General features: G+C 45.1%; 5 protein-coding genes and 4 long non-coding RNA genes across 9 annotated transcripts; all 9 read right to left on the reverse strand.

The window, feature by feature from the left end:
- Positions 1-6,410: 6,410 nt before the first annotated feature.
- On the reverse strand, positions 6,411-6,862 carry LOC135560160 (uncharacterized). Its single transcript, XR_010458728.1, has 3 exons — positions 6,752-6,862; positions 6,607-6,665; positions 6,411-6,501 (listed from the first exon to the last, which is right to left on the reverse strand). It is a non-coding gene; the product is annotated as an uncharacterized LOC135560160 (long non-coding RNA).
- A 5,892-nt stretch (positions 6,863-12,754) lies between these two features.
- On the reverse strand, positions 12,755-16,141 carry LOC135560161 (uncharacterized). Its single transcript, XM_065001453.1, has 5 exons — positions 16,053-16,141; positions 15,909-15,959; positions 13,174-15,818; positions 13,059-13,093; positions 12,755-12,978 (listed from the first exon to the last, which is right to left on the reverse strand). The coding sequence occupies exons 3-4, from the start codon at positions 14,556-14,558 to the stop codon at positions 13,084-13,086; spliced, it is 1,395 nt and encodes a 464-aa protein (XP_064857525.1). The 5' UTR covers positions 14,559-15,818; positions 15,909-15,959; positions 16,053-16,141; the 3' UTR covers positions 12,755-12,978; positions 13,059-13,083.
- A 10,813-nt stretch (positions 16,142-26,954) lies between these two features.
- LOC135560162 (uncharacterized) lies at positions 26,955-27,786 on the reverse strand. Its single transcript, XR_010458729.1, has 3 exons — positions 27,644-27,786; positions 27,499-27,557; positions 26,955-27,393 (listed from the first exon to the last, which is right to left on the reverse strand). It is a non-coding gene; the product is annotated as an uncharacterized LOC135560162 (long non-coding RNA).
- A 5,721-nt stretch (positions 27,787-33,507) lies between these two features.
- LOC135559505 (transcription factor SPT20 homolog) lies at positions 33,508-35,325 on the reverse strand. Its single transcript, XM_065001454.1, has 3 exons — positions 33,927-35,325; positions 33,812-33,846; positions 33,508-33,731 (listed from the first exon to the last, which is right to left on the reverse strand). The coding sequence occupies exons 1-2, from the start codon at positions 35,228-35,230 to the stop codon at positions 33,837-33,839; spliced, it is 1,314 nt and encodes a 437-aa protein (XP_064857526.1). The 5' UTR covers positions 35,231-35,325; the 3' UTR covers positions 33,508-33,731; positions 33,812-33,836.
- Positions 35,326-35,372: 47 nt separating this feature from the next.
- Positions 35,373-36,933, reverse strand: LOC135560163 (uncharacterized). The gene is made up of 2 exons (XM_065001455.1): positions 36,843-36,933; positions 35,373-36,610 (listed from the first exon to the last, which is right to left on the reverse strand). Exon 2 carries the CDS (start codon positions 36,156-36,158, stop codon positions 35,376-35,378), a length of 783 nt encoding a protein of 260 aa, XP_064857527.1. The 5' UTR covers positions 36,159-36,610; positions 36,843-36,933; the 3' UTR covers positions 35,373-35,375.
- Positions 36,934-53,586: 16,653 nt separating this feature from the next.
- Positions 53,587-54,463, reverse strand: LOC135559895 (uncharacterized). Its single transcript, XR_010458585.1, has 3 exons — positions 54,293-54,463; positions 54,148-54,206; positions 53,587-54,042 (listed from the first exon to the last, which is right to left on the reverse strand). It is a non-coding gene; the product is annotated as an uncharacterized LOC135559895 (long non-coding RNA).
- Positions 54,464-59,296: 4,833 nt separating this feature from the next.
- On the reverse strand, positions 59,297-60,214 carry LOC135560164 (uncharacterized). Its single transcript, XR_010458730.1, has 3 exons — positions 59,717-60,214; positions 59,602-59,636; positions 59,297-59,521 (listed from the first exon to the last, which is right to left on the reverse strand). It is a non-coding gene; the product is annotated as an uncharacterized LOC135560164 (long non-coding RNA).
- A 28-nt stretch (positions 60,215-60,242) lies between these two features.
- LOC135559816 (activating signal cointegrator 1 complex subunit 2 homolog) lies at positions 60,243-61,096 on the reverse strand (the record flags this gene model as incomplete). The annotated part of the gene is made up of 1 exon (XM_065000690.1): positions 60,243-61,096. A coding segment is annotated over exon 1 (759 nt), but the record flags the coding sequence as incomplete, so codon positions are not given.
- On the reverse strand, positions 61,010-62,716 carry LOC115123766 (bromodomain-containing protein DDB_G0280777-like). The gene is made up of 3 exons (XM_029653127.2): positions 62,633-62,716; positions 62,486-62,538; positions 61,010-62,395 (listed from the first exon to the last, which is right to left on the reverse strand). The coding sequence occupies exons 1-3, from the start codon at positions 62,659-62,661 to the stop codon at positions 61,110-61,112; spliced, it is 1,368 nt and encodes a 455-aa protein (XP_029508987.2). The 5' UTR covers positions 62,662-62,716; the 3' UTR covers positions 61,010-61,109.
- Positions 62,717-70,854: the final 8,138 nt, after the last annotated feature.

Consider the following 70,854-nt stretch of genomic DNA (forward strand, 5'->3'; position numbering starts at 1 on the left):
AGCAGCAGCTAAGCTACAGGACTGTTTTGCTAGCACAGACTGGAATATATTCCGGGATTCCTCCGATGACATTGAGGAGTACACCACATCAGTCATTGGCTTCATCAATAAGTTCATCAATGACGTCGTCCCCACAGTGACCGTACGTACATACCCCAACCAGAAGCCATGGATTACAGGCAACATTTGCACTGAGCTAAAGGCTAGAGATGCCGCTTTCAAGGAGCGGGACGCTAACCCGGAAGCTTATAAGAAATCCCGCTATGCCCTCCGACGAACCATCAAACAAGCAATACAGGACTAAGATTGATCGTACTACACCGGCTCTGACACTCGTCGGATGCTGACCAACTGGCAAGTGTCTTCACTGACATTTTTAACCTCTCCCTGTCCGAGTCTGTAATACCAACATGTTTTAAGCAGACCACCATAGTCCCTGTGCTCAAGAACACTAAGGTAACCTGCCAAAATGACTACCGACCCGTAGCACTCACGTCTGTAGCTATGAAGTACTTTGAAAGGCAGGTCATGGCTCACATCAACACCATTATCCCAGCAACCCTAGACCCACTCCAATTTGCATACCGCCCTAACAGATCCACATATGATGCAATTGTATTGCACTCCACACTGATATTTTTTTACTAGAGCTCAGCATTCAACATCATAGTGCCCTCAAAGCTCATCAATAAGCTAAGGACCCTGGGAGTAAACAACTCCCTCTGCAACTGGATCCTGGACTTCCTGACGGGACGCCCCAAGGTGGTAAGATTAGGGAATAACACATTCGCCACACTGATCCTCAACACAGGGGCCCCTCAGGGGTGCGTGCTCAGTCCCTTCCTGTACTCCCTGTTCACGTATGACTGCAAGGCCAGGCACGACTCCAACACCATCATTAGGTTTGTCGACGACACAACAGTGGTAGGCCTGACCACCGACAACAACGAGACGGCCTACAGGGAGGTGAGGGCCCTCGGAGTGTGGTGTCAGGAAAATAACCTCACACTCAACGTCAACAAAACTAAGGAGATGATTGTGGACTTCAGGAAACAGCAGAGGGAACACCCCCCTATCCACATTGATGGGACAGTAGTTGAGAGGGTAGTAAGTTTTAAGTTCCTCGGCGTACACATCACAGACAAACTGAATTGGTCCACCCACACAGACAGCATCGTGAAGAAGGCGCAGCAGCGCCTCATATGTATATACTGTACTCTATATCATCTACTGCATCTTTATGTAATACATGTATCACTAGCCACTTTAACTATGCCACTTTGTTTACATACTCATCTCATATGTATATACTGCACTCAATACCATCTACTGTATCTTGCCTATGCCGCTCTGTACCATCACTCACTCATATATCTTTATGTACATATTCTTATCCCCTTACACTTGTGTCTATAAGGTAGTAGTTTTGGAATTGTTAGCTAGATTACTTGTTGGTTATTACTGCATTGTCGGAACTAGAAGCACAAGCATTTCGCTACACTCGCATTAACATCTGCTAAACATGTGTATGTGACAAATAACATTTGATTTGATTTGATTTGATTTGACATGTAATAAACTCAGCAAAAAGAAACGTCCCTTTTTCAAGACCCTGTCTTTCAAAGATCATTTGTAAAAATCAAAATAACTTCACAGATCTTCATTGTAAAGTGTTTAAACACATGCTTGTTCAATGAACCATAAACAATTAATGAACATGCACCTCTTGAACGGTCGTTAAGACACTAACAGCTTACTGACAGTAGGCAAATAAGGTCACAGTTATGAAAACTTAGGACACTAAAAGAGGCCTTTCTACTGACTCTGATGACCAGGGTCCCTGGTCATCTGGATGAATGTGCCTTAGGCCTGCTGCAAGGAGGCATGAGGACTGCAGATGGGGTCAGGGTGATAAATAGCCATGTCCGTACTGTGAGACGCCTAAGACCGCACTACAGGGAGACAGGACAGACAGCTGATCGTCCTTGCAGTGACAAACCGCATGTAACAACACCTGCACAGGATCGGCACATCTGAAGATCACACCTGCGGGATAGGTACAGGATAGCAACAACTGCAGAGTTACACAGCTACTTGCCGCAGCTACTTGCCCAAGCCTCCCAGCTTCTCCTTCACCCAATTCCAGATAGCAGATGTTCTGAAAGAGCTACAAATTCTGGACCAGTGCAAATCAGCTGGCTTAGACAAACTGGAGCCTCTAAAATTATCCGCCGCCCTTGTTGCAACCCCTATTACCAGTCTGTTCAACCTCTCTTTCGTATCGTCCGAGATCCCTAAAGATTGGAAAGCTGCCACGGTCATCCCGCTCTTCAAAGGGGGTGACAATCTTGACTCAAACTGTTATAGATCTATATCCATCCAGCCCTTCCCTTCTGAAGACTTCGAAAGCCAAGTTAATAAACAGATCACTGACCATTTTGAATCCCACCCTACCTTCTCCGCTGTGCAATCCGGTTTCCGAGCTGGTCACAGGTGCACCTCAGCCACGCTCAAGGTACTAAACGATATCATTACCGCTATCGATAAAAGACAGTACTGTGCAGCAGTCTTCATCTACCTGGCCAAGGATTTTGACTCTGTCAATCACCGTATCCTTATTGGCAGACACACACTGTATATAGACTTCTTTATTTTTTATTATGTTATAGACTGTACGCTTGTTTGTTCCATGTGTAATTCTGTGTTGTTTGTGTCGCACTGCTTTGCTTTATCTTGGCCAGGTCGCAGTTGTAAATGAGAACTTGTTCTCAACTAGCTTACCTGGTTAAATAAAGGTGAAATACATATTTTTTTATAAACACCAGGAATGCACAATCCCTCCATCAGTCCTCAGACTGTCCGCAATAGGCTGAGAGAGGCTGGACTGAGGGCTTGTAGGCCTGTTGTAAGGCAGGTCCTCACCAGACATCACCGACAACAACGTCGCCTATGGGCACAATCCCAGCGTAGCTGGACCAGACAGGACTGGTAAAAAGTGCTCTTCACTGACGAGTCACGGTTGTGTCTCACCAGGAGTGATGGTCGGATTCGCATTTATCGTTGAAGGAATTAGTGTTACACCGAGGCCTGTACTCTGGAGCGGGATCGATTTGGAGGTGGAGGGTCCGTCATGGTCTGGGGCAGTGTGTCACAGCATCGTCGGACTGAGCTTGTCACTGCAGGCAATCTCAACACTGTGTGTTACAGGGAAGACATCCTCCTCCCTTATGTGGTACCCTTCCTGCAGGCTCATCCTGACATGACCCTCCAGCATGACAATGCCACCAGTCATACTGCTCGTGATTTCCTGCAAGACAGGAATGTCAGTGTTCTGTCATGGCAGGCGAAAAAGCCCAGATCCCAATCCCATTGAGCACATCTGGGACCAGTTGGATCGGAGGGTGAGGGCTAGGGTAATTCCCCCTAGAAATCTCCAGGAACTGGCAGGTGCCTTGGTGGAAGAGTGGGGTAACATCTCACAGCAAGAACGGGCAAATCTGGTGCAGTCCATGAGATGCACGGCAGTACTTAATGCAGCAGGTGGCCACACCAGATACGGTTACTTTTGATTTTGACTCCCCCTTTGTTCAGGGACACAATTCCATTTCTGTTAGTCATGTCTGTCTGTGGAACTTGTTCAGTTTGTCTCAGTTGTAGAATCTTATGTTCATACAAATATTTACACGTTAAGGTTTGCTGGAAATAAACAGTTGACAGTGAGAGGACGTTTCTTTTTTTGCAGAGTTTATATTAACTTCAGTTGCAGTGAAATGATAAAAATGAATCTTTCAATTGTCTTGGGAACAGGAGTGGATAAATATTTCTATCAGCCTCTCGGGGAAAATGCACATGTAATGTGTCATCTTTGACACTTTTGCAAGCAGACAGCATTTCAATCACATTCAATACACACCCAAGACTAACTGAAGTTACCATTCTCAGCATTCCATTTCCTTAAAATCTGTCAAAATGACATTTGGCACAGGACCAATGTTTCCACTGTGTTCTAGCATGCTACCTGGTCCTTAAATCATTTTACCCGTTTAGATTACTAATGCATTTATTCTATCAACGTAAGACATTTGTGAGCACTAATTTAGTCTTCTGGGGCAACAAGTTATGACAGAAGAGAAGCTGCATGTATTAAAATATAGTTGACAAATGGCCTACCTAAAGGAAGTAAGCAGAAACTTGTCTAAATTAGGGGTGAAAGTAGCCGTTAAGCTCAGTTATGGTGGATCAAACTGAGCAAGTAGCCCACTTTAAATGAATTTGACAGAGTCAGACAACCATGAGATGTATGTGCAGGCTCCGTTTCACCACAAAAACAGAATTGAGGGTTACATGCCACAGTAGCCCATCTCCGGGGTACAAGCGTTCTCAGGATTTTGTAAAACAGGATTAGATGTTTACATGTCAACACAAAATAAATACTTCAGTATCCCGAACGGGATATTGATGGTCAGTGGCTTTAACGTAGAGCCAATCTTGGGATTTGTCAACGAGCAGCAAAGATAAAAAATAAATTATATATTTCAAATCCAAAAGAATAGGAACATTCCCTTTTACTACAAATTGCACTGGCAACCAACACGGTTCTCAACCAGCTAGCCAAAGGTAGACATTAAACACACAGTATTTCAAAACACAAGGAAGTACTTAAAAAGGTACAATATTTTATTGTTTTACAAGTAATGCAGGGTAGCATGAGCAGCAGCATCTCCCTGGCCGACGCAAAAGCATACAGTGGAAGCTTAAAGAAAGTGTCAGCAACAACTTGGATTTGTCATCTAAAGGATGAATCTACCATTGCAATTCTGTTGATAGATGATTAGTACAAATGATTTCTAAATCAGAACGCAAAGTGCAGGTGAGTGTAAAAGTTGCACATTACATCCCAGTAGACTTCCCTTGTGGCAGGGTTCCTTTAGCAGGTTGTGAGATTTTAGCAGGTGGGGATATGCTTGGTTCAGAGATGACAACGTCACTACAGTCCTTGAGAGTATCTCCGCTATCAAAATGGTATAACCTCCCCAGTGGTGTGGCAGGTTTGGGAGTAGACAGTTTTGCCATTCTCATACACAGATTTGTAAATATATTGGGATGAGAACTGACTATTCAACGATGCTGCCTTGAATGCTGCTGGAGCTGAGACATTGGGTGCTTTCATTGTCACCATCAGACCCAAAATCCTGAGAAACACCACTGCTGCTAAAATCCATGTTGCTTGAGGAGTTGGCCCTCCTGTTCAAGGCCTGTGGCTTCCGCCGAGGCAAGGGCGCCTGTGGCTTCCGCCGAGGCAAGGGCGCCTGTGGCTTCCGCCAAGGGCGCCTGTGGCTTCCGCAGAGGCAAGGGCGCCTGTGGCTTCCGCAGAGGCAAGGGCGCCTGTGGCTTCCGCAGAGGCAAGGGCGCCTGTGGCTTCCGCCGAGGCAAGGGCGCCTGTGGCTTCCGCAGAGGCAAGGGCGCCTGTGGCTTCCGCAGAGGCAAGGGCGCCTGTGGCTTCCGCAGAGGCAAGGGCGCCTGTGGCTTCCGCAGAGGCATTTGAACCTGTTTGAGAGGCAAGGGCGCCTGTGGCTTACCTAGGCAGGGCGCCTGTGGCTTGAGCCAGGCAAGGGCGCCTGTGGCATTGTGGCAAGGGCGCCTGTGGCTTCCGAGGCATTATGGGGCGCCTGTGGCATGGCAGAGGCAAGGGCGCCTGTGGCTTCCGCAGAGGCATTTGAACCAGATTTGATGAGGTACCGACTTGACTTACCTAAGGTATTTAGGCCAGTCGTTACGCTTGATGAAGCATTGTGGCCAGTTGCTTCAGCTAAGGTATTTAGGCCAGTCGTTACGCTTGATGAAGCATTGTGGGTGGCCGCTTCCGAAGCATTATGGGTGGCCGCTGGCATGGCACTGTGTCCAGTTGCTTCCACTACCGAGGCACCATGGCCAGTTGCTTCACCTAAGGCATTTGGGCCAGTCGTGGCGCTTGATGAAGCATTGTGGCCAGTTGCTTCAGCTAAGGTATTTAGGCCAGTCGTTACGCTTGATGAAGCATTGTGGGTGGCCGCTTCCGAGGCATTATGGGTGGCCGCTGGTATGGCACTGTGTCCAGTTGCTTCCACTACAGAGGCACCATGGCCAGTTGCTTCACCTAAGGCATTTGGGCCAGTCGTGGCGCTTGATGAAGCATTGTGGCCAGTTGCTTCAGCTAAGGTATTTGGGCCAGTCGTGGCGCTTGATGAAGCATTGCTGAGGCATTATGTGGGTGGCATGGCACTGTGTCCAGTTGCTTCCACTACCGAGGCACCATGGCCAGTTGCTTCACCTAAGGCATTTGGGCCAGTCGTCGCTTGATGAAGCATTGTGGCCAGTTGCTTCACCTTATTTGGGCCAGTCGTGACGCTTGCAGTGGCATTACTGGTGGCTGCTTCACCTGCCGAGGCACGGATCCGGTAGCTACCGCTGCATTGTGGCCAATTCCTTTTAATTGATTTTGGGGAATATATCTATAATTACCTACGAAAGAAAAGAAAGTTTCAAATTGTAAAATGCCATCATTTGAAGTTCTGCTATTTATACAGTGTTACTTTTACTGAATTATATGTGCAGAACAAAACACACCTTTAGGTGGAGGATAACAGGTTATCCCTCCAATTAGCAGGCAACAAATCCAAGTAATTCTAAATAAAAACAAAAACATCCTAGTCAGTTAAATACCTTTAAAACATGGAAGACAAGGGAATCAAACTAGAGCCGTACAACTTACCTCAAAGACATTTCAAAACTCACAGCCATTTTTCTCCTCAAATCCTCAGTATTCAGAACTAATGGTAGCCAGAAGCCTTACCAGAAGATCCCTGATATTGTATCTGATTGTCTTTTTGCTGCGCCTTACAAAGGAATCCTAGACCCTTCTAATCTGGCTGGTTAATTAGGTACATCTGCAAGCCACTGAACATAATTTCCATTGGTCCAATTTCCCAATTGAGATTAGGTGCGCTTGATTTCATTCAGCTGGTGTGCTTAAGGGTTTGCGCATTCATGGACAAATCCAATGGTTTCAAAGAGTGAACTCTACCTACCCAGTGCACTGGGTGAGCTTAATCAAGTGCACCCTTATTTCATGCTAACTAAGATCCTGCCAGGGGCTTTTGCAGGTGCACCCTCAGTCGTCCGGTAGAAGTGTGTTGTGCAAAAATATATTTTAGATTTTTCAAAGTAGCCTCACTTTGCCTTGATGACAGCTTTGCACACTCTTGGCATTCTCTCAACCAGCTTCATCTGAAATGCTTTTTCAACAGTCTTGAAGGAGTTCGAACATGTGCTGAGCACTTGTTGGCTGCTTTTCCTTCACTCTATGGTCCAACTCATGCCAAACCATCTCAATTGGGTTGAGGTCGGGTGATTGTGGAGGCCAGGTCATCTGATGCAGCCCTCCATCACTCTCCTTCTTGGCCAAATAGACCTTACACAGCCTGGCGATGTGTTGGGTCATTTGTCCTATTGAAAAACAAACAATAGTCCCACTAAGCGCAAACCAGATGGGATAGCGTATAGCTACAGAATAGTGTGGTAGCCATTGTACCTTGAATTCTAAATAAATCACAGACCATGTCACCAGCAAAGCACCCCCACACCATCACACCTAGTCCTCCATGCTTCATGGTGGGAACCAGACATGCGGAGATCATCCGTTCACCTACTCTGTGTCTCACAAAGAATGCATATACAATTTCATCCCGTGTCATGAGTCTTTGGCCAAACAGGCAGTCGACTACAGCAGGCAATTGTGCTCATTTGTGTCAATGTTTGTGAAATGAGTTCCATGTGACACATTATGCTAGCTAAGCTTCCCTGCTAGTGCCTTGCCGGCTTCATCATTGGAACTTAAATGGATCCATTTAAGGTCTGAGTTCTCATACTATGTAGTTAGATGATTTCACCAACAATACTTGGTTTAGAAAAATTGACTTGTTCTTATTTTTTTATTTCGCCATTATTTAACCAGTTAGGCCAGTTGAGAACAAGTTCTCATTTACAACTGCGACCTGGCCAAGATAAAGCAAAGCAGTGAGACAAAAACAACCACACGGATACACATGGGATAAACAAACGTACAGTCAATAACACAATAGAAAAATCTTTATACAGTGTGTGCAAATGAAGTAAGGAAGTACGGCAATAAATAGGCCAATAGTGACAAAGTAATTACAATTTAGCAATTTACACTGGGGTGATATATGTGCAGATGAGGATGTGCAAGTTGAAATACTGGTGTGCAAAATACCAGATAAACAAAAACAAACATGGAGATGAGGTAGGTAGTTGGTTGGATGGGCTATTTACAGATGGGCTGTGTACAGCTGCAGCGATCGGTAAGCTGCTCTGACAGCCGATGCTTAAAGTTAGTGAGGGAGACATAAGTCTCCAAGTTCAGTGATTTTTGCAATTCGTTCCAGTCATTGGCAGCAGAGAACTGGAAGGAAAGGTGGCCAGAGGAGGTGTTGGCTTTGGGGATGACCAGTGAAATATACCTGCTGGAGCGCGTGCTAGGGTTGGGTGTTGCTATGGTGACCAGTGAGTTGAGATAAGGCGGAGCTATACCTAGCAAAGACTTATAGATGACCTGGAGCCAGTGGGTTTGGCGACAAATATGTAGCGAGGACCAGCCAACTAGAGCATACAGGTCGCAGTGGTTGGTAGTATATGGGCCTTTGGTGACAAAATGGATGGCACTGTGATAGCAAATTGGATGCAGTCTGAGTAGAGTGTTGGAGGCTATTTTGTAAATGACATCACTGAAGTCAAGGATCGGTAGGATAGTCAGTTTTACGAGGGTGTTTGGCAACATGAGTGAAGGAGGCTTTATTGACGTTCTGTTGTCTGTTTGGGAATATCTTTGTTTATTGATAGGTTAAACCGTTCCAGGCATTGTAAAGATCAAAGTACACTGAATCCACTTTTTAAGACCCTGTGGATCGATTAATGCACTTGCAGGAAGAATGAGCTATAGGTTAAAAACCTATTGACGCTCATGTGAATCAATATAGGAAACAATAACAAAAATCTATACATTTAAGCTAGAAATATCAGGTTTTTGCATGGGCTGCATCTTAATCCACTTTATCCGCCTGCCCATGTCGCCCTTCCGCATCTGGTGTACGGGGCCGAGCTACAGCTGAGTTTGTCAGACCATGTGACATAACTGAACTCCATCTTCTCACGAAAGCGTCTGTGGCGTCTGAACGGTTTGGCCTACAAACTATTATGACCACTATGGAAAGGGGAGACTCACAAACATGGTTCCGTTTTGCTCTACGACCCCAACAAGTTTCACGTACTCATCTGAAGGTAACCCATACAAACTAATGGAAGTATGGAGGTAGTTGTGCCAACATACATAAAGGGTTAAATATGTGCCATCACCAAGATAATGGATAGACTACAAAACTTTTCCATTAATGAAAAGGTGTTATTCAATGTGTTTCTGTGGGCTATGGTAGCAAAGGCAAAATTCTATATTTTATCAAAACATTGCGATAAAATGTTGATAGCTAAAGTGTCCCAAAGATTCATGCAGCTAATTGATCATGGTTGAACCTTTAAAACAATTCCTTATGTTAGCTTAGTACTCTCCCTAAGGCTCAGACTAAGGTTGATGAATAAGTCTGGACAGGCAGTTAACCCACTGTTCCTAGGCCGTCGTTGAAAATAAGAATTTGTTGTTGACTTGCCTAGTTAAAGGTATATAAAAATAAAAAATCAGCCGCAACAGCATTAATGAGGTCAGAAACTGATGTTGATTGATTAGGCCTGGCTCGCAGTCGGCGTTCCAATTCATCCCAAAGGTGTTCGATAGGGTTGAGGTCACGGCTCTTCGCAGGCCCATCAAATTATTCCACACCAAACTGTTTTTGTATGGACCTTGCGTTGTGCACAGGGGCATTGTCATGCTGAAATGGCAAAGGGCCTTCCCCCAAACTGTTGCCACAGTTGGAACCACAGAATTGTCTAGAATGTTACTGTACGCTACAGCGTTAAGATTTCCATTCACTGGAACAAAGCGGTCTTGCCCAAGCCACCAAAAACAGCCCCAGACCATTATTCCTCCACCAAACGTCAGTTGGCACTATGCAAATCCAAATCAAATCAAATCAAATGTTATTTGTCACATACACATGGTTAGCAGATGTTAATGCGAGTGTAGCGAAATGCTTGTGCTTCTAGTTCCGACAATGCAGTAATAACCAACAAGTAATCTAGTTGCTTCTGCGGCATTTGAGCAGGATGCCACACTTGCTGAGGAATGGGGGCCGGTTGCTTCTGCTGCATTCAAGCTGGACTCCACACTTGCAAAGGCATTTCGGTCGGTTGCGTCTGCCGCCGAGTCTCAGTGGCCGGTTGCTTTTGTTGCTGGGGCATTTAAACCAGATGTCACACTTAGGGGCCCGTTGTTTGAGCCAGATGCTTGCTGGGCAACTTTAAACCAGATGTCACACTTGCTGAGGAATGGGGGCCAACTGTTGCTTCTGCTGAGGCTGGGTAAATTTGGGCTTTGAGCACGTGCCTCACTTGCTGAGGAATGGGGGCCAGTTGCTTCTGTTGCATGGCAGTTGGTCGCTTCAGCTGCTGAGGCACAGCAGCTGGTTGCTTCACCGAAGATATCTGCGCTAGCCACCACACTTGCTGAGACATTGTAGCTGGTTGCTTCTGCCGAGGCGGCATGGGAGCCGGTTCCTTTTGTTGCTGGGACACAAGAGAGACAGTTTAGTTTCTTTAACTAGGCAAGTCAGTTAAGAACAAATTCTTATTTACAGTGACCGGCTACTTGTAAAGCCCACCGGTCAAACCTCCCCTAACCCGGACGACGCTGGGCCAATTGCGCGCTGCCCTATGGGACTCCCGATCACAGCCATTTGTGATACAGCCCTGATTGAACCCGGGTCTGTAGCGACGCCTCTAGCGCTGCGATGCAGTGCCTTAGACCGCTGCACCACTCGGGAGGGGAGGCCTTCTTGCTGGGGCATAGGAGCCGGTTCCTTTTGTTGCTTTAGAATAGGAGCTGGTGTCTTTTTATATCGATAAGTACCTAGGAACCAAGATAATTCAGCATAGTAAAATGCCATCATTTAATAAAGTTATTGGCACTATACAAAGTGTTATTTTAACTGAATTACTTTGTGCTATACAAACACACCTTTAGGTGGAGGATAGCAGGTTATCCCTCCAATTAACAGGCAACAAATCCAAGGAATATTAAAAATGTTCTTTATCCTAGTCAGTTAAAACACAGCTACCTGTAAAATCTGGAAGAGGAAACCAACCACAGCGCGTAGTGAACATGGCTGAGGTGCACCCATGACCAGCTCTGAAAACAGATTGCATAGCGGAGAAGGTACAGTGGGATTCGAAATGGTCGGTAATATGTTTGCTGACTTGGCTTTCAAAGACCTTAGATAGGCAGGGTAGGATAGATTTGTCTGTAGCAATTTGGGTCTAGAGGATCGTGGACCAATTCAATGGTTTTATAGAGGGAAATCTAACTATCCATTGCACTGGGTGAGCTTAATCAAGTGCACTTTTTAATGCAGGCTAATGAAGTTCCTGCCAGGGGCTTTTGCAGGGGCAACGTCAGGGGTCGGTAGAAATGTGTTGTGCAAAAAGGTTGCACACACATTGAGATCGTGTCCAAAAATTCCATACTGTGACAAATTAAATGAAGTTGTCTGTTGACGTACGCTAGACAAGAGATTGTCCAACAGCAAAGTATAACTTCTTGTAGAATATTCAATGCATATACAATTTTCATTCATGTTCATGAGTCTGGCCAAACAGAGTCAACTACAACAGGCAAATATGTCAAGTTGTCCGAAAGTCCTGGGTGACATCTTATGCTAGCTAAACTATCATGTTAGTGCCTACCAGCTTCCTCTTTGGAACTTAATGGATCCATTTAAGGGCCTAATTCTCATACTACGCAGTTCGATTGCTAATTGGTTAAGAAAATGTGCATGTTTAAAGACAGTCTGTACAAAATATATTTGTTGATTGATCGGTTAAAGCATTCCAGGCATTGTAAAAATCTAATCCACTCTATAGGAGCCTGTGGTACAATAAATGGACTAGTAGGAATGGGCTACAGGTGAAGAGTATTGAGGCAGTCAAGGTAAAAGACCCATCAAGGTAAAAGACCCATCAAAATCCAGTCGAAGCTAGAACATTTTGAATGGCTGCGTCTCAATCCACTGCATCTGCCTGTTGCCCTTACGCATCTGCGGTGGACAGGGGCCGAGCTACAGTGGTGTTGGTCAAACACCCCCAAAAATGCAGTCTCAAAAACATCTATAGCTTCAGAACGGTTTGGCCTACAAACTGACCATTATGGGAAATTGACTCCCGAACATAGTTACGTTTCCCTCTATGACCCCACAATTGTAAGACAGGTAACCCATACAAACAGAAGTATGGAGGTAGATGTGCCAACAGGGGTTGAAGCATCCAAAATAACATTTGAGTCAGCTAGATATGGAACAGACACTCCTAAACTGATTTGACATGTGGTATGGGCTATAGTATAAGGCCAAATGCAAGTTTGAAACCAAATGGTCACTCAATTCTAGTAGCTAAATGAGCCATGGTTTGACCATATAAAAACCATTCCCTATATGCTAGCTTACGGAGGTTGAAGACAGTATCACTGTATACAATGCATGCCTACATCTAAAGTAAGAACATATGAAGAATGTCTGACAACTCACCCCTTGACAAATGTAGACCCAAGCTTTTATTTTGAACAACCAGTAGCAAAGGTAAAAGATTAGAAAACCAAAGAATTAACTGAGCAGTCATTTTTACTACAGACTGCACACCACCTGTTCTCAATTAGCAAGCAATGGACACGAGAACCATTATTTCAAAGACACCAGGCATTTTTGAAAGTAGAACTGTTCATGTACTCCCTCACGCTAGAGTAGCAAGAGCACCAGACACTTCCTGGTCGAAACAAAAGCAGAAAGAAATGCAGTGTCAGCAACACAGAATGTTAAGTAACCAATGTCAAAAACAATTCTCACCATTAGCTTCTAGAGGATGAATCCATTACATTTTCCTGTTGAAAGATATATGGTTAGTACAAAGGACTTCAAATTTAGAGAGCAAAGTTCAGAGCAGGTTAAAGTGAACCATTACCTTGCAGAATCCTTCACTAGTGATGGATATACGCTTGGTGCACCAGTACGAACTATACTGTCATTGGGAGTATTTCCACTGTCAACAGGCATAGCCTCCCTAGGAGTGTAGCGGGTTAGGGAGAATACAGTCCTGCCATTCTCGTAGTGCGATTTGGAACTGTAGGAATAGATTGGGATGACATCCGACTGTTCAACGATGCTGGCCTGAGTGCTACTAGAGGCACCATCTTCAGTGCTTTCGTAGTGATTCTGCTGAGACATTGGGGCCAGTTGCTTCTGGGGCATTTGTGCTACATGCCATAATTGCTGAGGCATGGGGGTCAGTTGGTGCTGTGGCATGGCAGTGTGTTGCTTCCGCTGCTGGGACATTTGAGCTGGATACCCCACTTGCTGGGGTAGAGGCATGGAGGCCAGTTGCTGCCGTGACATTTGAGCTGGATACCACACTTGCTGGGGTACGGCGGTCGGTTGCTCCTGCGGTAGAGGCGTGGAGGCCGGTTGCTTCTGCTGCTGGGGAAATTCAGCTGGATGCCATACTTGCTGATGCGTATGCGGCATGGCGGTCACCGCAGCGACTTGCTTCTGGACCATTTTAGCTGGATTCCACTCTTGCTGGGGCATGGCGGTCGGTTGCTTCTGTGGTAGAGGCATGGAGGTCAGATGCTTCTGGGGCATTTGAGCTGGATACCTCACTTGCTGGGGTATGGTGGCCAGTTCCTGTTGCTGCTGGGGAATGTGCATTGGATACCACACTTGCTGAGGTAGCTGGGGCATGGCGGTCGGTTCAATTTGCTGCTGAGGTTCAGCGGCCGGTTGCTTCTGCTGCTGGGGTTCAGTGGTTGGTTGGTTCTGGGGAATTTTAGCTGGATACCACACTTGCTGAGGTTGCTGGTGTATGGCGGTCAGTTCCTTCTGCGGTAAAAGCAATAGGGCTGGTTGCTTCTGGGGAAATTGAGCTGCGTGCCACTCTTGAGGCATGGTCAGTTCCTTCTGCCGCTGAGTTGCAGCTGCTTGTTGCTTCTGGACCATTTTAGCTGGATACCACACTTCGTGAGGCATAGGGGCCGGTTGCTTCTGTGCCCGATGCCACACTTGCTGAAGCATGGCAGCCGGTTGCTTACGCTGCTGGGGCATTTGAGCGGATTGCCACAGTTGTGGTGGAATGGCGGTCAGCTCCTTCTGCGGTAGATGCATAGGGGCTGGTTTCTTCTGCTCCTGGAGAAATTGATCTGGATGCCACAATTGCTGAGGTGGCTGGGGCATGGCGGTCGGTTCAATTTGCTGCGGAGGTTCAGTAGCTGGTTGCTTTTGCTGCTGAGGCATTTGAGCTGGATGCCATACTTGCGGGGTCATGGTGGCTCGTTGCTTCTGCGGTTGAGGCATTAGGGCTGGTTACTTCTGCATTTGAGCGGGTTGGCACAGTTGTGGTGGAATGGCGGTCAGTTCCTTCTGCCGCGGAGTTGCAGCTGCTTGTTGCTTCTGGACCATTTTAGCTGGATACCACACTTCGTGAGGCTGCTGGTGTATGGCGTTCAGTTCCTTCTGCGGTAAAAGTATTAGGGATGGTTGCCTCTGCTGCTGGGGAAATTGAGCTGGATGCCACTCTTGAGGCATGGTGGTCAGGTCCTTCTGCCGCGGAGTTGCAGCTGCTTGTTGCTTCTGGACCATTTTAGCTGGATACCACACGTCATGAGGCTGCTGGGGAATGGGGGCCAGTTGCCACACTTGCTGAAGCTTGGCAGCCGGTTGCTTATGCTGCTGGGGAATTTGAGCGGATTGCCACAGTTGTGGTGGAATGGCGGTCAGTTCCTTCTGCAGTTGACGCATAGGGACTGGTTGCTCCTGGGGAATTTTGGCTGGATGCCACTGAGGTTCAGCGGTTGGTTGCTTCTGGGGCATTTGAGCTGGATACCACACTTGCTGGGGCATGGCAGTCAGTTGCTTCAGCAGCATTTGAGCTGGATGCAACACTTGCTGAGGTTGCTGGGTTATGGAGGCCGGTTCCTTCTGCTGCTGAGGTTCAGTAGCCAGTTGCTTTTGCTTCTGGGGCTTAGCTGGATGCCACACTTGCTGGTGCATGGTGGCCGGTTGCTTTTGCTGCATTTGAGCTTGATTCCATGCTTTCTGGGGCATAGCTGTTGGTTGTTTATGCGGTATGGGCATTGAAGCCGGTTGCTTCTGGGGCAGGGTGGTCAGTTCCGTCTGCTGCTGAGGACCAGTAGCTGGTTGCTTTTGCTGCTGAGGAATTTGAACTTGATACCACACTTGCTGAGGTAGCTGGGGTATGAAGGCCAGTTCCTTCTGATTCTGAAGTTCAGTAACTGGTTGCTTCCGGGGCATTTGAGCTGGATACAACACTGCTTGAGGCTGCTTAGGATAACTGGCCGGTAGCGTCTGCTGTTGGGTCATGGCTGCCGGTTGCTTTTCCTGCTGGGGCATTTGAGTTGGATACCACATTTTCTGAGGTGCCTGGGGCATGGGGGCCAGTTGATTTTGCAGGATGGCTTCCAGATGTTTGTTGCTTTTCAGTCAGCTGCGCTTGCAATTGAGCTGTAGGAGAGTTGTAATTACCATATCCTTTTGACCTAAGTGGGCCTGTATAGAGCCTTGCTGCATCAGAACCTGGTGCAGGATACCCATCACCTAGGTTAGGTAGAGAAAAAAAGTAAAATGCCAGCCTTTGAAGTTATTGGTACCACAACTGTTACATGAAATTAATGTGTAGAAACTCACTTGATGTAGAACAGGTTATCCCGCCAATTAGCAGGCAACAAAGCCAAGAAACTTTAAAAAAAAAGAAAGTCTGTTATAAACAAAGCTACCTGTAACACCTGAAGGACACGGGAAACAAACTAAGCAACACATTTAAAAACCTACCTGAAAGCGATTCCAATCATCACTGCCATTTTGCTCCTCAAAAGTTCCACAGTAATCAGAACTAATGGCTGGTATAAGCCCTAGCATAATATTCCCTATGCTCTTTATTTGGTTGCTCCTCCTTTTAAACAAATCCTAGACCCTTCTAATGTCATTGGCTAATTAAGGACAGCTGTAAGCCCCTGAACTACAATTGATTCCTAATTCCAAATTGACCCCTAAATCCTACACCCTGGCCTAAACACTTCTGTGCATCAGAAATGATTGAATAGGTATAAGCAATATGGCAACAATTGCATCCAGCCTATCAGAATGCAAGGTGATGCAATTACCATATTGCTATGACCGATCTGATTGTTTCAAATGCACATAAGTGACTAAGTGGTAGGTGTAGGGGCTAGGGGTTGATTTGGAATTCAGGATATTTACTCAGGTGTGGTTGATTCTCTAATTGAGTTCCTGACAGGTTTGACAGACCTAACTCTAAAGCACGCTTCAAACTCATTACACGGAGGGCCGAGTGTCTGTGGGTTTTTGCTCCTTCCTTGTACTTGATTGCTGAATTAAGGCCACTAATTACTCCCCTCACCTACGGTAGTTGTCTAGGTCTTAATCAAAAACCTATAGACACTTGGCCCTCCATGGAATGAGTTTGATACCCCTGCTCTAAAGTAGGAAACATATTTTGTCTTGGCACTTCATTGATCAGTTTAAATTATTGCTTGTACAAAATTCACTTGGTTCATTTGAAGATTAGAGGCTAAATGAGCAGTTAGGCACCATTATTTTACACATGCCTTCTTTTAAACCGTGTGTTTCATTCAGCATAGCAACAGTAGATGGTTAACATGTTTCAGTTGCACATAGTGCCACATCTTGGACAAATTCTGAATTCAGACAGATGCCAATTAAACACTCACATTATGCAAACACTGCACACACATATGCTTTGATGATCTGAGTCTTTATTTTTTCAGAGGCAAACATATAGTAGGGCTTGTTTGAGTGGTAAGGCTAAAGCAACTGACTGTAGACCAAAGTCAAGAAGTAAAGTCAGGAGAGGTGCATCTGCTACAACCGAAACACGGATACTGTCGTTTTCCAACAGCAAGGCTCAGATCACCATGGCAGTGTTGCCATTGTTTATAAAAGGTTTCCTTTATAATATAAAAAAAACATGTCTCCAACACCCACTCACAAACTGAAATAATTTATGTTACATTATACAATCAATAAATGAGAGAGAGCCTCAATCAAATTGGTTCCTGTTTCAGTCATTTTCTTGTTCGCGTGGGTTAAACAAAAACAATAATGATTGGGTGACAATGGAGACCCCACATGACAGGTGGTCACGTGTCAGGTGACAGAGGAATGGATGAGACTGAGGCAGGAATTCCTTTTACCATAAAGTGGTATATTTACTGAGTAGTCTGTGCTGCATCACAAAGGAAACAAATAACATGTATCCAATCAAATTCATAATCAAAGATCAAATCATATCATTCATTATTAACATCATTTAGGGAATTCAACACGTGGTAAATTCAACTCACGTGGTAAATGTTTTATCCCCAGAACGCAAAACACTTTGAAAGGCGGTGACCAACAATTGTCACCGACTTGACAATAGTGATCAGCTCGAAGGTGCCCACTATCTCCATAAAATGTCTCCCTCATGTGGATGAAATAAAACACAAGACAACAACCCATCTCCTCATCCTCTGACCGTCTACCCTCCTTTGTGGAAGCTTTTTTTCCAATGTTGTCTCAAAACTTTGATTGCAGTACACATCCACAAACACATAAACTCGAATGCAACTGTTTAGATAGCTATGCATATATCTCCAGCCCCCTTAAATCTGCCAAAGTGTTTTCCCTATTCCGACTGATGTTTCAGCTTGCATTCCATCTCTGATAATTATACTTGATTCAAAGTCTGTGCCTTGAAAATGCCAATGTCCTTTTCTTCTCCTGTTTCTTTCAGCACAGCAGGCAGACAATCTGTTCTTTATTCTGGTCTTTTATATTCACCCCGAGTGCTCCAATCCTTCTGTACTTTATTGTACGGCCCTTAATGTCTAGAAATCTGCACTAACTCCCCTCTTCCACTGCTGTAGGCTGGCCTACTGTAACTGGAAGGCAAATGTATGTCACTTAAATCAGACCGGGTTCAAATACTATTTAAAATATTTCTATTAATTTCACATACATTCAAAGTAAGTATTCTGATCTTTTATTTGAAAAGATAAGTAGTTAAATGTTATGTATTTGGAAATACACTTGGAAAGTGTTTGAAAAACTCAAAATCACACACTATTTTACACTCTAATGTATTACATAAGTATTTGAAAATACTGTCAAATAATACCATTTGTATTATAACCTAGTTATTATAACTCAGATACTGAAATACACATGTTTTTGAATACAGGTCTGCATTTAAATGTAGCATTTGCATGAAAATACACAGATATATATTGTATTATACTGCATCACATTCCATTGTATTTGTTGTTTCTTTGCGTTTGAAATCCTCAAATGTTATTTTTTCTGAAGACAGATTCCAATTCTTCTTTCTCTGTTAGACCCTCCAGGCCCTATTAGTCTACTGAGGTCAGTCAGTTGCGATTGTAACCATCAGATCCAAAATCTCAGTGGTGAGTAGCCACTGAGCTGTTGTCAACTTGCAGATGGCAGTCCTCACATAAAGACACACCATGCCCACCAGAGCACACACATAGCCTACATCAGATTCAGGCAGAAATCAATACGGACTCCAAAACAGACACAATTATTATTTACATTCATTTATTTGTTTGTTTTACAACTCAGTTTTAGGATCAGGTACTAGTGCCTGTTTCACCTCCTAAAATTAAGAAAAAAGTATTTGAGAAGCAATGTAGATAGATTATATAGAGGCAACTCAGTATAGTTCACTGCTGCTTTCTATATATTATCAAAGCCACTTAAATGTATACTGCTCCATAGACTTGGGTTCAAAATTAATTTGTTTCTTTCAAATACTTTTTTAGCTGCTGTTAATTGAGAGTTTATCTGTCACTCCGGGCAGGCTCAATCATCCCTCAAAGGCATTTGAAAGAAAACCAATGCTATTTGAACTCAGGTTTGTTTTCACCTCAGACCTTGAGATCGCCTCTTATGAGTGAGTGGAGATCTCTCCCTCGGGCATGAGCCATTTCATGGCTGACTCGCTGTCGTAAATGCCCAGAGATGTTTTTTGGACTTCAGCCCGTTTACCAGCACAAACAGGAACTGAGACAAATAAATCATAGTTATGTTCAGTAGGGCACAGTGTAGCAAAAAGTTCTGCAACCGAAACTAAAACTAAAATGTTCTGAGTTTGGTTCTCCATAGTGACAGGCACAAAGGAATTTCTCTGTGGCCTGAGATTTACCAGGGGCGTGAGGGGCAATAAAAAAACACGTCTTCAGACCCACAAATCTCTCCTCTGTTGTGGTTGAGAGATAATCTGTAGGGTTGTGGTCTCCTGTATCCTGACGTGATCAAGACAGTCATGACACTGCTTTCCCAGGAACAGGCCCAGATCCCCGTGATTTGTGCGAAGACAAGATGGAGAAAAAGGGGCCAGAGGCTGGACTGCCTTCTGAGAATTAGTAGGCGATCGAATAAACCCCCACATCCTTCCATTCTGCTAGCAAACGTGCAATCTTTTGAAAATTAAATACATGACCTACGCGGAAGATTATTTCAAAACTGTAATATCTTATGCTTCACAGAGTCGTGGCTGATTGACAACATTATCAACATACAGCTGGCTATCTCCAGGATAGAACAGCGGCATCTGGTAAGGCAAGGGGCGGTGGACTATGTATTTTTGTAAATAACAGCTGGTGCACGATATCTAAGGAATTCTCAAGCTATTGCCAGCTTGAGGTAGAATATCTCATGATAAGCTGTAGACCACACTATCTACCTAGAGAGTTTTCATCTGTATTTTTTGTAGCTGTCTACATTCCACCACAGACTGAGGCTGGCACTAAGACAGCATTGAATGAACTGTATTCTGCCATAAGCAAACAGGAAAACGCTCACCGGGAGACGGTGCTCCTAGTAGCCGGGGACTTGAATGTATGGAAACTTAAATACATCTTACCAAATTTCTATCAGCATGTTAAATGTGCAACCAGAGAGGGAAAAAAACTCTGGACCACCTTTACTCCACACACAGAGACGCATACAAAGCTCTCCCTCACCCTCCATTTGGCAAATCTGACCATAATTGAATCTTCCCGATTCCTGCTAACAAGCAATAATTTAAGCAGGAAACACCAGTGACTTGATCAATAAAAAAGTGGTCAGATGAAGCAGCAGCTAAGCTACAGGACTGTTTTGCTAGCACAGACTGGAATATATTCCGGGATTCCTCCGATGACATTGAGGAGTACACCACAACAGTCATTGGCTTCATCAATAAGTGCATCAATGACGTCGTCCCCACAGTGACCGTACGTACATACCCCAACCAGAAGCCATGGATTACAGGCAACATTTGCACTGAGCTAAAGGCTAGAGATGCCGCTTTCAAGGAGCGGGACGCTAACCCGGAAGCTTATAAGAAATCCCGCTATGCCCTCCGACGAACCATCAAACAAGCAATACAGGACTAAGATTGATCGTACTACACCGGCTCTGACACTCGTCGGATGTGGCAGGGCTTGCGAACCTTTACAGACTACAAAGGGAAGCACAGCAGAGAGCTGCCCAGTAACACGAGCCTACCAGACGAGCAAAACTACTTCTATGCTCGCTTCGAGGCAAATAACACTGAAGCATGCATGAAAGCAAAAGCTGATCAGGAAGACTGTGTGATCACGCTCTCCACAGCCGATGTGAGTAAGACCTTTAAAGAGGTCAACATTCACAAGACCGCAGGGCTTGACGAATTACCAGGACGACCAACTGGCAAGTGTCTTCACTGACATTTTTAACCTCTCCCTGTCCGAGTCTGTAATACCAACATGTTTTAAGCAGACCACCATAGTCCCTGTGCTCAAGAACACTAAGGTAACCTGCCAAAATGACTACCGACCCGTAGCACTCACGTCTGTAGCTATGAAGTACTTTGAAAGGCAGGTCATGGCTCACATCAACACCATTATCCCAGCAACCCTAGACCCACTCCAATTTGCATACCGCCCTAACAGATCCACATATGATGCAATTGTATTGCACTCCACACTGATATTTTTTTACTAGAGCTCAGCATTCAACATCATAGTGCCCTCAAAGCTCATCAATAAGCTAAGGACCCTGGGAGTAAACAACTCCCTCTGCAACTGGATCCTGGACTTCCTGACGGACGCCCAAGGTGGTAAGATTAGGGAATAACACATTCGCCACACTGATCCTCAACACAGGGGCCCCTCAGGGGTGCGTGCTCAGTCCCTTCCTGTACTCCCTGTTCACGTATGACTGCAAGGCCAGGCACGACTCCAACACCATCATTAGGTTTGTCGACGACACAACAGTGGTAGGCCTGACCACCGACAACAACGAGACGGCCTACAGGGAGGAGGTGAGGGCCCTCGGAGTGTGGTGTCAGGAAAATAACCTCACACTCAACGTCAACAAAACTAAGGAGATGATTGTGGACTTCAGGAAACAGCAGAGGGAACACCCCCCTATCCACATTGATGGGACAGTAGTTGAGAGGGTAGTAAGTTTTAAGTTCCTCGGCGTACACATCACAGACAAACTGAATTGGTCCACCCACACAGACAGCATCGTGAAGAAGGCGCAGCAGCGCCTCTTCAACCTCAGGAGGCTGAAGAAATTCGGCTTGTCACCAAAAGCACTCACAAACTTCTACAGATGCACAATCGAGAGCATCCTGTCGGGCTGTATCACCGCCTGGTACGGCAACTGCTCCGCCCACAACCGTAAGGCTCTCCAGAGGGTAGTGAGGTCTGCACAACGCATCACCGGAGGCAAACTACCTGCCCTCCAGGACACCTACACCACCCGATGTCACAGGAAGGCCATAAAGATCATCAAACACAACAACCACCCGAGCCACTGCCTGTTCACCCCGCTATCATCCAGAAGGCGAGGTCAGTACAGGTGCATCAAAGCTGGGACCGAGAGACTGAAAAACAGCTTCTATCTCAAGGCCATCAGACTGTTAAACCGCCACCACTAACATTGAGTGGCTGCTGCCAACACACTGACTCAACTCCAGCCACTATAATAATGGGAATTGATGGGAAATGATGTAAAATATATCACTAGCCACTTTAAACAATGCTACCTAATGTTTACATACCCTACATTATTCATCTCATATGTATATACTGTACTCTATATCATCTACTGCATCTTTATGTAATACATGTATCACTAGCCACTTTAACTATGCCACTTTGTTTACATACTCATCTCATATGTATATACTGCACTCAATACCATCTACTGTATCTTGCCTATGCCGCTCTGTACCATCACTCACTCATATATCTTTATGTACATATTCTTATCCCCTTACACTTGTGTCTATAAGGTAGTAGTTTTGGAATTGTTAGCTAGATTACTTGTTGGTTATTACTGCATTGTCGGAACTAGAAGCACAAGCATTTCGCTACACTCGCATTAACATCTGCTAAACATGTGTATGTGACAAATAACATTTGATTTGATTTGATTTGATTTGACATGTAATAAACTCAGCAAAAAAAGAAACGTCCCTTTTTCAAGACCCTGTCTTTCAAAGATCATTTGTAAAAATCAAAATAACTTCACAGATCTTCATTGTAAAGTGTTTAAACACATGCTTGTTCAATGAACCATAAACAATTAATGAACATGCACCTCTTGAACGGTCGTTAAGACACTAACAGCTTACAGACAGTAGGCAAATAAGGTCACAGTTATGAAAACTTAGGACACTAAAAGAGGCCTTTCTACTGACTCTGATGACCAGCGTCCCTGGTCATCTGGATGAATGTGCCTTAGGCCTGCTGCAAGGAGGCATGAGGACTGCAGATGGGGTCAGGGTGATAAATAGCCATGTCCGTACTGTGAGACGCCTAAGACCGCACTACAGGGAGACAGGACAGACAGCTGATCGTCCTTGCAGTGACAAACCACATGTAACAACACCTGCACAGGATCGGCACATCTGAAGATCACACCTGCGGGATAGGTACAGGATAGCAACAACTGCAGAGTTACACAGCTACTTGCCGCAGCTACTTGCCCAAGCCTCCCCAGCTTCTCCTTCACCCAATTCCAGATAGCAGATGTTCTGAAAGAGCTACAAATTCTGGACCAGTGCAAATCAGCTGGCTTAGACAAACTGGAGCCTCTAAAATTATCCGCCGCCCTTGTTGCAACCCCTATTACCAGTCTGTTCAACCTCTCTTTCGTATCGTCCGAGATCCCTAAAGATTGGAAAGCTGCCACGGTCATCCCGCTCTTCAAAGGGGGTGACACTCTTGACTCAAACTGTTATAGATCTATATCCATCCAGCCCTTCCCTTCTGAAGACTTCGAAAGCCAAGTTAATAAACAGATCACTGACCATTTTGAATCCCACCCTACCTTCTCCGCTGTGCAATCCGGTTTCCGAGCTGGTCACAGGTGCACCTCAGCCACGCTCAAGGTACTAAACGATATCATTACCGCCATCGATAAAAGACAGTACTGTGCAGCCGTCTTCATCTACCTGGCCAAGGATTTCGACTCTGTCAATCACCGTATCCTTATTGGCAGACACACACTGTATATAGACTTCTTTATTTTTTATTATGTTATAGACTGTACGCTTGTTTGTTCCATGTGTAATTCTGTGTTGTTTGTGTCGCACTGCTTTGCTTTATCTTGGCCAGGTCGCAGTTGTAAATGAGAACTTGTTCTCAACTAGCTTACCTGGTTAAATAAAGGTGAAATACATATTTTTTTATAAACACCAGGAATGCACAATCCCTCCATCAGTCCTCAGACTGTCCGCAATAGGCTGAGAGAGGCTGGACTGAGGGCTTGTAGGCCTGTTGTAAGGCAGGTCCTCACCAGACATCACCGACAACAACGTCGCCTATATGGGCACAATCCCAGCGTAGCTGGACCAGACAGGACTGGTAAAAAGTGCTCTTCACTGACGAGTCACGGTTGTGTCTCACCAGGAGTGATGGTCGGATTCGCATTTATCGTTGAAGGAATTAGTGTTACACCGAGGCCTGTACTCTGGAGCGGGATCGATTTGGAGGTGGAGGGTCCGTCATGGTCTGGGGCGGTGTGTCACAGCATCGTCGGACTGAGCTTGTCACTGCAGGCAATCTCAACACTGTGTGTTACAGGGAAGACATCCTCCTCCCTTATGTGGTACCCTTCCTGCAGGCTCATCCTGACATGACCCTCCAGCATGACAATGCCACCAGTCATACTGCTCGTGATTTCCTGCAAGACAGGAATGTCAGTGTTCTGTCATGGCAGGCGAAAAAAGCCCAGATCCCAATCCCATTGAGCACATCTGGGACCAGTTGGATCGGAGGGTGAGGGCTAGGGTAATTCCCCCTAGAAATCTCCGGGAACTGGCAGGTGCCTTGGTGGAAGAGTGGGGTAACATCTCACAGCAAGAACGGGCAAATCTGGTGCAGTCCATGAGATGCACGGCAGTACTTAATGCAGCAGGTGGCCACACCAGATACTGTTACTTTTGATTTTGACTCCGCCTTTGTTCAGGGACAAAATTCCATTTCTGTTAGTCATGTCTGTGGAACTTGTTCAGTTTGTCTCAGTTGTAGAATCTTATGTTCATACAAATATTTACATGTTAAAGTTTGCTGGAAATAAACAGTTGACAGTGAGAGGACGTTTCCTATTTTTTTCTTTAAAATCTGTCAAAATGACATTTGGCACAGGACCAATGTTTCCACTGTGTTCTAGCATGCTACCTGGTCCTTAAATCATTTTACCCGTTTAGATTACTAATGCATTTATTCTATCAACGTAAGACATTTGTGAGCACTAATTTAGTCTTCTGGGGCAACAAGTTATGACAGAAGAGAAGCTGCATGTATTAAAATATAGTTGACAAATGGCCTACCTAAAGGAAGTAAGCAGAAACTTGTCTAAATTAGGGGTGAAAGTAGCCGTTAAGCTCAGTTATGGTGGATCAAACTGAGCAAGTAGCCCACTTTAAATGAATTTGACAGAGTCAGACAACCATGAGATGTATGTGCAGGCTCCGTTTCACCACAAAAACAGAATTGAGGGTTACATGCCACAGTAGCCCATCTCCGGGGTACAAGCGTTCTCAGGTTTTTGTAAAACAGGATTAGATGTTTACATGTCAACACAAAATAAATACTTCAGTATCCCGAACGGGATATTGATGGTCAGTGGCTTTAACGTAGAGCCAATCTTGGGATTTGTCAACGAGCAGCAAAGATAAAAATTATTTTTTATATTTCAAATCCAAAAGTATAGGAACATTCCCTTTTACTACAAATTGCACTGGCAACCAACACGGTTCTCAACCAGCTAGCCAAAGGTAGACATTAAACACACAGTATTTCAAAACACAAGGAAGTACTTAAAAAGGTACAATATTTTATTGTTTTACAAGTAATGCAGGGTAGCATGAGCAGCAGCATCTCCCTGGCCGACGCAAAAGCATACAGTGGAAGCTTAAAGAAAGTGTCAGCAACAACTTGGATTTGTCATCTAAAGGATGAATCTACCATTGCAATTCTGTTGATAGATGATTAGTACAAATGATTTCTAAATCAGAACGCAAAGTGCAGGCGAGAGTAAAAGTTGCACATTACATTACATCCCAGTAGACTTCCCTTGTGGCAGGGTTCCTTTAGCAGGTTGTGAGTTTTTAGCAGGTGGGGATATGCTTGGTTCAGAGATGACAACGTCACTACAGTCCTTGAGAGTATCTCCGCTATCAAAATGGTATAACCTCCCCAGTGGTGTGGCAGGTTTGGGAGTAGACAGTTTTGCCATTCTCATACACAGAGTTGTAAATATATTGGGATGAGAACTGACTATTCAACGATGCTGCCTTGAACGCTGCTGGAGCTGAGACATTGTGTGCTTTCATTGTCACAATCAGACCCAAAATCCTGAGAAACACCACTGCTGCTAAAATCCATGTTGCTTGAGGAGTTGGCCCTCCTGTTCAAGGCCTGTGGCTTCCGCCGAGGCAAGGGCGCCTGTGGCTTCCGCCGAGGCAAGGGCGCCTGTGGCTTCCGCCGAGGCAAGGGCGCCTGTGGCTTCCGCCGAGGCAAGGGCGCCTGTGGCTTCCGCCGAGGCAAGGGCGCCTGTGGCTTCCGCAGAGGCAAGGGCGCCTGTGGCTTCCGCAGAGGCAAGGGCGCCTGTGGCTTCCGCAGAGGCAAGGGCGCCTGTGGCTTCCGCAGAGGCATTTGAACCAGATTTGATGAGGTACCGACTTGACTTACCTAAGGTATTTAGGCCAGTCGTTACGCATGATGAAGCATTATGGGTGGCCGCTTCCGAGGCATTATGGGTGGCCGCTGGCATGGCACTGTGTCCAGTTGCTTCCACTACCGAGGCACCATGGCCAGTTGCTTCACCTAAGGCATTTGGGCCAGTCGTGGCGCTTGATGAAGCATTGTGGCCAGTTGCTTCAGCTAAGGTATTTAGGCCAGTCGTTACGCTTGATGAAGCATTGTGGGTGGCCGCTTCCGAGGCATTATGGGTGGCCGCTGGCATGGCACTGTGTCCAGTTGCTTCCACTACCGAGGCACCATGGCCAGTTGCTTCACCTAAGGCATTTGGGCCAGTCGTGGCGCTTGATGAAGCATTGTGGCCAGTTGCTTCACCTAAGGTATTTGGGCCAGTTGCCACACTTGCCGAGGCATTATGGGTGGCCGCTGACTGTGGCCAGTTGCTTCCGTGGCACTATAGCCAGCTGCTTGACCTAAGGCATTTGGGCCAGTCGTGGCGCTTGATGAAGCATTGTGGGTGGCCGCTTCCGAGGCATTATGGGTGACCGCTGGCATGGCACTGTGTCCAGTTGCTTCCACTACCGAGGCACCATGGCCAGTTGCTTCACCTAAGGCATTTGGGCCAGTCGTGGCGCTTGATGAAGCATTGTGGCCAGTTGCTTCACCTAAGGTATTTGGGCCAGTCGTGACGCTTGCTGAGGCATTGTGGGTGACTGCTTCTGAGGCACGGGATCCGGTTGCTCCACCTAAGGTATTTGGGCCAGTCGTGACGCTTGCAGTGGCATTACTGGTGGCTGCTTCACCTGCCGAGGCACGGGATCCGGTAGCTACCGCTGCATTGTGGCCAATTCCTTTTAATTGATTTTGGGGAATATATCTATAATTACCTACGAAAGAAAAGAAAGTTTCAAATTGTAAAATGCCATCATTTGAAGTTCTGCTATTTATACAGTGTTACTTTTACTGAATTATATGTGCAGAACAAAACACACCTTTAGGTGGAGGATAACAGGTTATCCCTCCAATTAGCAGGCAACAAATCCAAGTAATTCTAAATAAAAACAAAAACATCCTAGTCAGTTAAATACCTTTAAAACATGGAAGACAAGGGAATCAAACTAGAGCCGTACAACTTACCTCAAAGACATTTCAAAACTCACAGCCATTTTTCTCCTCAAATCCTCAGTATTCAGAACTAATGGTAGCCAGAAGCCTTACCAGAAGATCCCTGATATTGTATCTGATTGTCTTTTTTGCTGCGCCTTACAAAGGAATCCTAGACCCTTCTAATCTGGCTGGTTAATTAGGTACATCTGCAAGCCACTGAACATAATTTCCATTGGTCCAATTTCCCAATTGAGATTAGGTGCGCTTGATTTCATTCAGCTGGTGTGCTTAAGGGTTTGCGCATTCATGGACAAATCCAATGGTTTCAAAGAGTGAACTCTACCTACCCAGTGCACTGGGTGAGCTTAATCAAGTGCACCCTTATTTCATGCTAACTAAGATCCTGCCAGGGGCTTTTGCAGGTGCACCCTCAGTCGTCCGGTAGAAGTGTGTTGTGCAAAAATATATTTTAGATTTTTCAAAGTAGCCTCACTTTGCCTTGATGACAGCTTTGCACACTCTTGGCATTCTCTCAACCAGCTTCATCTGAAATGCTTTTTCAACAGTCTTGAAGGAGTTCGAACATGTGCTGAGCACTTGTTGGCTGCTTTTCCTTCACTCTATGGTCCAACTCATGCCAAACCATCTCAATTGGGTTGAGGTCGGGTGATTGTGGAGGCCAGGTCATCTGATGCAGCCCTCCATCACTCTCCTTCTTGGCCAAATAGACCTTACACAGCCTGGCGATGTGTTGGGTCATTTGTCCTATTGAAAAACAAACGATAGTCCCACTAAGCGCAAACCAGATGGGATAGCGTATAGCTACAGAATAGTGTGGTAGCCATTGTACCTTGAATTCTAAATAAATCACAGACCATGTCACCAGCAAAGCACCCCCACACCATCACACCTAGTCCTCCATGCTTCATGGTGGGAACCAGACATGCGGAGATCATCCGTTCACCTACTCTGTGTCTCACAAAGAATGCATATACAATTTCATCCCGTGTCATGAGTCTTTGGCCAAACAGGCAGTCGACTACAGCAGGCAATTGTGCTCATTTGTGTCAATGTTTGTGAAATGAGTTCCATGTGACACATTATGCTAGCTAAGCTTCCCTGCTAGTGCCTTGCCGGCTTCATCATTGGAACTTAAATGGATCCATTTAAGGTCTGAGTTCTCATACTATGTAGTTAGATGATTTCACCAACAATACTTGGTTTAGAAAAATTGACTTGTTCTTATTTTTTTATTTCGCCATTATTTAACCAGTTAGGCCAGTTGAGAACAAGTTCTCATTTACAACTGCGACCTGGCCAAGATAAAGCAAAGCAGTGAGACAAAAACAACCACACGGATACACATGGGATAAACAAACGTACAGTCAATAACACAATAGAAAAATCTTTATACAGTGTGTGCAAATGAAGTAAGGAAGTACGGCAATAAATAGGCCAATAGTGACAAAGTAATTACAATTTAGCAATTTACACTGGGGTGATATATGTGCAGATGAGGATGTGCAAGTTGAAATACTGGTGTGCAAAATACCAGATAAACAAAAACAAACATGGAGATGAGGTAGGTAGTTGGTTGGATGGGCTATTTACAGATGGGCTGTGTACAGCTGCAGCGATCGGTAAGCTGCTCTGACAGCCGATGCTTAAAGTTAGTGAGGGAGACATAAGTCTCCAATTTCAGTGATTTTTGCAATTCGTTCCAGTCATTGGCAGCAGAGAACTGGAAGGAAAGGTGGCCAAAGGAGGTGTTGGCTTTGGGGATGACCAGTGAAATATACCTGCTGGAGCGCGTGCTAGGGTTGGGTGTTGCTATGGTGACCAGTGAGTTGAGATAAGGCGGAGCTATACCTAGCAAAGACTTATAGATGACCTGGAGCCAGTGGGTTTGGCGACAAATATGTAGCGAGGACCAGCCAACTAGAGCATACAGGTCGCAGTGGTTGGTAGTATATGGGCCTTTGGTGACAAAACGGATGGCACTGTGATAGCAAATTGGATGCAGTCTGAGTAGAGTGTTGGAGGCTATTTTGTAAATGACATCACTGAAGTCAAGGATCGGTAGGATAGTCAGTTTTACGAGGGTGTTTGGCAACATGAGTGAAGGAGGCTTTATTGACGTTCTGTTGTCTGTTTGGGAATATCTTTGTTTATTGATAGGTTCAACCGTTCCAGGCATTGTAAAGATCAAAGTACACTGAATCCACTTTTAAGACCCTGTGGATCGATTAATGCACTTGCAGGAAGAATGAGCTATAGGTTAAAAATCTATTGACGCTCATGTGAATCAATATAGGAAACAACAACAAAAATCTATACATTTAAGCTAGAAATATGGGCTGCATCTTAATCCACTTTATCCGCCTGCCCATGTCGCCCTTCCGCATCTGGTGTACGGGGCCGAGCTACAGCTGAGTTTGTCAGACCATGTGACATAACTGAACTCCATCTTCTCACGAAAGCGTCTGTGGCGTCTGAACGGTTTGGCCTACTAACTATTATGACCACTATGGAAACTCACACACATGGTTCCGTTTTGCTCTACGACCCCAACAAGTTTCACGTACTCATCTGAAGGTAACCAATACGAACTAATGGAAGTATGGAGGTAGTTGTGCCAACATGCATAAAGGGTTAAATATGTGCCATCACCAAGATAATGGATAGACTACAAAACTTTTCCATTAATGAAAAGGTGTTATTCAATGTGTTTCTGTGGGCTATGGTAGCAAAGGCAAAATTCTATATTTTATCAAAACATTGCGATAAAATGTTGATAGCTAAAGTGTCCCAAAGATTCATGCAGCTAATTGATCATGGTTGAACCTTTAAAACAATTCCTTATGTTAGCTTAGTACTCTCCTAAGGCTCAGACTAAGGTTGATGAATAAGTCTGGACAGGCAGTTAACCCACTGTTCCTAGGCCGTCGTTGAAAATAAGAATTTGTTGTTGACTTGCCTAGTTAAAGGTATATAAAAATAAAAAATCAGCCGCAACAGCATTAATGAGGTCAGAAACTGATGTTGATTGATTAGGCCTGGCTCGCAGTCGGCGTTCCAATTCATCCCAAAGGTGTTCGATAGGGTTGAGGTCACGGCTCTTCGCAGGCCCATCAAATTATTCCACACCAAACTGTTTTTGTATGGACCTTGCGTTGTGCACAGGGGCATTGTCATGCTGAAATGGCAAAGGGCCTTCCCCAAACTGTTGCCACAGTTGGAACCACAGAATTGTCTAGAATGTTACTGTACGCTACAGCGTTAAGATTTCCATTCACTGGAACAAAGCGGTCTTGCCCAAGCCACCAAAAACAGCCCCAGACCATTATTCCTCCACCAAACGTCAGTTGGCACTATGCAAATCCAAATCAAATCAAATCAAATGTTATTTGTCACATACACATGGTTAGCAGATGTTAATGCGAGTGTAGCGAAATGCTTGTGCTTCTAGTTCCGACAATGCAGTAATAACCAACAAGTAATCTAGTTGCTTCTGCGGCATTTGAGCAGGATGCCACACTTGCTGAGGAATGGGGGCCGGTTGCTTCTGCTGCATTCAAGCTGGACTCCACACTTGCAAAGGCATTTCGGTCGGTTGCGTCTGCCGCCGAGTCTCAGTGGCCGGTTGCTTTTGTTGCTGGGGCATTTAAACCAGATGTCACACTTGCTGAGGAATGGGGGCCAGTTGCTTCTGCTGCTGGGTAAATTTGGGCTGGGTGCCTCACTTGCTAAGGCTTCTGTTGCATGGCAGTTGGTCGCTTCAGCTGCTGAGGCACAGCAGCTGGTTGCTTCACCGAAGATATCTGCGCTAGCCACCACAATTGCTGAGACATTGTAGCTGGTTGCTTCTGCCGAGGCGGCATGGGAGCCGGTTCCTTTTGTTGCTGGGACACAAGAGACAGTTTAGTTTCTTTAACTAGGCAAGTCAGTTAAGAACAAATTCTTATTTACAGTGACCGGCTACTTGTAAAGCCCACCGGTCAAACCCTCCCCTAACCCGGACGACGCTGGGCCAATTGCGCGCTGCCCTATGGGACTCCCGATCACAGCCATTTGTGATACAGCCCTGATTGAACCCGGGTCTGTAGCGACGCCTCTAGCGCTGCGATGCAGTGCCTTAGACCGCTGCACCACTCGGGAGGGGAGGCCTTCTTGCTGGGGCATAGGAGCCGGTTCCTTTTGTTGCTTTAGAATAGGAGCTGGTGTCTTTTTATATCGATAAGTACCTAGGAACCAAGATAATTCAGCATAGTAAAATGCCATCATTTAATAAAGTTATTGGCACTATACAAAGTGTTATTTTAACTGAATTACTTTGTGCTATACAAACACACCTTTAGGTGGAGGATAGCAGGTTATCCCTCCAATTAACAGGCAACAAATCCAAGGAATATTAAAAATGTTCTTTATCCTAGTCAGTTAAAACACAGCTACCTGTAAAATCTGGAAGAGGAAACCAACCACAGCGCGTAGTGAACATGGCTGAGGTGCACCCATGACCAGCTCTGAAAACAGATTGCATAGCGGAGAAGGTACGGTGGGATTCGAAATGGTCGGTAATATGTTTGCTGACTTGGCTTTCAAAGACCTTAGATAGGCAGGGTAGGATAGATTTGTCTGTAGCAATTTGGGTCTAGAGGATCGTGGACCAATTCAATGGTTTTATAGAGGGAAATCTAACTATCCATTGCACTGGGTGAGCTTAATCAAGTGCACTTTTTAATGCAGGCTAATGAAGTTCCTGCCAGGGGCTTTTGCAGGGGCAACCACAGGGGTCCGGTAGAAATGTGTTGTGCACAAAGGTTGCACACACATTGAGATCGTGTCCACAAATTCCATACTGTGACAAATTAAATGAAGTTGTCTGTTGACGTACGCTAGACAAGAGTGTCCAACAGCAAAGTGTAACTTCTTGTAGAAAATTCAATGCATATACAATTTCATTCATGTTCATGAGTCTGGCCAAACAGAGTCAACTACAACAGGCAAATATGTCAAGTTGTCCGAAAGTCCTGGGTGACATCTTATGCTAGCTAAACTATCATGTTAGTGCCTACCAGCTTCCTCTTTGGAACTTAATGGATCCATTTAAGGGCCTAATTCTCATACTACGCAGTTCGATTGCTAATTGGTTAAGAAAATGTGCATGTTTAAAGACAGTCTGTACAGAATATATTTGTTGATTGATCGGTTAAAGCGTTCCAGGCATTGTAAAAATCAAATCCATTCTATAGGAGCCTGTGGTACAATAAATGGACTAGTAGGAATGGGCTACAGGTGAATATTGAGGCAGTCAAAATCCAGTTGAAGCTAGAACATTGAATGGGCTGCGTCTCAATCCACTGCATCCGCCTGTCGCCCTTTCGCATCTGCGGTGGACAGGGGCCGAGCTACAGTGGTGTTGGTCAGACACCCCCAAAAATGCAGTCTCAAAAACATCTATAGCTTCAGAACGGTTTGGCCTACAAACTGACCATTATGGGAAATTGACTCCCGAACATAGTTACGTTTCCCTCTATGACCCCACAATTGTAAGACAGGTAACCCATACAAACAGAAGTATGGAGGTAGATGTGCCAACAGGGGTTGAAGCATCCAAAATAACATTTCAGTCAGCTAGATATGGAACAGACACTCCTAAACTGATTTGACTCTTTGCCATGTGTGGTATGGACTATAGTATAAGGCCAAATGCAAGTTTGAAACCAAATGGTCACTCAATTCTAGTAGCTAAATCAGCCATGGTTTGACCATATAAAAACCATTCCCTATATGCTAGCTTACTGAGGTTGAAGACAGTCTCACTGTATACAATGCATGCCTACATCTAAAGTAAGAACATATGAAGAATGTCTGACAACTCACCCCTTGACAAATGTAGACCCAAGCTTTTATTTTGAACAACAAGTAGCAAAGGTAAAAGATTAGAAAACCAAAGAATTAACTGAACAGTCATTTTTACTACAGACTGCACACCACCTGTTCTCAATTAGCAAGCAATGGACACGAGAACCATTATTTCAAAGACACCAGGCATTTTTGAAATTAGAACTGTTCATGTACTCCCTCATGCTAGAGTAGCAAGAGCACCAGACACTTCCTGGTCGAAACAAAAGCAGGAAGAAATGCAGTGTCAGCAACACAGAATATTAAGTAACCAATGTCAAAAACAATTCTCACCATTAGCTTCTAGAGGATGAATCCATTACATTTTCCTGTTGAAAGATATATGGTTAGTACAAAGGACTTCAAATTTAGAGAGCAAAGTTCAGAGCAGGTTAAAGTGAACCATTACCTTGCAGAATCCTTCACTAGTGATGGATATACGCTTGGTGCACCAGTACGAACAAAACTGTCCTTGGGAGCATTTCCACTGTCAACAGGCATAGCCTCCCTAGGAGTGTAGCGGGTTAGGGAGAATACAGTCCTGCCATTCTCGTAGTGCGATTTGGAACTGTAGGAATAGATTGGGATGACATCCGACTGTTCAACGATGCTGGCCTGAGTGCTACTAGAGGCACCATCTTCAGTGCTTTCGTAGTGATTCTGCTGAGACATTGGGGCCAGTTGCTTCTGGGGCATTTGTGCTACATGCCATAATTGCTGAGGCATGGGGGTCAGTTGGTGCTGTGGCATGGCAGTGTGTTGCTTCCGCTGCTGGGACATTTGAGCTGGATACCCCACTTGCTGGGGTATGGTGGCCGGTTCGTTCTGCTGCGGTTCAGCAGCCGGTTGCTTCTGCGGTATTTGAGCTGGTTGCCACTCTTGCTGAGGCACGTCGGTCATTTGCTTCTGCGGTAGAGGCGTGGAGGCCGGTTGCTTCTGCTGCTGGGGAAATTCAGCTGGATGCCATACTTGCTGATGCGTATGCGGCATGGCGGTCACCGCAGCGACTTGCTTCTGGACCATTTTAGCTGGATACCACACATCATGAGGCTGCTGGGGCATAGGGGCCGGTTGCTTCTGTGCCCGATGCCACACTTGCTGAAGCATGGCAGCCGGTTGCGTATGCTGCTGGGGCATTTGAGCGGATTGCCACAGTTCTGGTGGATTGGTGGTAAGTTCCTTCTGAGGTAGATGCATAGTGAATGGTTGCTTCTGCTCCTGGAGAAATTGATCTGGATGCCACAATTGCTGAGGGGGCTGGGAAATGGCGGTCGGTTCAATTTGCTGCTGAGGTTCAGTAGCTGGTTGCTTTTGCTGCCGAGGCATTTGAGCTGGATGCCATACTTGCGGGGGCATGGTGGCCTGTTGCTTCTGCGGTTGAAGCATTGGGGCTGGTTGCTTCTGCAGCATGGTGGCCAGTTGTTTCTGCTGCTGGGGCATTTGAGCTGGATTCCACTCTTGCTGGGGCATGGCGGTCGGTTGCTTCTGTGGTAGAGGCATGGAGGCCAGATGCTTCTGGGGCATTTGAGCTGGATACCTCACTTGCTGGGGTATGGTGGCCAGTTCCTGTTGCTGCTGGGGAATGTGCATTGGATGCCACACTTGCTGAGGTAGCTGGGGCATGGCGGTCGGTTCAATTTGCTGCTGAGGTTCAGCGGCCGGTTGCTTCTGCAGCTGGGGCTTTTGAGCTGGATACCATGCTTGCTGGGGCATGGTGGCCGGTTCCTTCTGCTGCTGAGGTTCAGCAACCGGTTGCTTCTGCAGCTGGGGATTTTGAGCTGGAGACCACACTTGCTGGGCCAAGGCGGTCGGTTGCTTCTGCTACTGGGGTTCAGTGGTTGGTTGGTTCTCGGGCATTTTAGCTGGATACCACACTTGCTGAGGTTGCTGGTATATGGCGGTCAGTTCCTTCTGCGGTAAAAGCATTAGGGCTGGTTGCTTCTGCTGCTGGGGAAATTGAGCTGGATGCCACTCTTGAGGCATGGTGGTCAGTTCCTTCTGTTGCAGCTGCTTGTTGCTTCTGGACCATTTTAGCTGGATACCACACGTCATGAGGCTGCTGGGGAATGAGGGCCAGTTGCCACACTTGCTGAAGCTTGGCAGGCGGTTGCTTATGCTGCTGGGGAATTTGAGCGGATTGCCACAGTTGTGGTGGAATGGCGGTCAGTTCCTTCTGCAGTTGACGCATAGGGACGTGTTGCTCCTGGGGAAATTTGGCTGGATGCCACTGAGGTTCAGCGGTTGGTTGCTTCTGGGGCATTTGAGCTGGATACCACACTTGCTGAGGTTGCTGGGGCATGGCGGTCAGTTCAATCTGCTCCTGAGGATCAGTGGCCAGTTGCTTCTGGGGCTTAGCTGGATACCACACTTGCTGGGGCATGGCAGTCAGTTGCTTCAGCAGCATTTGAGCTGGATGCAACACTTGCCGAGGTTGCTGGGTGGTGGAGGCCGGTTCCTTCTGCTGCTGAGGTTCAGTAGCCGGTTGCTTTTGCTGCTGGGGCAATTGAGCTGGATGCCACACTTGCTGGTGCATGGTGGCCGGTTGCTTCTGCTGCATTTGAGCTGGATACCATGCTTTCTGGGGCATAGCTGTTGGTTGTTTCTGCGGTATAGGTATTGGAGCCGGTTGCTTCTGGGGCATGGTGGTCAGTTCCGTCCGCTGCGGAGGACCAGTAGCTGGTTGCTTTTGCTGCCGAGGATTTGGACTGGATACCACACTTGCTGACGTAGCTGGGGTATGGAGGCCTGTTCCTTCTGATGCTGAAGTTCAGTAACTGGTTGCTTCTGGGGCATTTGAGCTGGATACAACACTTCTTGAGGCTGCTTAGGATAACTGGCCGGTAGCGTCTGCTGTTGGGTCATGGCGGCCGGTTGCTTTTCCTGCTGGGGCATTTGAGTTGGATACATTTTCTGAGGTGCCTGGGGCATGGGGGCCAGTTGCTTTTGCAGGATGGCTGCCAGATGTTTGTTGCTCTTCGGTCAGCTGCGCTTGCAATTGAGCTGTTGGAGAGTTGTAATTACCATATCCTTTAGACCCATGTGGGCCTGTATAGAGCAATGTTGCATCAGAACCTGGTGCAGGATACCCATCACCTAGGTTAGATAAAGAAAAAAAGTAAAATGCCAGCCTTTGAAGTTATTGGTACCACAACTGCTACTTGAAATTAACGGGTAGAAACTCACTTGATGTGGAACATGGTATCCCGCCAAATAGCAGGCAACAAAGCCAAGAAACTCTTTAAAAAAAAGTCTGTTATAAACACAGCTACCTGTAACACCTGAAGGACAAGGGAAACAAACTAGAGCAATACTTTTAAAAACCTACCTGAAAGCGATTCCAATCATCACGGCCATTTTGCGCCTCAAAAGCTCCCCAGTAATCAGAACTAATGGCTGGTATAAGCCCTAGCATAATATCCCTTATGCTGTATCTGGCAGGCTTTTTTGGTTGCTCCTCCTTTTAAACAAATCCCAGACCCTTCTAATGTAATTGGCTAATTAAGGACAGCTGTAAGCCCCTGAAGTACATTTGATTCCTAATTCCAAATTGACACCTAAATCCTACACCCTGGCCTAAACACTTCTGTGCATCAGAAATGATTGAATAGGTATAAGCAATATGGCAACAATTGCATCCACCCTATCAGAATGCAAGGTGATGCAATTACCATATTACTATAACCTATCTGATTGTTTCAAATGCCCATAAGTGACTAAGTGGTAGGTGTAGGGGCTAGGGGTTGATTTGGAATTCAGAAATTTACTCAGGTGTGGTTGATTCTCTAATTGAGTTCCTGACAGGTTTGACAGCCCTTACTCTAAAGCACGCTTCAAACTCATTACAAGGAGGGCCGAGTGTCTGTGGGATTTTTGCTCCTTCCTTGTCCTTGATTGCTGAATTAAGACCACTAATTACTCCCCTCACCTACGGTAGTTGTCTAGGTCTTAATTGAAAGGAAAAAACAAAAACCTACAGACACTAGGCCCTCCATGGAATGAGTTTGACACCCCTGCTCTAAAGTAGGAAACCCATTTTGTCTTGGCACTTCATTGATCAGTTTAAATGATTGCTTGTACAAAATTCACTTGGTTCATTTGAAGATTAGAGGCTAAATGAGCAGTTAGGCACCATTATTTTACACATGCCTTCTTTTAAACCGTGTGTTTCATTCAGCATAGCAACAGTAGATGGTTAACATGTTTCAGTTGCACATAGTGCCACATCTTGGACAAATTCTGAATTCAGACAGACACCAATTAAACACTCACATTATGCAAACACTGCACACACATATGCTTTGATGTTCTGAGTCTTTACTTTTTCAGAGGCAAACATATATATAGTAGGGCTCGTTTGAGTGGTAAGGCTAAAGCAACTGACTGTAGACCAATGTCAAGAAGTAAAGTCTGGAGAGGTGCATCTGCTACAACCGAAACTCGGATACTGTCGTTTTCCAACAGCAAGGCTCAGATCACCATGGCAGTGTTGCCATTGTTTATAAAAGGTTTCCTTTATAATATAAAAAAACATGTCTCCAACACCCACTCACAAACTGAAATAATTTATGTTACATTATACAATCAATAAATGAGAGAGAGCCTCAATCACATCATTCATTTATGCACTGTAGGCTACACATTAATTGCAGCAAATTGGTTCCTGTTTCAGTCATGTTCTTGTTCGCGTGGGTTAAACAAAAACAATAATGATTGGGTGACAATGGAGACCCCACATGACAGGTGATTGCTGCAGGATGAAGTTGGTGAAGAGCAATTGCAGAAACTTGGAGATTCTGCAGATTTTTGTAAAGTTCATGCAGTCGACATATAGACTCACGTGGTAAATGTTTTATCCCCAGAACGCAAAACACTTTGAAAGGCGGTGACAAACAATTGTCACCGACTTGACAATAGTGATCAGCTCTAAGGTTCCCACTATCTCCATAAAATGTCTCCCTCATGTGGATGAAATAAAACAAGACAACAACCCATCTCCTCATCCTCTGACCGTCTACCCTCCTTTGTGGAAGCTTTTTTTCCAATGTTTTTTCCAATGTTGTCTCAACTTTGATTGCATCCACAAACACATAAACTCGAATGCAACTGTTTAGATAGCTATGCATATATCTCCAGCCCCCTTAAATCTGCCAAAGTGTTTTCCCTATTCCGACTGATGTTTCCGCTTGCATTCCATCTCTGATAATTATACTTGATTCAAAGTCTGTGCCTTGAAAATGCTAATGTCCTTTTCTTCTCCTGTTTCTTTCAGCACAGCAGGCAGACAATCTGTTCTTTATTCTGGTCTTTTATATTCACCCCGAGTGCTCCAATCCTTCTGTACTTTATTGTACGGCCCTTAATGTCTAGAAATCTGCACTAACTCCCCTCTTCCACTGCTGTAGGCTGGCCTACTGTAACTGGAAGGCAAATGTATGTCACTTAAATCAGACCGGGTTCAAATACTATTTAAAATATTTCAATTAATACACATACATTCAAAGTATTCTGATCTTTTATTTGAAAAGATAAGTAGTTAAATGTCATGCATTTGGAAATACATTTGGAAAGTGTTTGAAAAACTCAAAATCACACACTATTTTACACTCCAATGTATCAAATAAGTATTTGAAAACTGTCAAATAATACAGTTTGTATTATAACCCAGATATTATAACTCAGATGCTGAAATACACATGTTTTTGAATACAGGTGAATGCCTCATGACTAACGAGACATGGTGTGATGAAGGAAACATACAGGAACTCAAATCCTTCTGTTCACCTGATTTAGAATTCCTCCAAATGTAGACCGCATTATCTTCCAAGAGGTATATATCCCCCCCCCAAGCAGACACATCGATGGCTCTGAACGAACTTTATTTAACTCTTTGCAAACTGGAAACCATTTATCCGGAGGCTGCATTCATTGTAGCTGAGGATTTTAACAAAGCTAATCTGAAAACAAGACTCCCTAAATTTTATCAGCATATCGATTGCGCAACCAGGGGTGGTAAAACCTTGGATCATTGTTACTCTAACGCGCATATAAGGCCCTGCCCCGCCCCCCTTTCGGAAAAGCTGACCACGACTCCATTTTGCTGATCCCTGCCTACAGGCAGAAACTAAAACAAGAGGCTCCCACGCTGAGGTCTGTCCAACGCTGGTCAGACCAAGCTGACTCCACACTCCAAGACTGCTTCCATCACGTGGACTGGGACATGTTTCGTATTGCGTCAGATAAAAATATTGACGAATACGCTGATTCGGTGTGCGAGTTCATTAGAACGTGCGTTGAAGATGTCGTTCCCATAGCAACGATAAAAACATTCCCTAACCAGAAACCGTGGATTGATGGCAGCATTCGCGTGAAACTGAAAGCGCGAACCACTGCTTTTAATCAGGGCAAGGTGTCTGGCAACATGACCGAATACAAACAGTGCAGCTATTCCCTCCGCAAGGCTATTAAACAAGCTAAGCGTCAGTACAGAGACAAAGTAGAATCTCAATTCAACGGCTCAGACACAAGAGGCATGTGGCAGGGTCTACAGTCAATCACGGACTACAAGAAGAAACCCAGCCCAGTCACGGACCAGGATGTCTTGCTCCCAGGCAGACTAAATAACTTTTTTGCCCGCTTTGAGGACAATACAGTGCCACTGACACGGCCTGCAACGAAAACTCCTTCACTGCAGCCGAGGTGAGTAAGACATTTAAACGTGTTAACCCTCGCAAGGCTGCAGGCCCAGACGGCATCCCCAGCCGCGCCCTCAGAGCATGCGCAGACCAGCTGGCCGGTGTGTTTACGGACATATTCAATCAATCCCTATACCAGTCTGCTGTTCCCACATGCTTCAAGAGGGCCACCATTGTTCCTGTTCCCAAGAAAGCTAAGGTAACTGAGCTAAACGACTACCGCCCCGTAGCACTCACTTCCGTCATCATGAAGTGCTTTGAGAGACTAGTCAAGGACCATATCACCTCCACCCTACCTGACACCCTAGACCCACTCCAATTTGCTTACTGCCCAAATAGGTCCACAGACGATGCAATCTCAACCACACTGCACACTGCCCTAACCCACCTGGACAAGAGGAATACCTATGTGAGAATGCTGTTCATCGACTACAGCTCGGCATTCAACACCATAGTACCCTCCAAGCTCGTCATCAAGCTCGAGACCCTGGGTCTCGACCCCGCCCTGTGCAACTGGGTACTGGACTTCCTGACGGGCCGCCCCAGGTGGTGAGGGTAGGCAACAACATCTCCTCCCCGCTGATCCTCAACACGGGGCCCCACAAGGGTGCGTTCTGAGCCCTCTCCTGTACTCCCTGTTCACCCACGACTGCGTGGCCACGCACGCCTCCAACTCAATCATCAAGTTTGCGGACGACACAACAGTGGTAGGCTTGATTACCAACAACGAGACGGCCTACAGGGAGGAGGTGAGGGCCCTCGGAGTGTGGTGTCAGGAAAATAACCTCACACTCAACGTCAACAAAACTAAGGAGATGATTGTGGACTTCAGGAAACAGCAGAGGGAACACCCCCCTATCCACATCGATGGAACAGTAGTGGAGAGGGTAGCAAGTTTTAAGTTCCTCGGCATACACATCACAGACAAACTGAATTGGTCCACTCACACTGACAGCGTCGTGAAGAAGGCGCAGCAGCGCCTCTTCAACCTCAGGAGGCTGAAGAAATTCGGCTTGTCACCAAAAGCACTCACAAACTTCTACAGATGCACAATCGAGAGCATCCTGGCGGGCTGTATCACCACCTGGTACGGCAACTGCTCCGCCCTCAACCGTAAGGCTCTCCAGAGGGTAGTGAGGTCTGCACAACGCATCACCGGGGCAAACTACCTGCCCTCCAGGACACCTACACCACCCGATGTTACAGGAAGGCCATAAAGATCATCAAGGACATCAACCACCCGAACCACTGCCTGTTCACCCCGCTATCATCCAGAAGGCGAGGTCAGTACAGGTGCATCAAAGCTGGGACTGAGAGACTGAAAACAGCTTCAATCTCAAGGCTATCAGACTGTTAAACAGCCACCATTGAGTGGCTGCTGCCAACACACTGTCATTGACACTGACCCAACTCCAGCCACTTTAATAATGGGAATTGATGGGAAATGATGTAAATATATCACTAGCCACTTTAAACAATGCTACCTTATATAATGTTACTTACCCTACATTATTCATCTCATATGCATACGTATATACTGTACTCTACATCATCGACTGCATCCTTATGTAATACATGTATCACTAGCCACTTTAACTATGCCACTTTGTTTACTTTGTCTACATACTCATCTCATATGTATATACTGTACTCGATACCATCTACTGTATGCTGCTCTGTACCATCACTCACTCATATATCCTTATGTACATATTCTTTATCCCCTTACACTGTGTATAAGACAGTAGTTTTAGAATTGTTAGTTAGATTACTTGTTGGTTATCACTGCATTGTCGGAACTAGAAGCACAAGCATTTCGCTACACTCGCATTAACATCTGCTAACCATGTGTATGTGACAAATAAAATTTGATTTGATTTGATTTGAGGTCTGCACTTAAATGTAGCATTTGCATGAAAATACACACATATATTGTATTATACTGCATCACATTCTATTGTATTTGTTGTTTCTTTGCGATTGCATTTGAAATCCTCAACTGTTATTTTTTTTGAAGACAGATTCCAATTCTTCTTTCTCTGTTAGGCCCTCCAGGCCCTATTAGTCTACTGAGGTCAGTCAGTTGCGATTGTAACCATCAGATCCAAAATCTCAGTGGTGAGTAGCCACTGAGCTGTTGTCAACGTGCAGATGGCAGTCCTCACATAAAGACAAACCATGCCCACCAGAGCACACACATAGCCTACATCAGATTCAGGCAGAAATCAATACGGACTCCAAAACAGACACAATTATTATTTACATTCATTTATTTGCTTGTTTTACAACTCAGTTTTAGGATCGGGTACTAGTGCCTGCTTCACCTCCTAAAATTAAGAAAAAAGTATTTGAGAAGCAAGGTAGATAGATTATATAGAGGCAACTCGGTATAATTCACTGCTGTTTTCTATATATTATCAAAGCCACTTAAACGTATACTGCTCCATAGACATGGGTTCAAAATTCATTTGTTTCTTTCAAATACTTTTTTAGGTGCTCTTAATTGAGAGTTTATCTGTCACTCCGGGCAGGCTCAATCATCCCTCAAAGGCATTTGAAAGAAAACCAATGCTATTTGAACTCAGGTTTGTTTTCACCTCAGACCTTGAGATCGCCTCTTATGAGTGAGTGGAGATCTCTCCCTCGGGCATGAGCCATTTCATGGCTGACTCGCTGTCGTAAATGCCCAGAGATTGTTTTTGGACTTCAGCCTGTTTACCAGCACAAACAGGAACTGAGGCAAATAAATCATAGTTATGTTCGGTAGGGCACAGCGTAGCAAAACGTTCTGCAACCGAAACTAAAACTAAAATCAGTGTTTTTTTGGGACGAGACCAATGTCAAAAGTAGTTCAATATATATATATATATATGAATTTTGTTGATGGGCATTTCCTTATCTCCCGCATTTGTTAAGGGTTTTCTCAGATCACAAAGCAGTGCAACACATCTGACTCCAATGAATCAATTTACAAATTCAATTCAAGCTGCAATTAAAGAGTTGATTCAAAATAACTTGTTCCAAAAAGTGGATTAGGGACATTATCTTAAGATCTGAATCAAATAACCAATATAATAGAGGTTTTGGTGAGTCGCTCTTTTCAGGTCCAGTAGCTGCTTGCCTGATCTCACCTTATCAACGAATTCTGGGGCCAGAGCTCCTGACCTAGCCGGTCCTTGAGCACTTAATAGTCACCACTCCCCCTGTTGATGAAGAGCAGGATGTCACCCCTTCACCTCTTTATTTATTTTACCTTTATTTAACCAGGTAGGCAAGTTGAGAACAAGTTCTCATTTACAATTGCGACCTGGCCAAGATAAAGCAAAGCAGTTCGACAGATACAACGACACAGAGTTACACATGGAGTAAAACAAACATACAGTCAATAATACAGTATAAACAAGTCTATATACAATGTGAGCAATGAGGTGAGAAGGGAGGTAAAGGCAAAAAAGGCCATGGTGGCAAAGTAAATACAATATAGCAAGTAAAACACTGGAATGGTAGTTTTGCAATGGAAGAATGTGCAAAGTATAAATAAAAATAATGGGGTGCAAAGGAGCAAAATAAATTAATTAATTAAATACAGTTGGGAAAGAGGTAGTTGTTTGGGCTAAATTATAGGTGGGCTATGTACAGGTGCAGTAATCTGTGAGCTGCTCTGACAGTTGGTGCTTAAAGCTAGTGAGGGAGATAAGTGTTTCCAGTTTCAGAGATTTCTGTAGTTCGTTCCAGTCATTGGCAGCAGAGAACTGGAAGGAGAGGCGGCCGAAGAAAGAATTGGTTTTGGGGGTGACTAGAGAGATATACCTGCTGGAGCGTGTGCTACAGGTGGGAGATGCTATGGTGACCAGCGAGCTGAGATAAGGGGGGACTTTACCTAGCAGGGTCTTGTAGATGACATGGAGCCAGTGGGTTTGGCGACGAGTATGAAGTGAGGGCCAGCCAACGAGAGCGTACAGGTCGCAATGGTGGGTAGTATATGGGGCTTTGGTGACAAAACGGATTGCACTGTGATAGACTGCATCCAATTTGTTGAGTAGGGTATTGGAGGCTATTTTGTAAATGACATCGCCAAAGTCGAGGATTGGTAGGATGGTCAGTTTTACAAGGGTATGTTTGGCAGCATGAGTGAAGGATGCTTTGTTGCGAAATAGGAAGCCAATTCTAGATTTAACTTTGGATTGGAGATGTTTGATATCGGTCTGGAAGGAGAGTTTACAGTCTAACCAGACACCTAAGTATTTGTAGTTGTCCACGTATTCTAAGTCAGAGCCGTCCAGAGTAATGATGTTGGACAGGCGGGTAGGTGCAGGTAGCGATCGGTTGAAGAGCATGCATTTTGTTTTACTTGTATTTAAGAGCAATTGGAGGCCACGGAAGGAGAGTTGTATGGCATTGAAGCTTGCCTGGAGGGTTGTTAACACAGTGTCCAAAGAAGGGCCTGAAGTATACAGAATGGTGTCGTCTGCGTAGAAGTGGATCAGAGACTCACCAGCAGCAAGAGCGACCTCATTGATGTATACAGAGAAGAGAGTCGGTCCAAGAATTGAACCCTGTGGCACCCCCATAGAGACTGCCAGAGGTCCGGACAGCAGACCCTCCGATTTGACACACTGAACTCTATCAGAGAAGTAGTTGGTCAACCAGGCGAAGCAATCATTTGAGAAACCAAGGCTGTCGAGTCTGCTGATGAGGATGTGGTGATTGACAGTCGAAAGCCTTGGCCAGATCAATGAATACGGCTGCACAGTAATGTTTCTTATCGATGGCGGTTAAGATATCGTTTAGGACCTTGAGTGTGGCTGAGGTGCACCCATGACCAGCTCTGAAACCAGATTTCATAGCAGAGAAGGTATGGTGAGATTCGAAATGGTCGGTAATCTCTTTGTTGACTTGGCTTTCGAAGACCTTAGAAAGGCATGGTAGGATAGATATAGGTCTGTAGCAGTTTGGGTCAAGAGTGTCCCCCCCTTTGAAGAGGGAGATGACCGCAGCTGCTTTCCAATCTTTGGGAATCTCAGACGACACGAAAGAGAGGTTGAACAGGCTAGTAATAGGGGTGGCAACAATTTCGGCAGATAATTTTAGAAAGAAAGGGTCCAGATTGTCTAGCCCGGCTGATTTGTAGGGGTCCAGATTTTGCAGCTCTTTCAGAACATCAGCTGAATGGATTTGGGAGAAGAAGAAATGGGGAAGGCTTGGGCGAGTTGCTGTTGGGGGTGCAGTGCCGTTGACCGGGGTAGGAGTAGCCAGGTGGAAAGCATGGCCAGCCGTAGAAAAATGCTTATTGAAATTCTCAATTATGGTGGATTTATCAGTGGTGACAGTGTTTCCTATCTTCAGTGCAGTGGGCAGCTGGGAGGAGGTGTTCTTATTCTCCATGGACTTTACAGTGTCCCAGAACCTTTTTGAGTTAGTGTTGCAGGAAGCAAATTTCTGCTTGAAAAAGCTAGCCTTGGCTTTTCTAACTGCCTGTGTATAATGGTTTCTAGCTTCCCTGAACAGCTGCATATCACGGGGGCTGTTTGATGCTAATGCAGAACGCCATAGGATGTTTTTGTGTTGGTTAAGGGCAGTCAGGTCTGGGGAGAACCAAGGGCTATATCTGTTCCTGGTTCTAAATTTCTTGAATGGGGCATGTTTATTTAAGATGGTTAGGAAGGCATTTAAAAAAAAATATCCAGGCATCCTCTACTGACGGGATGAGATCAATATCCTTCCAGGATACCCCGGCCAGGTCGATTAGAAAGGCCTGCTCGCTGAAGTGTTTCAGGGAGCGTTTTACAGTGATGAGTGGAGGTCGTTTGACCGCTGACCCATTACGGATGCAGGCAATGAGGCAGTGATCGCTGAGATCTTGGTTGAAGACAGCAGAGGTGTATTTAGAGGGGAAGTTGGTTAGGATGATATCTATGAGGGTGCCCGTGTTTAAGGCTTTGGGGAGGTACCTGGTAGGTTCATTGATAATTTGTGTGAGATTGAGGGCATCAAGTTTAGATTGTAGGATGGCTGGGGTGTTAAGCATGTTCCAGTTTAGGTCGCCTAGCAGCACGAGCTCTGAAGATAGATGGGGGGCAATCATTTCACATATGGTGTCCAGAGCACAGCTGGGGGCAGAGGGTGGTCTATAGCAGGCGGCAACGGTGAGAGACTTGTTTTTAGAGAGGTGGATTTTTAAAAGTAGAAGTTCAAATTGTTTGGGTACAGACCTGGATAGTAGGACAGAACTCTGCAGGCTATCTTTGCAGTAGATTGCAACACCGCCCCCTTTGGCAGTTCTATCTTGTCTGAAAATGGTGTAGTTTGGAATTAAAATTTCTGAATTTTTGGTGGTCTTCCTAAGCCAGGATTCAGACACAGCTAGAACATCCGGGTTGGCAGAGTGTGCTAAAGCAGTGAATAGAACAAACTTAGGGAGGAGGCTTCTAATGTTAACATGCATGAAACCAAGGCGATTACGGTTACAGAAGTCGTCAAAAGAGAGCGCCTGGGGAATAGGAGTGAAGCTAGGCACTGCAGGGCCTGGATTCACCTCTACATCGCCAGATGAACATAGGAGGAGTAGAATAAGGGTGCGGCCAAAAGCAATAAGAATTGGTCGTCTAGAACGTCTGGAACAGAGAGTAAAAGGAGGTTTCTGGGGGCGATAAAATAGCATCAAGGTATAATGTACAGACAAAGGTATGGTAGCATGTGAATACAGTGGAGGTAAACCTAGGTATTGAGTGATGGAGAGATATTGTCTCTAGAAACATCATTGAAACCAGGAGATGTCATTGCATGTGTGGGTGGTGGAACTAATAGGTTGGATAAGGTATAGTGAGCAGGAATAGAGGCTCTACAGTGAAATAAGCCAATAAACACTAACCAGAACAGCAATGGACAAGACATATTGACATTAACGAGAGGCATGCTTAGTCGAGTGATCAAAAGGGTCCAGTGAGTGGAGAGGTTGGTTGGGGGTCACGGCGATTTAGACAGCTAGCCAGGCCATCGGTAGCAAGCTAGCATAGGATGGAGGTCTGTTGTTAGCCACCTCTTGCGTTCCGTCAGTAGATTAGTGGGGTTCCGTGTGGTAGAGGGGATTAATCCAAATCACACAACAACAACAAAAAACAATAGATATAGTTATAGAGGCCCAATAAGAAAACATAATAATAATAAAAAATAAATAAATTGTCCGATTGTCCATTCAGATAGCAGCCGGTAAGACAGCTAACGGTTAGCAGAACGCAGATGGGCATTCAGGTAACGTCGCGACGGAGGAGCCAGCCGGATCTCCTTCGGGTAGATAACATCGGCAGTCCAGTTGTGAAGGCCTGGTGGGGCTCCGCGTAGGCAGTAAAACAGGTCCGGATAGGTGCCTGCAGCCCAGGAGTGATTGACGGAGCTGGCTAGCTCCGGAATAATTGATGTTTGCTCCGGAATCGACAAAAGCCGATAGTCACACGGATAGCAGCTAGCTAGCTGTGAGATCCGGGTATGAATGTCCAGAGAGCAGTCGAAATCCAGGGACATGGAGAGAAAAATTGGTCCGGTATGTTCCGTCCGAGCCGCGCTGCGCCGTACAAAACTGGCGATAGATTTTCGGGCTAAAGGATAGCTGATGATCACAAACCGAGGTTAGCTGAATACTAACGATTTACCTCTGACTGGTACAGACCCACTGCTGTCTGTCTGTCTGTATGAGAGTGAGAGAGAGAGAGAGAGAGAGAGAGAGAGAGAGAGAGAGGCAAAGAGAAAGACAGAAGTATGGGAAATAGATATCAAAATAGGCATGTGCTAGTACATTAACTGTCTGTAGGTGTAGTCTGGTTATATGACTGAACATGACAGGCTAATAATACAAAGATGTGATGCCAAGGTGTAGTTTTAACCAGGCTGGTTTAAATCTTGCTGTCCAGGTATTTGTAATGCGAGTCAAGCAGGTGATTTCTGATGGAAATTTTGGACGGTTGCATCTGGCGAGTCATTGTGTCTGGTTGCTTCTAATGCAGAGGCACGAGAGCCGGTTGCTTCACCTAAGGTATTTGCTCCAGTCGTCACACTTGCTGAGGCATTGTGGCTGGAAAATAACCTCACACTCAACGTCAACAAAACTAAGGAGATGATTGTGGACTTCAGGAAACAGCAGAGGGAACACCCCCCTATCCACATCGATGGAACAGTAGTGGAGAGGGTAGCAAGTTTTAAGTTCCTCGGCATACACATCACAGACAAACTGAATTGGTCCACTCACACAGACAGCATCGTGAAGAAGGCGCAGCAGCGCCTCTTCAACCTCAGGAGGCTGAAGAAATTTGGCTTGTCACCAAAAGCACTCACAAACTTCTACAGATGCACAATCGAGAGCATCCTGGCGGGCTGTATCACCGCCTGGTACGGCAACTGCTCCGCCCTCAACCGTAAGGCTCTCCAGAGGGTAGTGAGGTCTGCACAACGCATCACCGGAGGCAAACTACCTGCCCTCCAGGACACCTACACCACCCGATGTCACAGGAAGGCCATAAAGATCATCAAACACAACAACCACCCGAGCCACTGCCTGTTCACCCCGCTATCATCCAGAAGGCGAGGTCAGTACAGGTGCATCAAAGCTGGGACCGAGAGACTGAAAAACAGCTTCTATCTCAAGGCCATCAGACTGTTAAACCGCCACCACTAACATTGAGTGGCTGCTGCCAACACACTGACTCAACTCCAGCCACTTTAATAATGGGAATTGATGGGAAATGATGTAAATATATCACTAGCCACTTTAAACAATGCTACCTTATATAATGTTACTTACCCTACATTATTCATCTCATATGCATACGTATATACTGTACTCTATCTATATCATCGACTGCATCCTTATGTAATACATGTATCACTAGCCACTTTAACTATGCCACTTTGTTTACATATTCATCTCATATGTATATACTGCACTCAATACCATCTACTGTATCTTGCCTATGCCGCTCTGTACCATCACTCACTCATATATCTTTATGTACATATTCTTATCCCCTTACACTTGTGTCTATAAGGTAGTAGTTTTGGAATTGTTAGCTAGATTACTTGTTGGTTATTACTGCATTGTCGGAACTAGAAGCACAAGCATTTCGCTACACTCGCATTAACATCTGCTAAACATGTGTATGTGACAAATAACATTTGATTTGATTTGATTTGATTTGACATGTAATAAACTCAGCAAAAAAAGAAACGTCCCTTTTTCAAGACCCTGTCTTTCAAAGATCATTTGTAAAAATCAAAATAACTTCACAGATCTTCATTGTAAAGGGTTTAACCTCATAGTACTCCCAAACCCGTATGCGGGAGCGTGACTACAGCCTCAAGCTCATTACCATAACGCAACGTTAGCGATTTCTAAAAATCGCAAATGAAATGAAATAAATATGCCTGCTCTCAAGCTTACCCTTTTCTTAACAATCCTGTCATCTCAGATTTTCAAAATATGCTTTTGAACCAGAGAAAATCAATAATTTGTGTAAGAGTGGTGATAGCTAGCTTAGCATTTAGCGTTAGCATTTAGCACGCAACATATTCACAAAAACCAGCCAAGGAATCAAATAAAATAATTTACCTTTGAATAACTTCAGATGTTTCAATGAGGAGACTCTCAGTTACATAGCAGATGTCCAGTTTTTCCTGAAAGATTCTTGTGTAGGACACATCGTTCTGTTTTGTTACTATGCATTTGGCTACCGAAACTAACCGAAAATTCAGTCACCTACACGTCAAACTTTTTTCCGAATTAACTCCATAATATCGACTGAAACATGGAAAACGTTGTTTGAATCAATCCTTAAGGTGTTTTGTCATATATCTCTTCATTGAAATGGCAGTCCTAGAAGCCTTCTTTGTTCTCTGATTCGGATGGAAAAATACTGGGAGCTGACTTTTGCGCACCAATTTCCACGCAGACACCGTGCGGGACACTTGGCAATTGTAGTCTCTTATGGTCAATCTTCCAATGATATGCCTACAAATACGTCACAATGCTGCAGACACCTTGGGGAAACGCTAGAAAGTGTCCGTTCATTCCTGTCGCATTCACAGCCATATAAGGCGATCATGGAAAACGTAGCCTCAGAAATCCTGTTCATTTCCTGGTCGCTGTATATAGACTTCTTTATTTTTTATTATGTTATAGACTGTACGCTTGTTTGTTCCATGTGTAATTCTGTGTTGTTTGTGTCGCACTGCTTTGCTTTATCTTGGCCAGGTCGCAGTTGTAAATGAGAACTTGTTCTCAACTAGCTTACCTGGTTAAATAAAGGTGATATACATTTTTTTTTTTTTTATAAACACCAGGAATGCACAATCCCTCCATCAGTCCTCAGACTGTCCGCAATAGGCTGAGAGAGGCTGGACTGAGGGCTTGTAGGCCTGTTGTAAAGGCAGGTCCTCACCAGACATCACCGACAACAACGTCGCCTATGGGCACAATCCCAGCGTAGCTGGACCAGACAGGACTGGTAAAAAGTGCTCTTCACTGACGAGTCACGGTTGTGTCTCACCAGGAGTGATGGTCGGATTCGCATTTATCGTTGAAGGAATTAGTGTTACACCGAGGCCTGTACTCTGGAGCGGGATCGATTTGGAGGTGGAGGGTCCGTCATGGTCTGGGGCGGTGTGTCACAGCATCGTCGGACTGAGCTTGTCACTGCAGGCAATCTCAACACTGTGTGTTACAGGGAAGACATCCTCCTCCCTTATGTGGTACCCTTCCTGCAGGCTCATCCTGACATGACCCTCCAGCATGACAATGCCACCAGTCATACTGCTCGTTATGTGCGTGATTTCCTGCAAGACAGGAATGTCAGTGTTCTGTCATGGCAGGCGAAAAAAGCCCAGATCCCAATCCCATTGAGCACATCTGGGACCAGTTGGATCGGAGGGTGAGGGCTAGGGTAATTCCCCCTAGAAATCTCCGGGAACTGGCAGGTGCCTTGGTGGAAGAGTGGGGTAACATCTCACAGCAAGAACGGGCAAATCTGGTGCAGTCCATGAGATGCACGGCAGTACTTAATGCAGCAGGTGGCCACACCAGATACTGTTACTTTTGATTTTGACTCCGCCTTTGTTCAGGGACAAAATTCCATTTCTGTTAGTCATGTCTGTCTGTGGAACTTGTTCAGTTTGTCTCAGTTGTAGAATCTTATGTTCATACAAATATTTACATGTTAAAGTTTGCTGGAAATAAACAGTTGACAGTGAGAGGACGTTTCTTATTTTTTTCTTTTTTTGCAGAGTTTATATTAACTTCAGTTGCAGTGAAATGATAAAAATGAATCTTTCAATTGTCTTGGGAACAGGAGTGGATAAATATTTCTATCAGCCTCTCGGGGAAAATGCACATGTAATGTGTCATCTTTGACACTTTTGCAAGCAGACAGCATTTCAATCACATTCAATACACACCCAAGACTAACTGAAGTTACCATTCTCAGCATTCCATTTCCTTAAAATCTGTCAAAATGACATTTGGCACAGGACCAATGTTTCCACTGTGTTCTAGCATGCTACCTGGTCCTTAAATCATTTTACCTGTTAAGATTACTAATGCATTTATTCTATCAACGTAAGACATTTGTGAGCACTAATTTAGTCTTCTGGGGCAACAAGTTATGACAGAAGAGAAGCTGCATGTATTAAAATATAGTTGACAAATGGCCTACCTAAAGGAAGTAAGCAGAAACTTGTCTAAATTAGGGGTGAAAGTAGCCGTTAAGCTCAGTTATGGTGGATCAAACTGAGCAAGTAGCCCACTTTAAATGAATTTGACAGAGTCAGACAACCATGAGATGTATGCGCAGGCTCCGTTTCACCACAAAAACAGAATTGAGGGTTACATGCCACAGTAGCCCATCTCCGGGGTACAAGCGTTCAGGTTTTTGTAAAACAGGATTAGATGTTTACATGTCAACACAAAATAAATACTTCAGTATCCCGAACGGGATATTGATGGTCAGTGGCTTTAACGTAGAGCCAATCTTGGGATTTGTCAACGAGCAGCAAAGATAAAAAATAAATTATATATTTCAAATCCAAAAGAATAGGAACATTCCCTTTTACTACAAATTGCACTGGCAACCAACACGGTTCTCAACCAGCTAGCCAAAGGTAGACATTAAACACACAGTATTTCAAAACACAAGGAAGTACTTAAAAAGGTACAATATTTTATTGTTTTACAAGTAATGCAGGGTAGCATGAGCAGCAGCATCTCCCTGGCCGACGCAAAAGCATACAGTGGAAGCTTAAAGAAAGTGTCAGCAACAACTTGGATTTGTCATCTAAAGGATGAATCTACCATTGCAATTCTGTTGATAGATGATTAGTACAAATGATTTCTAAATCAGAACGCAAAGTGCAGGTGAGTGTAAAAGTTGCACATTACATCCCAGTAGACTTCCCTTGTGGCAGGGTTCCTTTAGCAGGTTGTGAGATTTTAGCAGGTGGGGATATGCTTGGTTCAGAGATGACAACGTCACTACAGTCCTTGAGAGTATCTCCGCTATCAAAATGGTATAACCTCCCCAGTGGTGTGGCAGGTTTGGGAGTAGACAGTTTTGCCATTCTCATACACAGAGTTGTAAATATATTGGGATGAGAACTGACTATTCAACGATGCTGCCTTGAGCGCTGCTGGAGCTGAGACATTGGGTGCTTTCATTGTCACCATCAGACCCAAAATCCTGAGTAACACCACTGCTGCTAAAATCCATGTTGCTTGAGGAGATGGCCCTCCTGTTCAAGGCCTGTGGCTTCCGCCGAGGCAAGGGCGCCTGTGGCTTCCGCGGAGGCAAGGGCGCCTGTGGCTTCCGCCGAGGCAAGGGCGCCTGTGGCTTCCGCAGAGGCAAGGGCGCCTGTGGCTTCCGCAGAGGCAAGGGCGCCTGTGGCTTCCGCAGAGGCAAGGGCGCCTGTGGCTTCCGCAGATGCAGAGGCAAGGGCGCCCCGTGGCAAGGGCGCCTGTGGCTTCCGCAGAGGCAAGGGCGCCTGTGGCTTCCGCAGAGGCAAGGGCGCCTGTGGCTTCCGCCGAGGCATTTGAACCAGATTTGATGAGGTACCGACTTGACTTACCTAAGGTATTTGAGCCAGTCGTTACGCTTGATGAAGCATTGTGGGTGGCCGCTTCCGAGGCATTATGGGTGGCCGCTGGCATGGCACTGTGTCCAGTTGCTTCCACTACCGAGGCACCATGGCCAGTTGCTTCACCTAAGGCATTTGGGCCAGTCGTGGCGCTTGATGAAGCATTGTGGCCAGTTGCTTCACCTAAGGTATTTGGGCCAGTTGCCACACTTGCCGAGGCATTATGGGTGGCCGCTTCCGGCAGGCATTATGGGTGCACTGTGTGTCCAGTTGCTTCCGCTGCCGAGGCACTATAGCCAGCTGCTTGACCTAAGGCATTTGGGCCAGTCGTGGCGCTTGATGAAGCATTGTGGGTGGCCGCTTCCGAGGCATTATGGGTGACCGCTGGCATGGCACTGTGTCCAGTTGCTTCCACTACCGAGGCACCATGGCCAGTTGCTTCACCTAAGGCATTTGGGCCAGTCGTGGCGCTTGATGAAGCATTGTGGCCAGTTGCTTCACCTAAGGTATTTGGGCCAGTCGTGACGCTTGCTGAGGCATTGTGGGTGACTGCTTCTGAGGCACGGGATCCGGTTGCTCCACCTAAGGTATTTGGGCCAGTCGTGACGCTTGCAGTGGCATTACTGGTGGCTGCTTCACCTGCCGAGGCACGGGATCCGGTAGCTACCGCTGCATTGTGGCCAATTCCTTTTAATTGATTTTGGGGACTATATCTATAATTACCTACGAAAGAAAAGAAAGTTTCAAATTGTAAAATGCCATCATTTGAAGTTCTGCTATTTATACAGTGTTACTTTTACTGAATTATATGTGCAGAACAAAACACACCTTTAGGTGGAGGATAACAGGTTATCCCTCCAATTAGCAGGCAACAAATCCAAGTAATTCTAAATAAAAACAAAAACATCCTAGTCAGTTAAATACCTTTAAAACATGGAAGACAAGGGAATCAAACTAGAGCCGTACAACTTACCTCAAAGACATTTCAAAACTCACAGCTTTTTTTCTCCTCAAATCCTCAGTATTCAGAACTAATGGTAGCCAGAAGCCTTACCAGAAGATCCCTGATATTGTATCTGATTGTCTTTTTTGCTGCGCCTTACAAAGGAATCCTAGACCCTTCTAATCTGGCTGGTTAATTAGGTACATCTGCAAGCCACTGAACATAATTTCCATTGGTCCAATTTCCCAATTGAGATTAGGTGCGCTTGATTTCATTCAGCTGGTGTGCTTAAGGGTTTGCGCATTCATGGACAAATCCAATGGTTTCAAAGAGTGAACTCTACCTACCCAGTGCACTGGGTGAGCTTAATCAAGTGCACCCTTATTTCATGCTAACTAAGATCCTGCCAGGGGCTTTTGCAGGTGCACCCTCAGTCGTCCGGTAGAAGTGTGTTGTGCAAAAATATATTTTAGATTTTTCAAAGTAGCCTCACTTTGCCTTGATGACAGCTTTGCACACTCTTGGCATTCTCTCAACCAGCTTCATCTGAAATGCTTTTTCAACAGTCTTGAAGGAGTTCGAACATGTGCTGAGCACTTGTTGGCTGCTTTTCCTTCACTCTATGGTCCAACTCATGCCAAACCATCTCAATTGGGTTGAGGTCGGGTGATTGTGGAGGCCAGGTCATCTGATGCAGCCCTCCATCACTCTCCTTCTTGGCCAAATAGACCTTACACAGCCTGGCGATGTGTTGGGTCATTTGTCCTATTGAAAAACAAACGATAGTCCCACTAAGCGCAAACCAGATGGGATAGCGTATAGCTACAGAATAGTGTGGTAGCCATTGTACCTTGAATTCTAAATAAATCACAGACCATGTCACCAGCAAAGCACCCCCACACCATCACACCTAGTCCTCCATGCTTCATGGTGGGAACCAGACATGCGGAGATCATCCGTTCACCTACTCTGTGTCTCACAAAGAATGCATATACAATTTCATCCCGTGTCATGAGTCTTTGGCCAAACAGGCAGTCGACTACAGCAGGCAATTGTGCTCATTTGTGTCAATGTTTGTGAAATGAGTTCCATGTGACACATTATGCTAGCTAAGCTTCCCTGCTAGTGCCTTGCCGGCTTCATCATTGGAACTTAAATGGATCCATTTAAGGTCTGAGTTCTCATACTATGTAGTTAGATGATTTCACCAACAATACTTGGTTTAGAAAAATTGACTTGTTCTTATTTTTTTATTTCGCCATTATTTAACCAGTTAGGCCAGTTGAGAACAAGTTCTCATTTACAACTGCGACCTGGCCAAGATAAAGCAAAGCAGTGAGACAAAAACAACCACACGGATACACATGGGATAAACAAACGTACAGTCAATAACACAATAGAAAAATCTTTATACAGTGTGTGCAAATGAAGTAAGGAAGTACGGCAATAAATAGGCCAATAGTGACAAAGTAATTACAATTTAGCAATTTACACTGGGGTGATATATGTGCAGATGAGGATGTGCAAGTTGAAATACTGGTGTGCAAAATACCAGATAAACAAAAACAAACATGGAGATGAGGTAGGTAGTTGGTTGGATGGGCTATTTACAGATGGGCTGTGTACAGCTGCAGCGATCGGTAAGCTGCTCTGACAGCCGATGCTTAAAGTTAGTGAGGGAGACATAAGTCTCCAATTTCAGTGATTTTTGCAATTCGTTCCAGTCATTGGCAGCAGAGAACTGGAAGGAAAGGTGGCCAAAGGAGGTGTTGGCTTTGGGGATGACCAGTGAAATATACCTGCTGGAGCGCGTGCTAGGGTTGGGTGTTGCTATGGTGACCAGTGAGTTGAGATAAGGCGGAGCTATACCTAGCAAAGACTTATAGATGACCTGGAGCCAGTGGGTTTGGCGACAAATATGTAGCGAGGACCAGCCAACTAGAGCATACAGGTCGCAGTGGTTGGTAGTATATGGGCCTTTGGTGACAAAACGGATGGCACTGTGATAGCAAATTGGATGCAGTCTGAGTAGAGTGTTGGAGGCTATTTTGTAAATGACATCACTGAAGTCAAGGATCGGTAGGATAGTCAGTTTTACGAGGGTGTTTGGCAACATGAGTGAAGGAGGCTTTATTGACGTTCTGTTGTCTGTTTGGGAATATCTTTGTTTATTGATAGGTTAAACCGTTCCAGGCATTGTAAAGATCAAAGTACACTGAATCCACTTTTTAAGACCCTGTGGATCGATTAATGCACTTGCAGGAAGAATGAGCTATAGGTTAAAAACCTATTGACGCTCATGTGAATCAATATAGGAAACAATAACAAAAATCTATACATTTAAGCTAGAAATATCAGGTTTTTGCATGGGCTGCATCTTAATCCACTTTATCCGCCTGCCCATGTCGCCCTTCCGCATCTGGTGTACGGGGCCGAGCTACAGCTGAGTTTGTCAGACCATGTGACATAACTGAACTCCATCTTCTCACGAAAGCGTCTGTGGCGTCTGAACGGTTTGGCCTACAAACTATTATGACCACTATGGAAAGGGGAGACTCACAAACATGGTTCCGTTTTGCTCTACGACCCCAACAAGTTTCACGTACTCATCTGAAGGTAACCCATACAAACTAATGGAAGTATGGAGGTAGTTGTGCCAACATACATAAAGGGTTAAATATGTGCCATCACCAAGATAATGGATAGACTACAAAACTTTTCCATTAATGAAAAGGTGTTATTCAATGTGTTTCTGTGGGCTATGGTAGCAAAGGCAAAATTCTATATTTTATCAAAACATTGCGATAAAATGTTGATAGCTAAAGTGTCCCAAAGATTCATGCAGCTAATTGATCATGGTTGAACCTTTAAAACAATTCCTTATGTTAGCTTAGTACTCTCCCTAAGGCTCAGACTAAGGTTGATGAATAAGTCTGGACAGGCAGTTAACCCACTGTTCCTAGGCCGTCGTTGAAAATAAGAATTTGTTGTTGACTTGCCTAGTTAAAGGTATATAAAAATAAAAAATCAGCCGCAACAGCATTAATGAGGTCAGAAACTGATGTTGATTGATTAGGCCTGGCTCGCAGTCGGCGTTCCAATTCATCCCAAAGGTGTTCGATAGGGTTGAGGTCACGGCTCTTCGCAGGCCCATCAAATTATTCCACACCAAACTGTTTTTGTATGGACCTTGCGTTGTGCACAGGGGCATTGTCATGCTGAAATGGCAAAGGGCCTTCCCCCAAACTGTTGCCACAGTTGGAACCACAGAATTGTCTAGAATGTTACTGTACGCTACAGCGTTAAGATTTCCATTCACTGGAACAAAGCGGTCTTGCCCAAGCCACCAAAAACAGCCCCAGACCATTATTCCTCCACCAAACGTCAGTTGGCACTATGCAAATCCAAATCAAATCAAATCAAATGTTATTTGTCACATACACATGGTTAGCAGATGTTAATGCGAGTGTAGCGAAATGCTTGTGCTTCTAGTTCCGACAATGCAGTAATAACCAACAAGTAATCTAGTTGCTTCTGCGGCATTTGAGCAGGATGCCACACTTGCTGAGGAATGGGGGCCGGTTGCTTCTGCTGCATTCAAGCTGGACTCCACACTTGCAAAGGCATTTCGGTCGGTTGCGTCTGCCGCCGAGTCTCAGTGGCCGGTTGCTTTTGTTGCTGGGGCATTTAAACCAGATGTCGCACTTGCTGAGGAATGGGGGCCAGTTGCTTCTGCTGCTGGGTAAATTTGGGCTGGGTGCCTCACTTGCTAAGGCTTCTGTTGCATGGCAGTTGGTCGCTTCAGCTGCTGAGGCACAGCAGCTGGTTGCTTCACCGAAGATATCTGCGCTAGCCACCACAATTGCTGAGACATTGTAGCTGGTTGCTTCTGCCGAGGCGGCATGGGAGCCGGTTCCTTTTGTTGCTGGGACACAAGAGACAGTTTAGTTTCTTTAACTAGGCAAGTCAGTTAAGAACAAATTCTTATTTACAGTGACCGGCTACTTGTAAAGCCCACCGGTCAAACCCTCCCTAACCCGGACGACGCTGGGCCAATTGCGCTGCCCTATGGGACTCCCGATCACAGCCATTTGTGATACAGCCCTGATTGAACCCGGGTCTGTAGCGACGCCTCTAGCGCTGCGATGCAGTGCCTTAGACCGCTGCACCACTCGGGAGGGGAGGCCTTCTTGCTGGGGCATAGGAGCCGGTTCCTTTTGTTGCTTTAGAATAGGAGCTGGTGTCTTTTATATCGATAAGTACCTAGGAACCAAGATAATTCAGCATAGTAAAATGCCATCATTTAATAAAGTTATTGGCACTATACAAAGTGTTATTTTAACTGAATTACTTTGTGCTATACAAACACACCTTTAGGTGGAGGATAGCAGGTTATCCCTCCAATTAACAGGCAACAAATCCAAGGAATATTCAAAATGTTCTTTATCCTAGTCAGTTAAAACACAGCTACCTGTAAAATCTGGAAGAGGAAACCAACCACAGCGCGTAGTGAACATGGCTGAGGTGCACCCATGACCAGCTCTGAAAACAGATTGCATAGCGGAGAAGGTACGGTGGGATTCGAAATGGTCGGTAATATGTTTGCTGACTTGGCTTTCAAAGACCTTAGATAGGCAGGGTAGGATAGATTTGTCTGTAGCAATTTGGGTCTAGAGGATCGTGGACCAATTCAATGGTTTTATAGAGGGAAATCTAACTATCCATTGCACTGGGTGAGCTTAATCAAGTGCACTTTTTAATGCAGGCTAATGAAGTTCCTGCCAGGGGCTTTTGCAGGGGCAACCACAGGGGTCCGGTAGAAATGTGTTGTGCACAAAGGTTGCACACACATTGAGATCGTGTCCACAAATTCCATACTGTGACAAATTAAATGAAGTTGTCTGTTGACGTACGCTAGACAAGAGTGTCCAACAGCAAAGTGTAACTTCTTGTAGAAAATTCAATGCATATACAATTTCATTCATGTTCATGAGTCTGGCCAAACAGAGTCAACTACAACAGGCAAATATGTCAAGTTGTCCGAAAGTCCTGGGTGACATCTTATGCTAGCAAAGGTAAAAGATTAGAAAACCAAAGAATTAACTGAACAGTCATTTTTACTACAGACTGCACACCACCTGTTCTCAATTAGCAAGCAATGGACACGAGAACCATTATTTCAAAGACACCAGGCATTTTTGAAATTAGAACTGTTCATGTACTCCCTCATGCTAGAGTAGCAAGAGCACCAGACACTTCCTGGTCGAAACAAAAGCAGGAAGAAATGCAGTGTCAGCAACACAGAATATTAAGTAACCAATGTCAAAAACAATTCTCACCATTAGCTTCTAGAGGATGAATCCATTACATTTTCCTGTTGAAAGATATATGGTTAGTACAAAGGACTTCAAATTTAGAGAGCAAAGTTCAGAGCAGGTTAAAGTGAACCATTACCTTGCAGAATCCTTCACTAGTGATGGATATACGCTTGGTGCACCAGTACGAACAAAACTGTCCTTGGGAGCATTTCCACTGTCAACAGGCATAGCCTCCCTAGGAGTGTAGCGGGTTAGGGAGAATACAGTCCTGCCATTCTCGTAGTGCGATTTGGAACTGTAGGAATAGATTGGGATGACACCCGACTGTTCAACGATGCTGGCCTGAGTGCTACTAAAGGCACCATCTTCAGTGCTTTCGTAGTGATTCTGCTGAGACATTGGGGCCAGTTGCTTCTGGGGCATTTGTGCTACATCCCATGATTGCTGAGGCATGGGGGTCAGTTGGTGCTGTGGCATGGCAGTGTGTTGCTTCCGCTGCTGGGACATTTGAGCTGGATACCCCACTTGCTGGGGTATGGTGGCCGGTTCGTTCTGCTGCGGTTCAGCAGCCGGTTGCTTCTGCGGTATTTGAGCTGGTTGCCACTCTTGCTGAGGCACGTCGGTCATTTGCTTCTGCGGTTTGCTTCTGCTGCTGGGAAATTCAGCTGGATGCCATACTTGCTGATGCGATGCGGCATGGCGGTCACCGCAGCGACTTGCTTCTGGACCATTTTAGCTGGATACCACACATCATGAGGCTGCTGGGGCATAGGGGCCGGTTGCTTCTGTGCCCGATGCCACACTTGCTGAAGCATGGCAGCCGGTTGCGTATGCTGCTGGGGCATTTGAGCGGATTGCCACAGTTCTGGTGGATTGGTGGTAAGTTCCTTCTGCGGTAGATGCATAGTGAATGGTTGCTTCTGCTCCTGGAGAAATTGATCTGGATGCCACAATTGCTGAGGGGGCTGGGAAATGGCGGTCGGTTCAATTTGCTGCTGAGGTTCAGTAGCTGGTTGCTTTTGCTGCCGAGGCATTTGAGCTGGATGCCATACTTGCGGGGGCATGGTGGCCTGTTGCTTCTGCGGTTGAAGCATTGGGGCTGGTTGCTTCTGCAGCATGGTGGCCAGTTGTTTCTGCTGCTGGGGCATTTGAGCTGGATTCCACTCTTGCTGGGGCATGGCGGTCGGTTGCTTCTGTGGTAGAGGCATGGAGGCCAGATGCTTCTGGGGCATTTGAGCTGGATACCTCACTTGCTGGGGTATGGTGGCCAGTTCCTGTTGCTGCTGGGGAATGTGCATTGGATGCCACACTTGCTGAGGTAGCTGGGGCATGGCGGTCGGTTCAATTTGCTGCTGAGGTTCAGCGGCCGGTTGCTTCTGCAGCTGGGGCTTTTGAGCTGGATACCATGCTTGCTGGGGCATGGTGGCCGGTTCCTTCTGCTGCTGAGGTTCAGCAACCGGTTGCTTCTGCAGCTGGGGATTTTGAGCTGGAGACCACACTTGCTGGGCCAAGGCGGTCGGTTGCTTCTGCTACTGGGGTTCAGTGGTTGGTTGGTTCTCGGGCATTTTAGCTGGATACCACACTTGCTGAGGTTGCTGGTATATGGCGGTCAGTTCCTTCTGCGGTAAAAGCATTAGGGCTGGTTGCTTCTGCTGCTGGGGAAATTGAGCTGGATGCCACTCTTGAGGCATGGTGGTCAGTTCCTTCTGCTGCCGAGTTGCAGCTGCTTGTTGCTTCTGGACCATTTTAGCTGGATACCACACGTCATGAGGCTGCTGGGGAATGGGGGCCAGTTGCCACACTTGCTGAAGCTTGGCAGCCGGTTGCTTATGCTGCTGGGGAATTTGAGCGGATTGCAACAGTTGTGGTGGAATGGCGATCAGTTCCTTCTGCAGTTGACGCATAGGGACGGGTTGCTCCTGGGGAAATTTGGCTGGATGCCACTGAGGTTCAGCGGTTGGTTGCTTCTGGGGCATTTTAGCTGGATACCACACTTGCTGAGGTTGCTGGGGCATGGCGGTCAGTTCAATCTGCTCCTGAGGATCAGCGGCCAGTTGCTTCTGGGGCTTAGCTGGATACAACACTTGCTGGGGCAGGGCAGTCAGTTGCTTCAGCAGCATTTGAGCTGGATGCAACACTTGCTGAGGTTGCTGGGTTAGTGAGGCCGGTTCCTTCTGCTGCTGAGGTTCAGTAGCCGGTTGCTTTTGCTGCTGGGGCAATTGAGCTGGATGCCACACTTGCTGGTGCACGGTGGCCCGTTGCTTCTGCTGCATTTGAGCTGGATACCATGCTTTCTGGGGCATAGCTGTTGGTTGTTTCTGCGGAATAGGCATTGGAGCCGGTTGCTTCTGGGGCATGGTGGTCAGTTCCGTCTGCTGCTGAGGACCAGTAGCTGGTTGCTTTTGCTGCTGAGGCATTATAACTGGATACCACACTTGCTGAGGTAGCTGGGGTATTGAGGCCTGTTCCTTCTGATGCTGAAGTCCAGTAACTGGTTGCTTCTGGGATATTTGAGCTGGATACAACATTGCTTGAGGCTGCTTAGGATAACTGGCCTGTAGCATCTGCTGTTGGGTCATGGCGGCCGCTTGCTTTTCCTGCTGGGGCATTTGAGTTGGATACCACATTTTCTGAGGTGCCTGGGGCATGGGGGCCAGTTGCTTTTGCAGGATGGCTGCCAGATTTTTCTGTTGCTCTTCGGTCAGCTGCGCTTGCAATTGAGCTGTTGGAGAGTTGTAATTACCATATCCTTTAGACCTAAGTGGGCCTGTATAGAGCCATGTTGCATCAGAACCTGGTGCAGGATACCCATCACCTAGGTTAGATAAAGAAAAAAAGTCAAATGAAAGCCTTTGAAGTTATTGGTACCACAACTGTTACTTGAAATTAACGGGTAGAAACTCACTTGATGTGGAACACAGTATCCCGCCAAATAGCAGGCAACAAAGCCAAGAAACTCTAAAAAAAAAAATAAAGCCTGTTATAAACACAGCTACCTGTAACACCTGAAGGACAAGGGAAACAAACTAGAGCAATACTTTTAAAAAGCTACCTGAAAGCGATTCCAATCATCACGGCCATTTTGCGCCTCAAAAGTTCCCCAGTAATCAGAACTAATGGCTGGTATAAGCCCTGGCATAATATCCCTTATGCTGTATCTGCAGGCTTTTTTTGGTTGCTCCTTTTAAACAAATCCCAGGCCCTTCTAATGTAATTGGCTAATCAAGGACAGCTGTAAGCCCCTGAACTACATTTGATTCCTAATTCCAAATTGACCCCTAAATCCTACACCCTGGGCTAAACACTTCTGTGCATCAGAAATGATTGAATAGGTATAAGCAATATGGCAACAATTGCATCCAGCCTATCAGAAGGCAAGGTGACGCAATTACCATATTGCTATAACCTGATTAATCTGATTGTTTCAAATGCCCATAAGTGACTAAGTGGTAGGTGTAGGGGCTAGGGGTTGATTTGGAATTCAGGATATTTACTCAGGTGTGGTTGATTCTCTAATTGAGTTCCTGACAGGATTGACAGCCCTTTACTCTAAAGCACTCATTACACGGAGGGCCGAGTGTCTGTGGGTTTTTGCTCCATCCTTATACTTGAGGAAACACATTTTGTCTTGGCACTTCATTGATCAGTTTAAATTATTGCTTGTACAAAATTCACTTGGCTCATTTGAAGATTAGAGGCTAAATGAGCAGTTAGGCACCATTATTTTTACACATGCCTTCTTTTAAACCGTGTGTTTCATTCAGCATAGCAACAGTAGATGGTTAACATGTTTCAGTTGCACATAGTGCCACATCTTGGACAAATTCTGAATTCAGACAGACGCAAATTAAACACTCACATTATGCAAACACTGCACACATATGCTTTGATGATCTGAGTCTTTAATTTTTCAGAGGCAAACATATAGTAGGGCTCGTTTGAGTGGTAAGGCTAAAGCAACTGACTGTAGACCAAAGTCAAGAAGTAAAGTCAGGAGAGGTGCATCTGCTACAACCGAAATTTGGATACTGTCGTTTTCCAACTGCAAGGCTCAGATCACCATGGCAGTGTTGCCATTGTTTATAAAAGGTTTCCTTTATAATGTAAAAAAAACATGTCTCCAACACCCACTCACAAACTGAAATAATTGATGTTACATTATACAATAAATGAGAGAGGGCCTCAATCACATCATTCATTTATGCACTGTAGGCTACACATTAACTGCAGCAAATTGGTTCCTGTTTCAGTCATGTTCTTGTTCGCGTGGGTTAAACAAAAACAATAATGATTGGGTGACAATGGAGACCCCACATGACAGGTGATGGCTGCAGGATGAAGTTGGTGAAGAGCAATTGCAGAAACTTGGAGATTCTGCAGATTTTTGTAAAGTTCATGCAGTCGACATATAGACTCACGTGGTAAATGTTTTATCCCCAGAACGCAAAACACTTTGAAAGGCGGTGACCAACAATCGTCACCGACTTGACAATAGTGATCAGCTCGAAGGTTCCCACTATCTCCATAAAATGTCTCCCTCGTGTGGATGAAATAAAACACAAGACAACAACCCATCTCCTCATCCTCTGACCGTCTACCCTCCTTTGTGGAAGCTTTTTTTCCAATGTTGTCTCAACTTTGATTGCAGTACACATCCACAAACACAAACTCGAATGCAACTGTTTAGATAGCTATGCATATATCTCCAGCCCCTTAAATCAGCCAAAGTGTTTTCCCTATTCCGACTGATGTTTCCGCTTGCATTCCATCTCTGATAATTATACTTGATTCAAAGTCTGTGCCTTGAAAATTCCTTTTCTTCTCCTGTTTCTTTCAGTACAGCAGGCAGACAATCTGTTCTTTATTCTGGTCTTTTATATTTACCCCGAGTGCTCCAATCCTTCTGTACTTTATTGTACGGCCCTTAATGTCTAGAAATCTGCACTAACTCCCCTCTTCCACTGCTGTAGGCTGGCCTACTGTAACTGGAAGGCAAATGTATGTCACTTAAATCAGACCGGGTTCAAATACTATTTAAAATATTTCAATTAATACACATACATTCAAAGTATTCTGATCTTTTATTTGAAAAGATAAGTAGTTAAATGTTATGCATTTGGAAATACACTTGGAAAGTGTTTGAAAAACTCAAAATCACACTATTTTACACTCCAATCTATCAAATAAGTATTTGAAAATACTGTCAAATAATACCATTTGTATTATAACCCAGATATTATAACTCAGATACTGAAATACACATGTTTTTGAATACAGGTCTGCACTTAAAATGTAGCATTTGCATGAAAATACACACATATATATTGTATTATACTGCATCACATTCTATTGTATTTGTTGTTTCTTTGCGATTGCATTTGAAATCCTCAACGGTTATTTTTTCTGAAGACAGATGCCAATTCTTCTTTCTCTGTTAGGCCCTCCAGGCCCTATTAGTCTACTGAGGTCAGTCAGTTGCGATTGTAACCATCAGATCCAAAATCTCAGTGGTGAGTAGCCACTGAGCTGTTGTCAACGTGCAGATGGCAGTCCTCACATAAAGACACACCATGCCCACCAGAGCACACACATAGCCTACATCAGATTCAGGCAGAAATCAATACGGACTCCAAAACAGACACAATTATTATTTACATTCATTTATTTGTTTGTTTTACAACTCAGTTTTAGGAACGGGTACTAGTGCCTGCTTCACCTCCTAAAATTAAGAAAAAAGTATTTGAGAAGCAAGGTAGATAGATTATATAGAGGCAACTCAGTATAATTCACTGCTGTTTTCTATATATTATCAAAGCCACTTAAACGTATTCTGCTCCATAGACATGGGTTCAAAATGCTCCATAGACATGGGTTCAAAATGAATTTGTTTCTTTCAAATACTTTTTTAGGTGCTCTTAATTGAGAGTTTATCTGTCACTCCAGGCAGGCTCAATCGTCCCTCAAAGGCATTTGAAAGAAAACCAATGCTATTTGAACTCAGGTTTGTTTTCACCTCAGACCTTGAGATCGCCTCTTATGAGTGAGTGGAGATCTCTCCCTCGGGCATGAGCCATTTCATGGCTGACTCGCTGTCGTAAATGCCCAGACATTTTTCATTGGACTTCAGCCTGTTTACCAGCACAAACAGGAACTGAGGCAAATAAATCATAGTTATGTTCAGTAGGGCACAGCGTAGCAAAACGTTCTGCAACCGAAACTAAAACTAAAATCAGTGTTTTTTTGGGACGAGACCAATGTCAAAAGTAGTTCAATATATATATATATGAATTTTGTTGATGGGCATTTCCTTATCTCCCGCATTTGTTAAGGGTTTTCTCAGATCACAAAGCAGTTCATCACATCTGACTCCAATGAATCAATTTACAAATTCAATTCAAGCTGCAATTAAAGAGTTGATTCAAAATAACTTGTTCCAAATAGTGGATTATGGACATTATCTTAAGATCTGAAACAAATAGCCAATATAAGAGAGGTTTTGGTGAGTCGCTCTTTTCAGGTCCAGTAGCTGCTTGCCTGATCTCACCTTATCAAAGAATTCTGGGACCAGAGCTCCTGACCTAGCCGGTCCTTGAGCACTTAATAGTCACCACTCCCCCTGTTGATGAAGAGCAGGATGTGCCCCTTCACCTCTGACTGGTACAGACCCACTGCTGTCTGTGTGTGTGTGTGTGTCTGTGTGTGGTGTGAGAGAGAGTGAGAGAGAGAGAGAGAGAGAGAGAGCGGCAAAGAGAAAGACAGAAGTATTGGAAATAGATATCAAAATAGGCATGTGCCAGTACATTAACTGTCTGTAGGTATAGTCTGGTTATATGACTGAACATGACAGGCTAATAATACAAATATGTGATGCCAAGGTGTAGTTTTAACCAGGCTGGTTTAAATCTTGCTGTCCAGGTATTTGTAATGCGAGTCAAGCAGGTGATTTCTGATGGAATTTTTGGACGGTTGCATCTGGCGAGTCATTGTGTCTGGTTGCTTCTAATGCAGAGGCACGAGAGCCGGTTGCTTCACCTAAGGTATTTGCTCCAGTCGTCACACTTGCTGAGGCATTGTGGCTGGTTGCTTCTGCCGAGGCATTGTGGACGGTTGCTTCTGCTGAAGAGGCATGCGAGCCCGTTCCTTTTGTTGCTGGGACATAGGAGCAGGTTCCTTTTAATGAAGTGTGGAGAATATATCTATAATTTACCTAGGAAACAAAGACAAAAAGTTCAAAATAGTCAAATGCCAGAATTTGAAGTCATTGGAACTATTAAAATGCTGGTTTTTTAACTTAATTAATTTGTGTATAACAAACACTTTTAGGTGTAGGATAACAGGTTATCCTCCAATGAATAGATCAATTGAAGGTCAGAATTCTCATAATATGCAACTAGTGAATGATTTCAGCAACAGTAGTTGGTTTAGAAAAATGTACATGTTCAAAGACATTCTGTTGTGTGTAGAGAATATTTGACATATTCCCAACCAATTGTGTTTTTTGTTCGTTTGAGTTGTTTGGAACTTATTATTTTACTTATTTTGTACATAATTTTGCCGCTACCATCTCTTATGACCGAAAATAACTTCTGGACATCAGAACTGAAATTACTCACCACGGACTGGCAGAATCCTTTTTTTTCTTTAACGAATCCGACAAGCTCGACGTGAATGACATACTGCTTTCCCAGGAACAGGCCCACATCCCCGTGATTTGTGTGAAGAGAAGGTGGAGAAAAAGGGGCCAGAGGCTGGACTGCCTCCTGAGAATTAGTAGGCGATCGAATAAACCCCCACATCCTTCCATTCTGCTAGCAAACGTGCAATCTTTTGAAAATAAAACACATGACCTACGCGGAAGATTATTTAAAAACTGTAATATCTTATGCTTCACAGAGTCGTGGCTGATTGACGACATTATCAACATGCAGCTGGCTATCCTTCAGGATAGAACAGCGGCGTCTGGTAAGAGAAGGGGCGGGGGACTATGTATTTTTGTAAATAACAGCTGGTGCACGATATCTAAGGAAGTCTCGAGTTATTGCCAGCCTAAGGTAGAATATCTCATGATAAACTGTAGACCACACTACCTAGAGAGTTTATCTGAATTTTTTGTACCTGTCTACATACCACCACAGACTGAGGCTGGCACTAAGACCGCATTGAATGAACTGTATACTGCCATAAGCAAACAGGAAACCGCTCACCGGGAGACAGTGCTCCTAGTAGCCTGGGACTTGAATGTATGGAAACTTAAATACATCTTACCAAATTTTTATCAGCATGTTAAATGTGCAACCAGAGGGGGAAAAAAAAAAAAAAACTCTGGACCACCTTTACTCCACACAGAGACGCATACAAAGCTCTCCCTCACCCTCCAATTGGCAAATCTGACCATAATTCTATCCTCCTGATTCCTGCTGACAAGCAGTAATTTAAGCAGGAAACACCAGTGACTTGATCAATAAAAAAAAGTGGTCAGATGAAGCAGCTGTTAAGCTATAGGACTGTTTTGCTAGCACAGACTGGAATATATTCCGGGAATCCTCCGATGACATTGAGGAGTACATCACATCAGTCATTGGCTTCATCAATAAGTGCATCAATGACGTCATCCCCACAGTGACCGTACGTACATACCCCAACTAGAAGCCATGGATTACAGGCAACATTTGCACTGAGGTAAAGGCTGGAGGTGTCGCTTTCAAGGAGCGGGACGCTAACCCGGAAGCTTATAAGAAATCCCGCTATGCCCTCTGACGAACCATCAAACAGGCAATACAAGACTAAGATTGATCGTACTACACCGGCTCTGACACTCGTCGGATGTGGCAGGGCTTGCGAACCTTTACAGACTACAAAGGGAAGCACAGCAGAGTGCTGCCCAGTGACACGAGCCTACCAGATGAGCTAAACTACTTCTATGCTCACTTCGAGGCAAATAACACTGAAACATGCATGAGAGCAAAAGCTGATCAGGAAGAATGTGTGATCACGCTCTCCACAGCCGATGTGAGTAAGACCTTTAAAGAGGTCAACATTCACAAGACCGCAGGGCTTGACGGATTACCAGGACGTGTACTGCGAGCAGGTGCTGACCAATTGGCAAGTGTCTTCACTGACATTTTCAAACTCTCCCCATCCGAGTCTGTAATACCAACATGTTTTAAGCAGACCACCATAGTGTTCTTGAGCACAGGGACTAAGGTAACCTGCCTAAATGACTACCGACCCGTAGCACTCACGTCTGTAGCTATGAAGTGCTTTGAAAGGCTCACATCAACACCATTATCCCAGAAACCCTAGACCCACTCCAATTTGCATACCGCACTAAAAGATCCACAGATGCAATTTTATTGCACTCCACACTGCTATTCTTTGCTATTCTTTGACTAGAGCTCAGCATTCAACATCATAGTGCCCTCAAAGCTCATCAATAAGCTAAGGACCGTGGGACTAAACACCTCCCTCTGCAACTGGATCCTGGACTTCCTGATGGGTGGTAAGGGTAGGAAATCACACATCCGCCACACTGATCCTCAACACAGGGGCCCCTCAGGGGTGCGTGCTCAGTCCCCTCCTGTACTCCCTGTTCACTTATGACTGCACGGCCAGGCACGACTCCAACACCATCATTCAGTTTGTCGACGACACAACAGTGGTAGGCCTGACCACCGACAACAACGAGACAGCCTATAGGGAGGAGGTCAGAGACCTGGCCGTGTGGTGCAAGGACAACAACCATTCCCTCAACGTGATCAAGACAAAGGAGTTGATGGTGGACTACAGGAAAGAGAGGGCCGAGCATTCCCCCATTCTCATCGACGGGGCTGTAGTGGAGCAGGTTGAGAGCTTCAAGTTCCTTGGTGTCCACATCACCAACAAGCTAACATGGTCCAAGCACACCAAGACAGTCGTGAAGCGGGCACGACAAAACCTATTCCACCTCAGGAGACTGAAAAGATTTGGCATGGGTCTTCATATTCTCTAAAGGTTCTACAGCTGCACCATCGAGAGTATCCTGGCTGGTTGCATCTCTGCCCGGTATGGTAACTGCTCAGCCTCCGACCGCAAAGCACTACAGAGGGTAGCGCGAACGGCCTAGTACATCACTGGGGCCAAGCTTCCTGCCATCCAGGACCTCTGACCTAGGCCGTGTCAGAGGAAGGCCCTAAAAATTGTCAAAGACTCCAGCCACCATAGTCATAGACTGTTTTCTCTGCTACCGCACGGCAAGCGGTACCGGAGCACCAAGTCTAGGTCCAAGAGGCTTCTAAACAGCTTCTACCCCCAAGCCATAAGACTCCTGAGCATCTAGTTAAACGGCTAATCAGACTATTTGCATCCCCCCTTTACACCGCTGCTACTCTCTGTGGTTATCATCTATGCATAGTCACTTTAAAACCAGTTATACTTTAGGGGGCGCTATTAAAATTTTGGGATGAAAAACGTTCCCGTTTTAAACAAGATATTTCGTCACGTCCAAAACTGCAAAGATATTGTCTGTGAGTGCCACAGAACTGATGTTACAGGCGAAACCCAGATAAAAATCTAACCAGGAAGTGCCGCATTTTTTGAAACCGCCTCATGCCAATGATTCCTTATATGGCTGTGAATGAGCTACGAATGAGCTTACGTTTTCCACGTATTCCCCAAGGTGTCTACAGCATGGTGACGTCTTTTCACGCATTTCCATTGAAGAATAGCCGTAAGGGACCATATATAGCAAGTGGTCACATGGCGTAAAATACTGAGGTAGCCATTTTTCCAATCGCTTCTTATGAGAAACAAATTGCCTCGACGGATATATTATCGAATATATATGTTAAAAACACCTTGAGGATGGATCCTAAACAACTTTTGCTGTGTTTCTGTCGATATTATGGAGCAGATTTTGAAAAAAGTTTGGCGTTATAGTTGTAGGATTCTATGTAGGGGGCTATTTTGCCTACAAAAAAAAATATTTTGGGAAAAAAAGCAAATGTTCTAACTAACTTGGAGTCTCCTGAGTGAAAGCATCTGAAGTTCTTCAAAGGTAAATGATTATATACTGGTTGCTTCTCTTATTTTCGTGAAAATGTTGCCTGCTGCCAGCAGAGCCTAGCATAGCATTATGCCATGATAAACTTACACAAATGCTTGTCTAGCGTTGGCTGTAACGCATATTTTGAAAATCTGAGATGACAGTGTTGTTAACAAAAGGCTAAGCTTGTGTTTGAATATATTTATTTCATTTCATTTGCGATTTTCATGAATAGGAAAAGTTTCTAGGGGTAC

The sequence above is a fragment of the Oncorhynchus nerka genome, linkage group LG15 (assembly GCF_034236695.1).
Source record: "Oncorhynchus nerka isolate Pitt River linkage group LG15, Oner_Uvic_2.0, whole genome shotgun sequence".
NCBI lineage: Eukaryota > Metazoa > Chordata > Actinopteri > Salmoniformes > Salmonidae > Oncorhynchus > Oncorhynchus nerka.

Bases quoted from the DNA above. Each gene is read 5' to 3' on its own strand.
- LOC135560161 (XM_065001453.1), bottom strand. From the start codon at position 14,558: ATGCCTCAACCGCAGAAGCAACGAGCCACCATGACCCCGCAAGTATGG.
- LOC135559505 (XM_065001454.1), bottom strand. From the start codon at position 35,230: ATGCCCCAGCAAGCATGGTATCCAGCTCAAAAGCCCCAGCTGCAGAAG.
- LOC135560163 (XM_065001455.1), bottom strand. From the start codon at position 36,158: ATGCCCCAGAAGCAACCGGCTCCAATACCTATACCGCAGAAACAACCA.
- LOC115123766 (XM_029653127.2), bottom strand. From the start codon at position 62,661: ATGGCCGTGATGATTGGAATCGCTTTCAG. The intron at 62,539-62,632 runs GTAGCTTTTTAA...TTTTTTTTTTAG, and splicing joins ATGATTGGAATCGCTTTCAG to AGTTTCTTGGCTTTGTTGCC. The intron at 62,396-62,485 runs GTGAGTTTCTAC...TATCTAACCTAG, and splicing joins GATACTGTGTTCCACATCAA to GTGATGGGTATCCTGCACCA.